At 49.9% G+C, this 71,527-nt stretch overlaps 1 protein-coding gene and 1 non-coding gene across 2 annotated transcripts; one reads left to right on the top strand and one right to left on the bottom strand.

The window, feature by feature from the left end:
• The first annotated feature begins 17,314 nt into the window (after window positions 1-17,314).
• LRFN2 (leucine rich repeat and fibronectin type III domain containing 2) lies at window positions 17,315-56,352 on the top strand. The gene is given in 3 exon segments (XM_055330538.1): window positions 17,315-18,488; window positions 18,491-18,713; window positions 54,702-56,352. Coding segments are annotated over 3 exon segments (2,376 nt in total). The 3' UTR covers window positions 55,681-56,352.
• Window positions 41,421-41,524, bottom strand: LOC129513184 (U6 spliceosomal RNA). Its single transcript, XR_008665169.1, has one exon. It is a non-coding gene; the product is annotated as a U6 spliceosomal RNA (small nuclear RNA).
• Window positions 56,353-71,527: the final 15,175 nt, after the last annotated feature.

The raw sequence follows: 71,527 nt of genomic DNA, 5'->3' as shown, positions 1-71,527 counted from the left end.
TGCACATCTAAATGTTGGACATCTTTCAGGCCTCATGGCAAAGCCTCTGAAATTCATCCCTGGTCCTCCTTCCCCCTCCATTATCTGGGAACCCAAAGAACACTGCACCCCTAGTGATGATGGGCATTTTCTTCTTATGTTAGATGTTTATCCACCTTCTGTGCACTCTAAAGACCATTCCCAGGAGGTGAGGACCAGCCATATTTGTTTCATTGCTGGCTGTCCCATAGCACCTATTACGGTCTTTTATACATAGTGAGTGCTCAGTAAATGCTCCCTGGATGAATGGATGGATGATGAATGAGTGTCCTAACCTGGGACTGCCCAGTCTGCCCAGTGGGATGCAGGTGGACATTGACAAGCACCACCCAGTTGGCCTTCCTTGCAGCCCTCAGCACAGTTGAATCTCCCAAGCACACCTATTCAGGGACACAAACGAGTCTGTCCCTATGAGAAAATGTTCCTCCCTCCCTTGCAATATGCTCAGGGGCCTTTGACATTTAACTCCAACACAATTTGTTTGTTTTCGCCCGAGTTGAAAATACCAACAAATGTCACCCGCCTTCGCTCCTCTCTCCTGACATGTGACTTTGATGGGCCAGGAGCTTGCAACACTAATGAGCATCTCGGGTCTCCATGAACTAGCAAGGAGATGCATAGCTCTAGGTAGGTGGGTGTGGCGATGGCTCCGGCAGGAGAAGGGCAAGCACAGAGCTAGCGACGGAGGCCAGCATGCCTGCAGAAGTGGGTGGTGGAGCAAGGAGGTGGGAGAAGACAGCTCTTCTATCAGCACCTTCAAAGGGAAAGATGGCTTGGTAGTCCACTGCCTCTCACCATCCTAAAAGACTTCTCCGCATGGCCCAGAGGTTGTCTGATTGTTCTCTGCATCCAGGCCAGCTTGGCTTCTGCCTACCACCTACCTTTCTCAGGATGGAGCTGCGATGCTACCTTATTATACTTTTTGGAAATCATACCAGTTAGAAATAGATTTCATCGTGAGTGATAAAACAAAACAGAACAAATAAAAGTGGCCTAAATGAGAACGACTTGTATTTCTCTCTCATGTAAAGGTGGGGAGTAAGTTCTGTATTTGAGTGAATAGCATTGCACCAGGGTTGACTTCCTATTTTGACCATGTACTATGGGTAGGCAAGGTGGGGAAAGTGTGGTGAATGGTATATGGAAACTCTTATAATTAAAAAAATTATAATTATAATTTTAAAACAAAATTATAATTAAAAAACAAAACCCTGCAGGGAGTCCAGGGCTATGTGGTGGTGCCATTGTACCCAGGTTCCTTCCATTTTGTTGTTTTGTATCCTCAACTCATGGCTACCAACTGGTGAACCAAGATAGCTGTTCAAGCTCTATCTGTGCATCTACATTCCAGTCCTTAGGAAACAGAGAGGGACAAAGAAGCGGGTGCCTTTTTTTTTTTTTAAGGACTTCACTAGGATACCACGGACAACTGGCTTACTTACAGCCCATTGGCTAGAACTTGTCACATGATCACACCTAGGTACGAAGGCGACTGGGAAATGTAATCTCTATTCTGCATGGCTTTTAGGGCAAATAACACCTGGGGATTCTTACTGGGAAAGGAGAGAATGGATGTTAGGGGGTAACTGGGAGTCTCTGTACTTAGAGGAAGAGCACAGCACTGGATGTCAAGGAAGACCTGGTTGATTTGATTGCCTTCCCGACTATCCAATGTGTATTCCCCATTACCTCTCCCAATTACACCAAGAAGTTGCCCTCATTTCATCTCTTTAGCAAAATAGATTCAGTTCCCCTTCCTTGGTCTACTGAGCTGCCACCCTATCTCCTCAGCAATTCTTGGGAACTTAAGTCAGAGGCATTCATCTTCCCTGGCTCTGCTGTCTGTCGAACAGCAGGAGGCACTTAGGTAATGTGAATTAGGAGAAATGATTAGACTCTCCCAGCCTCACAGTATCTCCAAATACTGCCCCCATGAGTTAGAGGATGGTGCCTAAAATTTCCTTAGGGATTCTGTTCCTTGGTTAAGACAGTACAGAATTCTTGTTTCATATAATCAGACATTAATATTTTAACCGTTGACTTATTTGCTCTTTTGGAATGTTGCAGCAAGATAAAGATCCCAAAAGGTTAGAACCAGAAGAGAATTCAGAGATCTTATTGCCCCCAAACACCCTTCCCTTTGTATATTTGAGGGAGTTGAAGGTAGGAGGAGAGTGTGGACAGCTGTAGTCACACCCTGTCAGAGGCAGCTCCCTTTTGGCTTCAAATTCCTTCTGTTCTCTGATTATCAGAATAATATTTTTTTCACCCTACCCGATGCTTGGTGAGGTAGGGTCTGGAGGGGAGCACTTGCTTGCTGAGTTCACTGAAGTCCAGGGGTTGCTGGAGAAACATGAACCCCATTGCCTCAACCAATCCCTGATCCTGTTTCTCCAATTGATAGCAGAAAAGTATAAGCCCCTACCCCAAATCAGCAAGCCCCCTGAATCCTGAGGCCCTCTGATACTGTGAATGAGAGGAGGATTCTCTCATTCACTCCGTTCTGCAGTGGGACCCATGTGAAGGTTGCTGCTCCAGGGCATGCAGCCCCCTGATCTCTCATCGGCTTGTGCTGTAATACTGGGAGCACCCTGACCTTTGAAATGTCAGTGTGAGGCCCCCCTGCCCCGAACCTCTGGGGTGATCTCCCCATTCCCTCTCTGTTAAATGCCTGATAAGAAAGTGCTCTGACTATTGTTTGGCTAGAGCCTTCTGCAGGTTTTGTTGGTTGACTCTCCTGGAGGACATAGGTGGTAAGTTCTAGGGTCCCGAGACTGATGATACCTGCAAAGCTCCCTGAGAGCCCAGACGGACCACTGAGCACTTCTCTGAGCTTCACTTTTTTTACCCGTAAAATAGGGATACTTACCATACTCCCTGCATGCCATGGGGAGGGGGGGCGGGGAGTGAGAGATTAAAGCATAAGGTGGTTAGCAGGTAGTGAAGAGCTGATAAATGTTCACCATTAGGTTATGGTGATTCCATCCATATTTGGAGACAGAGTTATTGAAGCCAAACCGGGTGTTTAGCCAGATGAGAAGTCCGCAGAAGAGTAGAGGTTTGGGGGCCAGCTTTTAAAATGTTCCTTAGGGGCAGCTGGGTGGCTCAGTCTGTTGAGCATCCCACTCTTAGATTTCTGCTCTGGATGTGATCTTGGGGTCCTGGGATAGACCCCGAGTTGGGCTGCACACTCAGCGCCGAGTCTGCTTGAGAATCTCTCTCTGTCTCCCTGCTCTTCCTCCTACTTGTGTGTTCTCACTCATAAATAAATAAATAGATAAATAAATAAATAAGCATTCTTTCAAAAATAAAATAAAATAAAATTCTCTAATCCCTGGTCCCTAGTTAGTGCAGGCAGAAGACATCACCAGATAGTGACAGTGTGCATGTCTGTGGTGACGCAAAAGGTAGTCAAGTCTGGGGGAAGAAGAGAGACTTGGGTGAGGCTTACTCCTGTGTCTCACTCCACATCCTAACTCATAGCAACTTTATTTTTTTTAAATTTTATAAAGAGATTATTTATTTATTTATTTATTTATTTATTTAGAGACTGAGCATAGGCATGTGAGGAGAGGGGCAGAATCTTCAAGCAGACTCCTCACTGAGCCTGAGCCTGAAGAGGGGCTGGACCTCAGGACCCTGAGATCATGACCTGAGTTGAAACCAAGAGTTGGGCGCTCAATGAACTGAGCCACCCAGGTCCCCCAACATTACAGCAACTTAAAAGCTAATTAATGCCCAAATGTACACAGGGGAAACTGAGGCACAGGGTGGGAACGTGCTTAGCCTGAGGTTAATGAGAAGTTCAATGAGGGTGTTTACCTCTTACAAAGAGAAAGTATAAACAGTGTTCCCAAAGAACTACTTTCATGGTGAAGAAATAGAAGACTATTTCCAGGGAGCCCCAGTCTGATGGGGAGACACAGCCTTGTCCTCAGGGAGCCCCAGTCTGAGGGGAGACACAGCCCTGTCCTCAGGGAGCCCCAGTCTGAGGGGAGACACAGCCCTGCCCTCAGGGAGCCCCAGTCTGAGCCGGGGGTGGGGGGTGGGAGACAGCTCTGCTTATTTGTGAGTTTGAGTTTGAAAAGGGAGGCAGGTAGATTTTGCTTTTGTCTTCTGTCATCTGTCCCCCGCACTTCTCCCTCTTCCCTCAGTGCTGGTCTCTCTGTCTGGCTGTACTAGATTGCAGTCTCCTAGAGAACAGTGAGGAACTATTTATTCAGACTCTGTATGGAGCCCAGCGCAGCAGGTGCTCCATAAATATTTATAGCTGCTAAGGATTTAGCACAATAAATACACATAGCCTAAGTGACAGAAGTGTAGGGAGCGTGGCACAAGCAGCTGTGTGCGTGGCCATTGGTGGTTAGGAACAGGGTAGAGGAGGAGTTAATAATAAACTGGAAGTGATCAAAGAGGAGTGGAAGGCCCTTCTCTTTTGAGGTCCCCAGGGTGAGTGAGCAGAGAGTAACCCCAGTACCCTGAGCAGGGCTTCATTAGGACTTTCAAGGGTCTTAGAGATTTTTGCCTTTGAAGGCTCCTTCACTGAAGAAAAAAAGTCTGCCTCTTTGCTGGGCCTGGAGGCATCCTATATAGCCCCAAACTACCCCGAGCCTAGCCCTGGAATGGGAGCAGCCAGGTTGGAGGAAGATTCAAGTGTTGCTTCCTGACCCCAGCTTTACTTGCATTAACCTCTACCCATGTGACCTACAACAAGAGAATTTCTTCAGCTAGTGGCAGAGATCCCCAGGGGGGCAGGGGTGGGGGGTGTTGCTGAACTCTGGAATATGTTTTACATTTTGGCTTTTTATTTCAGTGGCAATCTCAGATCCGTTCTTTACCAAAGATTCTTTTGAGAACAGTCCATTGTGACTTCAAGACAGTCACAGAATAAGAATTATAATGGGTGACCCTGTTTTGCGATTTCACTATTGTACTTAGCACTGCTTAAGTGTTTTGCGCGGAGTGACCTAGTTAATCTTCACAACGCTATGAATTATCCAGTTTCACAGGCAAGGAACCGAAGGCACTGAGAGGTCAAGCAACTTGCCCGCAATCACACACTAGTAAGAGCCAGGATTCAAGCGAGTGGGGTGGCTGGACTCCAGAGACTGTGTGCTTCCCACTAGCCACCTTCCCTCTAATCAGGCTTCTTAGGACAGCACTTCTCCTACTGGGACTTCCGAGAGGGTCTTCTTTTGAAAGATTTCTATAATTATTCAACTTTGTTAGATACCCCTCTGACTCCCACAACACCTTGAATCTTTGCCCTTCTAGAACATTCTCATTAAGACCACCTTCCTTAGCGGCTGAGATACTACCACCTATCATTCAAGGCCACAATGAGTGCTACCCCCTTAAAGAAGCTTTCCATCTCTCTAATTAGGAGGAGTGTCCCCTGAAAAATCCCCATAAGCGTTTCACCATACTTCTCCCTACTCTCAGTTTTTCTACCTGTAAAATGGGCAAATAGTATCACACTCTCAAATGGTATAGATACCTGTAGAGATAACAGGTAGTGATACGCTGTAGACACTGCCCCTCCTCCTTGCTGAGTTACTTATCCAGGTATTTGTGAGCTCCTCCTGAAGAGAAGGGGAGATGCCCTGTCCAGTCCTGTCTGCCCCGTGTCCTGCATGCCCATGGGCAGTGGGTCTCAATGGAGGCGTGACTGAGTCCCTGCTGCTAAGTCTGTGGGTGTGGAGGGGGTTGGGGAGGGGTGGGGTGAAGGGTCGTAGGAGGGAGAAACTGGCTGCAGTGTTCCAGAGATCTCTACTCCAGACAGTGTCCAGAGTGGAGGACAAAGGTGATAAAAAGAGAGGACGGAGAAGACAGGCAGAGGCAGAGGGAAATGGGGACAGGAGGGAAAAGAAGATAAAGGGAGGGGACAGATGAGTTTGTTAACTTAAAAAGAGAGAGAGAGAGAGAGAGAGAGAGAGAGAGAGAGAGAGAAACCCTGTGAGGTTTGCAGACTACAAGACCGAGACAATCCTCTCATCCATTCCCCACGCTCAAGGGGGCTGGGGTGGGAGTGCCTAGGGTGCTCAGGTGGCCTGAGTCTTCCTTACCCACATCCCCCAAATCTCATTTAACGGGCTGGAAATGGACCAGATTAGATGAGCCCCACCCACTCCCTACCACACACGCGCACACAGAACCAAACTGCCCAGATGTAGAAACTGAGGCACAAGGAGGGGAAGTGACTTGCTGAGGTCCGGGGCAGGGCCAGGATGGGGACCCAGAGCACAGAATGCCGGCTGGAGCACCAGCACGCTCTTCCTGCTCCGCTGGTCCGTCGCTGGCGCGAGTTAGGACGCTCACATCCCAACGTGAAGAAAGACAATATTAGGAATGCAGAGAGCAAATCCCAGGGTAATGGAGCCTGGTGTTTGCAATAAAAATTTAAATGTGCCGTCCTGGTGGTGACAGTGACTTTTATCTGATCAGCCTGTCAGCGCTTAAGAAGGCCGGCTCTGTAAATGGCAAAACCAAATTGAATTCATATTTACTGCCCTTGAGTCTGTGGGGTTTATTGCCTCCAATGGATTCCTCTCCTCTTTCTCTTCTTCCCGCCTTTCCATCCCTCCTCCCTCTTCTTCCTTGTTTTTCTTGCGCTTCCAAGTGGCCTGATTATCTGCCAACTTGCTGGGAACGTTGACAACAGTGAAGGGCGCTCTTTCTGTGAGCAGATTATTTTCCCTTTGCGCCTCCACGTGACCTCTCCACAGCCCTGCTGCGTGGCCCTGGAGGCTGACCTTGCCCTCTGGCTTCCTGGGTCTGGTTGCAGGCAGGTGCCAGCAGCAGGAGAGAGACAGGCGCTAACTTCCTTGGGGCGGCTCCCTCCCCGACTGCAGTTTGTCAGCAGATGGGTCCTCCACTCAGGGCCACCACCTCCTGTGGGCAACTCTTTTCCTGTGGCTGTAACAGGCCTGGGGCTCCTGAAACCTCTTCTTTGCGCCTTCACTCTTTGGGACAAAAGGGTAAAAGCCTCCCCTCTGTAGCCAGAGCCTGGGGGCTACAGCTCCCCCATCCCCACCCGCACACCTTAACCCGGTGCACACCTCTAACTCTGTGCACATCCCTAACCCTGCCCACACCCCTAACCGTGCACTCACCCCTAACCCTGCCCACACCCCTAACCCTGTGCACACCTCTAACCCTGTGCACATCCCTAACCCTGCCACACCCCTAACCCTGCCCACACACCCCTAACCCTGTGCACACATCTAACCCTGTGCACATCCCTAACCCTGCCCACACCCCAAACCTGCCCACACACCCCTAACCCTGTGCACACCTCTAATCCTGTGCACATCCCTAGCCCTGCCTACACCCCCAACCCTGCCATACCCCCAACCCTGCCCATACCCCTAACCCTGCCCACACACCCCTAACCCTGTGCATACCCCAACCCTGCCCACACCCCTAACCCTGCCCACATACCCTAACCCTGCGCACATCCCTAACCCTGCCTACACCCCCAACCCTGCCCATACCCCTAACCCTGCCCACACACCCCTAACCCTGCCCACACCCTAACCCCGCCCACATACCCTAACCCTGTGCACACCCTAACCTTGCCTACACCCCCAACCCTGCCCATACCCCTAACCCTGCCCATACTCCCATACATTGTCCCATTACTAAACTGCCTTCCGGTACCCATTCCACTCTTTTGTCTATTTCCTCCCAGGACCCTGAGTAATAACATGTCTCTGCCCCTCCGCTCCTAGAGCTGGGAGGACACAGGAGAGCAACATAAGGAAGGAACAGGCAGGAGGACCATGTTCCCTTTGCTTATTACAAAGTGGGAGGAAGCCCTTTTTTTTCTCTTATGGCTTTTCTCTTATGCCTTCTGTCTGCTAGTGAATTTGTGGGGGTTATAAAACAGCAATGGTAGCCCCAACTGATAAGCCCTCTTGCTTTTGTGGGTCACCTCATAAGTCTAGGTTGGCCATTAGCTGAGGATTCAGTTCCCAGGCCAGAGAAAGACCAGACAGACCTGGAGGGTGCAACATGGGGTTCTTTATACCCACGTTCCTCCTTGTAGCAAGCAGCGCCGGCCCCGCCACCACCAACAGGCTACATGAAACAGGCAAAAAAAACCCCAAAAAAACAAAAAACAAAAAACTCCCATCAAGAAGCCAATTTGATTGTCTAAATTCTTTCTGTTTTAATAATCAGAGATGTTATTAGGAGCCCAAGATTAAACATGCCATGCTTGATGTCCTAGCAAACACATAATAACAGGGCAGGGTAATAACCACAGGCCTTTCTAATGAGACCTTCTCCTTCTCAGAGTAGCCTGTGAACTTTAATGGTATCCTGCCCTGGGCTGCCCAGCTGAAGCCCCTCTGCCTACCCACGGGGCAGGACTGCTTTCCGGGAGGCCTGGCCCTCACTGGGACCCCTAGGAGTGGGATGAAGAGACCAGCTGTGAGAGCAGCAGGCCACGGGTAATGCTAGCTTCAACTTCCAAAGGCAGAACTGTAGGCAGATGCATGGGATATAGAGATTACACACAGCCCAGCCCTCATGGAGCCCCAGTGTGCGGGGAGACACAGCCCTGTCCCCAGGGAGCCCCAGTCTGAGGGGAGACACAGCCCTGACCCCAGGGAGCCCAGTCTGAGGGGAGACACAGCCCTTCCCCCGGGGAGCCCCAGGGAGACATAGTCCTGTCCTCAGAGAGCCGGAGTCTAAGGAGGGAGATTTAACCCCTATCTCCAATGACCTTCAAGTCTGATATTCTAGTCAGATATGGACCTTAAATTATGTTCTCCAGCTGGAGTGAACTTTAATGCTATCCAGTCATTGCCCACCTTGTAGCCTGAATGGCTTGAAGAAGAAAAGCCAATTTTAATTTTAGCCTGAGCCAAACATAATGAGGAGAGTAAATCATAGTGTGAACCTTCCCTAGCCAAATGGAAATGAGTTTTGGATTATCTGCCGTTTTGAATTATCCACCCCACTGCTCCTTTCATTAGCCCAGTCCCAGAGAGGACCACACATTGAGGTTGCCCCCCTGAGTGTGGGGCCCAGGGAAAGGTCAAGGTGCTTGGGGGTGGGTGCTGGTGAGTCAATGAACCCAGAGGTGCTCTGTGATTTAAAACAGGGAAAGATTAAGGGTTAAGATGGCAAGGACTGGGTCCTTGGACATGCATCTGTAGGGTGGGCGGATTTGGGGCCAGGGAGAAAGGACTAGGGAGGTCCTGGTGCCTGGAAATGCATCCTGTGTATCCATACCCTCCACTTTCTCCCTCTGAGGTACAAAAGGAGTAGTCCACCCAGCTTCCCAGAGTACGATCCTTGCTTGAGGCTTCAGGTGATAGATTCCAAAAAGTGCTCGAAAAAGGGGCAGGGGGTATTTTAGAGAAGGAATCTTGAAAGTCATGACTGAATCAAAGCAACAGTCTCTCTGTGTGAAACCAGAGCTCCCACACACTCACCTGAGGGCTGGAATAGAGGCTGACAGGCAGGGACAGGGAGGAAGGTCGAGGCCTACACTGATGCTGAGAGCCGCCAGCCCTGTGGGCTGTCTGTGTCCCCTAAGCAGGGACAGATCACAGGCAACCATGGAGATTAATGCACCTGTAGTTGACAACACGGCAGCAAAACAGCATTTGTTTCCATCAAAGCCGAACAAACAAGCTGGCTCCCTCTCTCCTCCTCACACACCAGGGGCTCACGGGCAGTCTCATTCACATCCAGGTCCTCATTCGTAAAACTGGGCCCTCCTTCACCCACACAGCCCTCCATTCAGGCAAACACACCCTGTTCACTCACTCTACTCACTTACCTCCATTCATGCAACACTCCCTCACTCACACATGAGGCGCCTCCAGGCGTGTGATCAGTGAGACGTGCCCGCTCCCTCTCACACACACACACCTCTCCATTCACTTTCCAACCCTGACATTGATGCTCCACTGTGTCTGCACATGGGCCTCCCTTGGTCACACTCACTCACACGCTGACTCACAGCTATCTTCCGACAAAAAGCACAGTGCTCCATGGCCCTGGTCGTGAATACATTGGGTGGAAAACAATTGCCGTTCAACTCTTACTACCAATCCTTTGTGTGGGAACTCAGGTCTCCTTCCTTCCCAGAGTTGCTAGTTTTTTTGTTTTTTGTTTTTTGTTGTTGACAAGAACGTGTGTGATTTTCGTATCATTTTTTATTTCCATGTATGCGATATTTCCACAGTGACCCAAACTCAGTTGGTACCTTACGTAGTGAGAGTTATAATTAAGAAGTTTGCCTTGAGCTGGATTTCCCAGAAGTGGACCTGAGACAAGGATTTGAATGTAAGTGGTTTATCTGGCTGGTGACTGCAGAACATGTGGGAAGAGGTGTGGAGGGTGGGGAGGGGAAGACAGCTAACACAGTTTGTGAGGAGCAGGTGACTACAAAGGACAACTGGGCTCACTGTCACCGGGGACCTCTAGAAGACTGAAGAACAAAGAACATGTCTCAGTCATCACTCCAGTGGAGGAGGAGGGAGCTGAGGTAGTTATCCTCCACCCCTCTCATGGGGAAACACTGGTTAGAGCCTGCTGTCTGGTGCATTCTCCAGCGTGCCTGGCCTGCCCCCAGACAAGGCAAGCATGCTCCTACAAGAAGTCAGAGTGTGCAGGGTGGCAAAGGTGCCAACGTGTCCATCTGATCATGCCAGAGCACTCGTTTTCAGCTAGTCATTCATTCATTCTCTTATCAAACAGGTCCCCCGATGCCTGCTCTGTGCCAGGTACTGAGCTTGCTACTGGGGATTCAGAGCTGAACAAAATACAGTCCCTGCCAAGAAGGGGTTCCCAGGTGAATGGGGTAGGAGACAGGGAAACACATAATTACATTGCAACACAATAAAAGCTATCATGGATGCATTAACACGGAGGCATAATGCTGTCATTGAGAACAGAGAGGAAGCAGCTCTGAGCGTAATAACTTACTTATGATAACAACTGCTTATCTTGCACAATAGAAGTTTAAACAGAGCGTAAATGGGCTCATTCTGCCCTTTTGATGTCTTCAACATTATTTCCCCTTTTTGTTCCTGTTGCCCATGCTGTCTCAGGCTACTTTTTAAAATTAGTTTATGCAGAAGTTTGGGGATTTTGGATGTGGTCTCTGCCTCCCTAGTTTTGTTTAGGGACAGCACAGGGAATGTTTTTGACCATCCTGTGTGAGTATCTTACTATGCCAAGAAACTGGGACCTTTCAGAAGGGAAGGGGCTCCCTTGGGGATTTGGCTTTTCTCTCTCTCTCTCTCTCTCTCTCTTTCTTTCTTTCTAGCCTCTGTCTCTCTCTATCCCTCCCCTACCCCTTCAACCTAGAAGCTGTGACTCCACCATCAACATAGGAGAAAAAAACAAAACAAAACATAGGAGCTGAGCTGCCTGAGGTCCAAGGTTGTGCCTCTCCCATCAGACTGGGAACTCTAAGGTCTTGGGCTATCTCTCTTTCCAGCACATACTCCTTCAGCTTGCTTCTTTCTGTCTTTCTCAGGATTCTAGAAGGATCTCTACACAGGGCAGCATCTGAGAGGGGGTTTGGGAAATCAGCTCTCTAATGCTAACTTGTTTTTCTTATCCTTAGAAGGAGCCCCAGTCTGTTATTTCCTGAGGATCTGGGAGATGGAGGTGCTGGACACGGGGCTGAGAGGGCCAGAAGCCTCTTGCTGGAGCCAAATGTGGGATTGGGGGCAGGGCCACCACCTGCCAACTTCTAGGCCAAAAAAAAGCAGCCACATCAGCTCTTGTCTGGAAGTCAAGTTTCCTTTCCCTATCCCCTTGCTCCAGAGCCGGTCTCTCCAGGGCTCGCCTTGAGTGGAATGATTTATGGGGAGCAATAAGTGCTCTGGGAGGGCAAGTCTGGAAAGAAGGTGCAGGCAGCTGCCTCTCCTGACAGATCTGAACCCCTCCCACTTTTATTAATTCACACTTTCCTGGCTGGGAGCACCCTGGAGGGGCCATTTCTTTTTACCTGAAGCAGAGACAGGCATCTTACTTGATTTACAGGCTCCAGGGGCGGGTGGCTCCTTGGTTGGTTGCTAAGGTATCTTTTAAATGGAAATCAGGGTGGAGAGATATCACATATATCGTGCCAGCCATCTGCTAAATGTTGCCTCTTCTGTCTGGAACAGCTCGAGGTGGTTCTGACAGAGAGGCAAGGCCCAGGGGCTGGAGGGAGTGGGGAGGAAAGTCTGTGGTCTCACCATCCAGTGAAGGAACAGGAACTTGCATTTTCTGCAGCCATGTCCATTAGTTTTCTGCTTTCTCTCCTCATCTTTCTTTCTCCCTTTTGTTTTAAATATAAAATCCCATCTGGAGACTCTGATTACAAACCATCAGCCTAGTTCTACACGCTATATTTATTGCCAGTATATTTAAGTGTGTGCATGCATGCGTGTGTGTGCATGCACGCTTGTGTGTGTTTGTGTGTGTGAGACTCACCACCACGAAGCTTGACAGGTGGGTCTTTCTGAGCTGGTTAGGCTCCTGCTCCTGAGAACCCCATCCCTAAGCAGGAAACACAAGTCCCCAAATTTAGTCAAACAGCTGGGCCATCACAGGTTACTAAGAATCCCATGGTTGCAGCAACCAGTTTCTCCTTGTACACCAGGCACATGGAAGCCTCTGGAGGGGAGGGGGGGCGGGGGCTCTGGGTGGGAGTTAAGGGTGGCTGCTCTACTCCAAGGACAGCCTAGGGCCAGACAGTCATCAGTTATTCTTAGGGTAGCTGGGAGAGTTTGGGCCACACCAAACCTCTTTGAACCTCATTTCTTAGTGGTTGAAGTGGGGTTAGCAATACTCAAGGCTAAAAGGTATGGGAAGGTAGGTTGTTCACTGTGCAAGGTTGTCCAGTGAAGGGGACCTACAAATGCCCTGCAGGGACACCTGTTCCTTATTGCACAAGAGTAACTTATGGACCAGTGGTGGCATTCACCTGGCAGAGCTGCTGGAAAAACTGCCTGAAGAAACTCAGGAAAGGAAGAAACACTGTTTCTAACTAGAGACACATGGATTCTTGTGGGCACTGCAGGTCCAGTTTTCTCCTCCTTTCTTGGCTCCTCCGTCTGCCTCTCCAGGCAGGTCCCCACCCCCACCCCCCAGCCCGGGCTCATAGACATTCCCAGCAGACAGGCTCTTGCTCTTCTGCAGCTGGATTCCTCTGCATGAAGGCTGATGCTGACATTTGATACCAGCATCCATTTCACAGCCTCGCTTCTGATCCCCCTGCACCTCTCTCAGCTTTGCCCACAAATGATCCTGTAGCCCCTCCTGCCTGCTTTCATCCACTCCTTTGTTCCTGAGACCAGAACTCTACTCCTATCTCCACCTCTCCTTGCTCCCCTCTGCTACCTCCCCCATGCAGACATGCTTAGAGGGACCTAGTTGCTCCTTCCTGCTCAGGAGAGGGAGCCCCCCACTCTGGTTGTGCATATCCACATGCTCCCCTCGCCTCCCTCCTAACCTGGGGTTTAAGCTGCTTTTTGTTTGGCTGTGAGAGTAATATATTAAGTGACAGTTCTCAGAATACAATTTTAATTAAGATTCAATAGTCACTTCTCTGTCAGTAATCTTCCATGCTGATTACTTAAAATATATTTACCCAGCTCTATTATGTCACGGCTTTGAATTCATTAGATGTTTGTTAATCCTTAACAAACTTTTAAAAAATAATTTGCAAGGACAAAACTGTTTGAAACGATGGGCCCTATGCAGGGTATACACCCCAGAATATTCAGGTCCTTCCTGCTTGCAGAAGAGGGCAGGCGGCAGGATTGAGGATGGCTAGCCCCAGAGGATGCTGTAAGATGGCACAGTCTGTCTCTATGGCACCGTGCAGCCCAGACAGCCAAACTTCCAGGGCATAGGGCAGGATCAGAGAGGGTGGAGGAAGGGACAAACTGAAGAGATCTAGCATGGGCCATCAGCAAGCGTGGCCCTGGACTCATAGGAACCTGACTACCTTACCATTTCCTGTGTGCACCATGATGTGAAAATGCTGGAAGTGCTGCTTAGCCTTAAGTCACTTCAGTGTTAACTGACAAGAGCTTATAAGGAGAATGCCTTTCTCTTAGGGCCATAGGCTTTCAGCACACTACCTCCCTCTCTACCCATGCACACATGCATGCATACAGCTGCCTCCAGCTTAACTAGAGAGGGACATCACTGGGTGTGACTGGCTGTCCCTAAATCCCCAGTGGGTAGAGGGGATACCATTCATCTCTACTTGAGCAGACATGGTAGCCAGAGAAATAGGGACTCCCTGACTCTACCACCATGGTGAGTTTACAGTCTAGGAAGGCAGATAGATAAGTAAGTAAAAAATTATGATTAAAAGTGCAGTGAGCCATCTGTAGGACAAGGATAGAATAAGGGGCACCTAGCAGCAAGGCCAAATTTGGTCGAAGTTGTAGAGGGGCTTCCTAGAATAGGTGATGTTTAAGCCAAGACCTGGAGGTAGAATAGGAACTTGGCCAGGTGGGAGTGGAGGTAGGGAGAGAGGCCAGGAAGAGCCCAGAGCATGTTGGCAATCCTAGAGGAAGATCAAGCATTGCATTTATAAGCGAGAGACATTGAGCTTAGCTGGGACATGAAGAGCAATGGGGCCAAGAATGGTAAGAGAAAAACTAGGATAGTGGCCAGGAGCAGTCCTTGCAAAAATGTATCCTTGTGCTAAAAAAATAAGAAGAGGGTCAGTGCAGATGGAGAAGATTCCTGTTTATCAGGCTCCAGCTAAGTACAGACCTAAAAGACCCAAGCACATTTGAGCACAGAGAAAGTGGCAGGTGGAAAGCTTCCATATGTAGACACGTCTGGGTTGGATGTCCCTGGTGGGACCTGGGTGAGGGTGGGCCGTGGTAACCCTCAGGTCTGTGAGAGCAAGGACTAACAGGGTGGGTGGTTGCTCATGGGAGCCCAGGGCAGAACTGTATGCAATAATGCACTTGGTAAGGGCTTTTAATCAGGGTGACTATATTGGAGAAGATGAAGAGGGAAAAAAATCCTCCACAACAGAGGTAGGCAAACTTTTTCTGTAAAGGGTGAGACAATAAATATTTCGGGCTTTCCAGGCCACATTATATCTGCTGCAACTACTCACCTTTGCTGATGTAGTGCACACACACACACACACGACATATCTGTAGATGATATGCAAATGAATAAGCATGTACATGTTCTAATAAAACTTTATTTCCAAAAACAGGTGGTGGGCTAGATTTGGCTCTTAGCTATAGTTAGCTAACACCTGCTCCAATGACGCTGCCCAGTATGGTAGCCAATAGCCACATATGACCAGTGAGCACTTGAAATGTGCTCTAAGTATTAAATACACACTCAATTTTGAAGACTTAGTACAAATAAAGGAATGTTAAATATCTCATTGATAGTTATATATATTGATAAAGTGCAAAATAATATTTAGGATGTGATGGTTTAAATAAAATATATTATCAAAATTTATCTCACTTCTTTCTCTTTTTATACAGCCATGAGAAAATTTTAAGTTACATTAATGACTAGTAATTATCTTTCTATTGGACAGGGCTGATCAGAAACAACACTCTCTCCAGATGAAATATGGATTAAGTCTCTGACCCTCCCTGAAGGGTCTTGGTGGGAGATTTATCCTGAAAGAGAAAGAATAACAGAATTCATACCTTCACAATAAAGTAATATCTGATTGGAATAGTCTTTTAAATTTATCATATATCCTTTTAAATCATCTGGTTATTTTTTTCTGCACCTGTGCTTCTCAAACTGGGAGCTCTAGAGCCCTACTTCCTCGAAATATTAATGGTTGTTGCTTCCAAACAGGAATATCTTTAGCTTAAAAAGGGGGAGGCAATGCAGAATTAAACATTAATCCATTTTCTTCACTGCGGCAGAATTCCTCAACCCTTCTGCACTTGCTAATGCATACAGAGCTTTTGCAAGAGCAAGAAAAAGCAGGCAGCGCATCCCCGACTCAGTGGCCTTAGAAGGCCTTTCTTGCAGCACGCCGCTTTGGGTGATGCTACGCAACCGGTGTGCAGAATTTTCAAAGGTCCAACTCCATTGATGTTTTTAGCAGCACATAAATAGAACTACAGTTAGTACAACATGGAATAGTGAGAAAACTAAGATTTGGAGGCACAAAGACCTGAGCCAAAGTCCATTTCTTCTTTCCCTAGATATTCATTCATGCAAAAGCACCAGCTATGCACCAGGCAGTGCCTTAAGCCCTGAGTATAGGGTGGTGGATACAAACAAGTCCTTATGTAAATTTTGGGTCTTTGATGCTAGTACAGAAGACAAGTAATAAACCAGATAAGAAGGTAAAATAAATATACAGTAAGTTTAGATCATGATTAACTCCAAGGAGAAAACCCAAAGCAGGGAAGTGGGATATGCACAGTTGGAGTGGGGCCTTGGGGTGAAGGTGACTGTTGAGTGAGCATCTGAAGGAGGCAATTCAGGAGTGGACAAATCCTCATCTGTATGTACGGATAAGCCCTTCCTTGAAGGGTATTCCTGAAGCCCAAATGAGATGATGTATGTGAGGGTCTGGGCAGAGGGCCTAGCACATACTAGGGTGCTCAGAAGAAGTTCATGCCTTTTGCCTCCTGTCTCACCCCCTTCTTTACTTCCCTGAACTCCCAAAGGTTCATCCACTATGTAGATTCTCCATGGTGTAACTTAACTTCGACTAGTTCCCCAATAACTCTGGCATCTCCAGGGGCCAGCTCTTTCCTTGTCATGTCCTTGTTCCTAAGGAATGCTGGTCCAATTTGATTTCATGCCAACATGAAACCAATTAAGATAAAACTACTTCAAAATACATCCATAGCACACTTTTCAAAACTGATGAGTATCACATGAACCACTGATATGGAATCATCCATCCATTCATCCAACACACTTATGGAGCACCTACTGTGTTCCAGGCACTGTGCTAGATGCGTTGGATGTAACAAAACAGACGAAAGTACCTTCCATTGTTGCAGCTGGCATTCTAGTGGGGGAGATAGGAAATATTCCATAAACATAATTAATGAGCAAATCAAGTAGTCTATTAGAAGGTGATAAGAGGAAAGGCAGAAAAAAAAAGTAGAACTATGATAGAGGGGTTGATTGGTAGAAGAGATTAGATCTCACATAGGCCATTCTCTGCTGCTCTGTAAGGCAGGGGTTAGGGTGATGGATGACACCCCAGTGGGGCATTATGAAGCTGCCTCTTGATCCTGACCTTGTGTCCCTCCCTTCCAGGCGCCGTGGCCTGAGTGACCAGACCATGGAGACCCTGCTTGGTGGCCTGCTGGCGTTTGGCATGGCGTTTGCCGTGGTCGACGCCTGCCCCAAGTACTGCGTCTGCCAGAACCTGTCTGAGTCACTGGGGACCCTCTGCCCTTCTAAAGGGCTGCTCTTTGTGCCCCCTGACATCGACCGGCGGACAGTGGAGCTGCGTCTAGGGGGCAACTTCATCATCCACATCGGCCGCCAGGACTTCGCCAACATGACGGGGCTGGTGGACCTAACCCTGTCGAGAAACACCATCAGCCACATCCAGCCCTTCTCCTTCCTGGACCTCGAGAGCCTCCGCTCCCTGCACCTCGACAGCAACCGGCTGCCCAGCCTTGGGGAGGACACCTTGAGGGGCCTGGTCAACCTGCAGCACCTCATCGTGAACAACAACCAGCTGGGCGGCATTGCGGACGAGGCCTTCGAGGACTTCCTGCTGACTCTGGAAGACCTGGACCTGTCTTACAACAACCTGCATGGCCTGCCCTGGGGCTCTGTGCGGCGCATGGTCAACCTCCACCAGCTGAGCCTGGACCACAACCTGCTCGACCACATCGCCGAGGGCACCTTTGCCGACCTGCAGAAACTGGCGCGCCTGGACCTCACCTCCAACCGGCTCCAGAAGCTGCCCCCAGACCCCATCTTCGCCCGCTCCCAGGCCTCCGCCCTGACCGCCACGCCCTTTGCTCCAGCCTTGTCCTTTAGCTTTGGGGGGAACCCACTGCACTGCAACTGTGAGCTGCTCTGGCTGCGGAGGCTTGAGCGGGACGATGACCTGGAGACCTGTGGCTCCCCAGGGGGCCTTAAGGGCCGCTACTTCTGGCACGTCCGCGAGGAGGAGTTCGTGTGCGAGCCGCCTCTCATCACCCAGCACACGCACAAGCTGCTGGTTCTGGAGGGCCAGGCGGCCACGCTCAAGTGCAAGGCCATCGGGGACCCCAGCCCCCTCATCCACTGGGTGGCCCCCGATGACCACCTGGTGGGGAACTCCTCAAGGACCGCCGTGTATGACAACGGCACCCTGGACATCCTCATCACCACGTCTCAGGACAGCGGTGCCTTCACCTGCATCGCAGCCAACGCCGCCGGGGAGGCCACGGCCATGGTGGAAGTCTCCATCATCCAGCTGCCACACCTCAGCAACAGCACCAGCCGCACCGCTCCCCCAAGTCCCGCCTCTCGGATATAACCGGCTCCAGCAAGACCAGCCGGGGAGGCGGAGGCAGTGGAGGCGGGGAGCCTCCCAAAAGCCCCCCGGAGAGGGCTGTGCTTGTGTCCGATGTGACTACCACCTCCGCCCTGGTCAAGTGGTCGGTCAGCAAGTCAGCGCCGCGTGTGAAGATGTACCAGCTGCAGTACAACTGCTCCGACGATGAGGTACTGATTTACAGGTGAGCCGGGGGCTGCCACCAAGGCAGGGGAGGTGGCTGGCGGGGGAAGGAGGAGGGGAAGGGGAGGGTTTTGAACTGTTCCCTCCCACACCCCTTCTCCCCAGAGGTGCCTGGGAGATTCATGCAGTGAACCGTGCCCTCTGTGCAGGTAAGAGAACATAGAAAGCATATCGACTAAAGTTTAGGAAGAAAGGAACTCCCGTGGACAGCCCCAAGAGATGAATATGTAGCAGGACCAGGCCTCCCAGGGCAAGGCTCTGGCAGGTGGTCATGTGGCTACGAGCCTCTGAACTTTCTGTTTTGAGCCCCAGGTGGAGAACAATGAGCAGACCTCTCGGGGAAAGGATCTGACTCCTCCAAGGAGGGATGCATCTGGCCTTCACCTGGACTTACATGCAGTCATGCTTAAGGCTTTAAGGTCCGGAAGAGTAGAATTCAGATCAGGGTCCTGCCACTCATTTAATTATCCTGGCCTGCCCATCTGTCTCCATTTGTAAAATGGGAGAGTCTGTACCTGACTTAGGCGGGATGCTTGATTGCAGGTAATTGAATGCAATCCAAACTGGCTGAAGGAAAAAAAGGGGGGGGGGCAAGAGATAGTGTGTTGGCTCGTGTAATGTAAAAGCGAGTCCCCCCACCAACATCCTGGATTTCCCTTACGTCTGGTTGGGCTCATCTCCACCAAGTCTCTTCCCTCGAAGCAGCCCTAGAGTCCGTTTGACCCTTTCTCAGTTGATCCCACAGAAGCCCTGGATGAACTCTGATTGGCAAGAGCAGGTCACGGGAGCTGCCTGGGTATTAGAGGTGGGGTCATTCTGCACCCCATGCAGAAAATCTCTGGGCACCAATCTCCTTTATCTGGAAGCAGAGACCATGATGTTGACCTTGTAAATTTATAAGATGAGGGTCTAGGGGTCATTTCCTGGGCTTGGTAGAGAGGGAGGTTAAAACTAAAAAGCTATATAGAATTGCCTCTGTCATTCAGAGGGAGGAGCTCACGGGGTGATAGATCCAGGCCAGAGTGTCCAGGGTCCAACCACAAATGAGTTCCCATCTTAAGACAGCCTCGGTTTGCAGTAAACTTGAAGTACATGGCCAAGAATCTCACTGCTCAAGGAATGCCTGGATTCTTCTAAAATTCAGGGGTTTTAATGTTTTTATTTTATTTTTTCAGGGAGAGAGAGAGACAGAGTGAGCCTGAGAGTGAGTCGGGGATGGGGGAGGCAGAGGGAGAGGAAGAGAGAATTTTAAGCAGACTCCACACCCAACATGGAGCCCGATGTGATGCTTGATCTCATGATCCTGAGATTGTGACCTGAGCTAAAATCCGGAGTCGGACACTTAACCGACTGAGCCACCCAGGAGCCCCTCTTTTATACATTTAAAATGATTATTCTGAGAAGGGATCCCATTGGCTTCATAGACACACAAAGGGTCCATGGTGCAGGAGCAGTCAAGAGCGTTGAGAGTTCTTCAAGCTCCAATCTCCATTGAGAAGTCTCTGGATGGGAATGTGTGAAGGAGAAGTGCTTGTAAGGAGGGCGTTCATTCACCAAATGGAGTCCCTGAGACTGAGGGGTGCATCATGGAACCTAGTGGAAACTGAGGCACTTCCTTGACCTGGCACATACTTGGCTTATCTGGAGAGTAGCTTTGCTTCTCAGTCTGTGCAAAAAAAAATGGCACTAGAACCTAACTTAAATGTATGCATATATACATATATAAAGAGATCTATAGGTATATCATTAAGCCTAAATATACATGTATGTATTTTTCTAATTATAAAACTAATAGTCTTTATAGAAAATTTGGAAAGCAAAGAAAATGACAAAGAGAGAGGCACCTGGGTGGCTCAGTTGGTTAAGCGTCCAACTCTTGGTATCAGCTCAAGTGGTGATCTCGAGGTTGTGAGATCGAGCTCTGTGTCTAGGTCTGCACTCAGAGCATAGCCTGCTTGGGACCATCTCTTCCCTCTGTGCCTCCCCTCAGATAAATAAATATATATATATATATATATATTTTAAAAAGAAAATGACAAAGTGACATAAGAATTACCTGTAATCCCACAACCCAAAGTTAATCAGAGGCATTTGGACTCCCAGTTTTATTTCAATCAGAAAAGGAGCGCCTGGGTGGCTCAGTTGGTCAAGTGGCTGCCTTCAGCTCAGGTCCTGATTCCAGGGTCCTGGGATCGAGCCCCACATTGGGCTCTCTGCTCAGCAGGGAGTCTGCTTCTCTCTCTGCCCTTCCCTCTGCTCGTGTTCTCTCTCTCAAATAAAGAAAATCTTTAAAAAGCAACAACAAAACAATATTTATGATTAGTCTAGTTTGTACTTCTTAATTCTTTACACTCAAAGTTATACTTGCTTAGTTCCCATGGTGCCCAAATATTTCCCACTTGTCTGTACCACAATTTCTGTAACCAGTCTTCTATTGTTGAACATTTTCAACATTAAAAGTAGTGCCTCAAAGGATTGTTGTACCTAGATATATTTGTGCAAGTTCAGTGATTTCCTTAGCTTATTTTTCTAGGGGTTGAATCACCGATTTAATGAGTAAATTATAATCTTTATACATTGCATGTAAATATTTATTGACCTCACCAGAGGAAAGTGACAGTGCCCATTTCGACCACACCTTTGCCAATGATTGAGTATGTAAATACTTTAATTTTTGACAATTTTATAGATGAGAAATGGAACTTGTTTTAATTTGCATTTTTTCGATAACTTGTGAGGTTGACCTTTGGAAAATAAGTATATTTCTTCACTTGTGAATTTATTATATGGTCTTGACTTTGATAAAAAGTGTAAAGGCGAAATGCTCCCTGCTCTGAGGCTCACACAGAGCGGAGGTAAGGCAGAGGAGTGGGGGCAGTGGGGGCTGTTGGTGTCCAGGCAGCAGCACGCCCATACGGTGCCCCTCCCTGGGGGCCCCAGAAGCCCAGGCAGGGGCACAGGAGGGGCTGGGGCTCTGCTCCTGAAGTCACTCAAGATGGGAATTCAAACTGCTTGCATTCAGTGAATGAGAACCTGGAGATAGTAGGTGCATAAAAATAAATGAAAGGAAAGCACCAGAAACCTTGGAATTAAAAAACAACACAAAAACAAAAACCTGCTGACTTCCTCTGAGTACGGTCACAAGGACTGGAGGAGTCAGAGCTCAAGAAGCTCATAGATAGTGTGAGCACACAGCTGGTGTTTGAGGTACATGCTTCATGATCATCATTGTTAGTAAAAGTAATAGTAATGGTGAGAGGAAGACCATTATCTTGTCGGCTATGCTTGGGGGAGGAAACGAAAGAGGAGGGTTAGGTACACAATTCAGTCATCAAGACAGAGTTTCAAAATCTTAGAGAAGTTCAGAGTGAGTCTGTAACCAGATGATTAGGGACAGCAGTCACTAGACACCATCACTGCCTGCTTATTCTGTGTCTGACTTGTAGCTTTTCGGGCAGTGTCCCATTTAGGCCCCCCTCCCGCAGCATGCCGAGAAGTAGAAGGGGCCGAGAGAATTAGAACGCTCTCCCAGGCTCACACGGCCAGAAGTAAGCGGGACTGATTTGACCCCAGGCCTTCTGTAGTCTGCGCCTTAGACTCAGCCCTGTGGCCACGCCGCCCAGCACCCTAACAGCGACTCTGGCTCCAGAGAAATAGGGGACCGCGATAAGAAAACAGAATTTTTAGTAAAGGAATTGTCCCCGTAAGAAAGAAAAGACACCAGTGGCTTCACAGTGTCTCCTGATGTGCACAGACTTTAGCAGGAGTGTACAAAAGAAAGGAAGAAAGGCCTGAATCCGAAAACAAGGAGGAGCACACGCTGTGTGGAGACAGAGCTAAAGGCTGCCAAATGGGGCTTTTGAATCTGTGTTGGGGGCAAAAAGGAAAAATGACAACAGCTCGCTGGTTGGGAAGGAGGGTGCAATGAGATGAGACAAGAGCCAGCCGGCCAGCCTGGCCGTTTCTGGTTTGCCCCCACAGCAACAAGCAGGCAGGGCCACAGATCTGCGCTGACAGCTTACTGGTGCCGGGCGCTATTCTCAGGGCTTTATGCCAACCAACTCATTTAGTTTTTACGATCCGCAGGAGGTGAGAACTATGATCATTCCACTTTCCATATAAGAAACTTGTCCGAGGTGTTATAAGGGGTAAGAAACAGAGACAGAAGTAGGATCCAAGCCGCCCAGGAAGGGCAAGACCTACACCACAGAGAAGGAATAGAAGAATGTGAGTCCTGATCCCGAGGCCCCCCGGGGTCACGTCCAGGACTACAGGAATGCTAGGTGAGCTTGCTGAGCTGTGGGAGTGGTCCTGAGGCAGCCTGGACGGAAAGACAAGTGCTTCAGATGGGAAAAGGGGCGGATATTCTGCTTTTCCAAGAATAGACCGCGTAAAGCATAGGATGCTAGGCTGGGCATGGAGTCCCTGCCAAATTCTAGAAAGGATTTCACAACAGATGGCGGTAAGCCCTCGGGAAAGAATGCTGATTGCCAGGCCCCAGCATGGGTTCCCAAGGAGAAAATCTTGCCCAATTACCGATGTGTCTTCAGGAGACACTGTGGACCTGCAGCTCAGACATGTGTGCCTCCTTGTCATTCTCAAGGGCAGCACCTCTCAGTCGATATCCTCCTTGCAGAGCGATTCTCCACCACCACCCCCACGCGTCCCCACAGGGAAGTGAATTCGAATCTCTGGGGTGCTCAGTGCCTTTGGAAAATGTCCTAGGAGTTTCCATTGGCTATGACTCACTACCATAAACAGAGCTTATCAGAATTTTATAGGACATTTGACAAAATCTCACACTGTACTTGGAACAAAATGGAGAAAAGCGTACTGGTGAGTGCGCTTGAAATCGGTCAAGTAACTAGACTGATACATTGGTGTGAGCATGTACATGCTGTGCCTCTTCAGCTTCTGCCCCCATTTCTGTGCTGCTTGATCCATTTTCTTATTGTCATGGATAACAACATGCAAGATGTGCATTCCCTCCCCTTGGGTCCAAGGACTCAATTCAATAAGCGCAAGGTGGGGAACATCTGGCTTGACTGGAATTTTGTGTGGCATAGGCTCTGAGTTTTCATTGATCTCAAGCACATCGTGGCCACTAAGTGATGGAGCTGCTAAGCCTCCTAACGTTTTTGGTTGTGTTAACAGAAGTAAAATGCTCAGCTCATGAGAGATTACGAGCCACTGAATCATTCAAGCTGATCAGAGCAGAGCTGTAGAATGTGTAATACAGGATGGCATGGTCGTAAGAGTCATTTTACCAACTGCAACGTGTCCAGAGATCAACTGACGAGAATGGGATTCTGGAAGCTCCATGAGATGGAGGAAGGTTACCTTGGAGATGAGGCAGCTTAGAAAAAAAAGACCTACTCCCCTTAACTTATTCAAAGAACTTAGGAGTAGAAGAAAGGAAAACACATCCACGCACATGCGCACACACATATGAAAGTAGGCATCAGCCCATTATGAGAAAAAAGCCCAACAGCAACAGCTTTACATACCTCTCTCATTGCTCTCCATCTGGCCATGAAATTTGGTTTTGTATCTTTCTTCCTTTCCAGTATGTGCTTTCCATGTGTACTTATCTCTGTACCCCCAGCTCCTAGTAAGTCCTGGCCCACGACAGCTACTGGTTGACATTCGGTGAACTGAACAGAATGGAAATGAGCTTCAGAGCTGCCCAACAGCAGAATAAGTAAGAGCTGCCTCAAGTAGTGAGCCTGTGCCAGAAGGGTTCAAGCACAGTTGACTTCGTGCCAGGGACACTGACTTTAGGCAGGTATGGAAACATTTGACTTAAATGATCCCAGCCCTGATGATCTCTGATTCTGTTTAAGACCTTCATAATCCCATGATTAAGACAATATGGTTATCGCTCTTGCTAAATCCACCTGTTTTTGCCAGTTAGGGCCACCGTGGCATCTTACCTCCCGGGGTTAGGGTATGCTATCTCCTAGGGGTTTGAGCCCCAGGGCCTGAGGTCACAGACAGGGACTTTGGCAGAGGGTCAGATTTTCCAACCAGAATAGGACACGAGTCATCAATAGGTCACCCAATGGTGACAGAAGGCCTGGGAGCTGTGAGCAGTGTCTGAAAGCAACAGCTTCTAGTCCACATACCAGGAAGGGGGAGCAGCTGTGGTTAATCCCAAATCATGGATACCTCAGGATTTGAATATGACTATGAGATGGAGTCTTGTTCTTTTATCAGATAATTAGCTCCCTAATTATCTAATGGTTCTCGCTGACCTCAAGGCATTTGTCTTCCCTACATACATGCGGCTCAGCCCCAAGGCAGCCCAGCATGTTTCCCACATGACTGGGGGAGGGCCAACTCTCCCATCTCTCTGCCCCAGAGCCTGCCCTTTCAGGAACTGTCCAGCACTAATGAGGACAGTGTCAGAGCAAGGAGGGGTCACAAGGGGAAGAGGAAGGGTGGTGGGAGAGGAGTCAGCAAAAGGGGAGCCTTCCTCCCCACTGGAGAAGGCAGCAGCTAGTCCCAGCTCAGCCTCATCCCTGGTGTGACATGGAAAGTTAAGTGCCCTGCATGTCATTATCAGCCCAAGTGACATTCACAAACACTTGTCTCCAAGAGTCATCAAGAACATCTGTCACCAGTCGTGATGTTGGAACTGTCCCCAGGAGGGCCAGGGGAACAGCGAGCATGCTTCTAAAGCACAGTGTGGAATTAGCCAGGATGCCGCCTTGCCTTCCTGTTGCTTATTATGCTGTGGCCATCAACATGTAGCGCAAGCAGGGGACTGAGAAGAGAGACCTCAAAGTTGGGGGAAGAGAGCAGCCATTCCAAGCCCCACCCCTGCTCTATCTGCAGGCCTCCCTTCCGTGCAGTCTTCTTCCATGAATGTCAGACATCACACCGTCTCCCCATTCTGGGCAGACTGGGCCACCCCACTGAGCTCTGCATTGCTGGGGAGGGGGCATCTTCTACTGTTGGTCTGCCTTCCATCTAGGGAAAGGATAAGAGGGCCAATTCAGCCAGGTTCCACCCCATCAGCATCTTATCAATCAACACTGAAGTGGAGATCTATCTCCTCTCCAGGGAAAGACAGCCATCTGCACCATGGGGCGGAGGGGAATTAACCAATGAACCTGAGACTTTGTGGATATGGGGAGAAACTGGTAGGGACAAGTGTTCCCTAGAGGGAGAGGGAGCCCAGGTACAGGACCTGCTGTCTATGCAGGGGGAGGTCTTTGACTCGGCTGCTTCCCCAGACACCCCAGCTTCCAATGAAAGAGTTGATTAAGCTCCCACAGGTGAAGGAAGAAAACGGTGTGAAGGAGGAGACGGGAGTGGATGGGTCGGGGAAAGTTCCCTAGAAGTTTGCTAGTCGGAGCCAAAATCAAAACCAGCCTGCCTCGGAGTTTATGTTTTTCTAAATTTCTTTCACACTATTAAATTACTGAAACCAGAGACTGCATGAGCCTGCATGGCTCAGCAGTTGAGCGTCTGCCTTTGGCTCAGGGTGTGATCCCAGAGTCCCGAGATCGAGTCCCGTGTTGGGCACCCTGCATAGAGCCTGCTTCTCCCTCTGCCTGTGTCTCTGCCTCTCTCTCTGTCTCTCATCAATAAATAAATCTTTAAAAAAATTATTGAAACCTGACATCCACAAGGGAGAGATGGACAGGACAAATATTATGCTCATTTTATAGGTGGTGAAACTAATTGTCCAATGAACTGAGTAGATTTCCCAAGATTCCAAAAACTACAGACTGGAAATGTGGACTCTCATGTTCAGTGCTGTGGGGCACGTCTCACTAACAGCACATGGGTTTCTGTCAAGGCTATATAAACTTGGGCCAAGGAACACCAACTATAACTTCTCTTTCTGGGAAGGATGGGGTAACTCACCGGGAGTCTGCTGGGATTGTCTCTCCCAATTTTAGTTGCTTCCCCCGCATTTCTAGGGCCTAGCAGTGTTGAGAGAAAGTAGAACAGGAGGGCCAGTGTGAACCTTGAGTCCCACTCAGAAATGGCATCCTGGGACCACCTAGCAGAAAATAAAGGCAAGATGAGAATTTCTATGCTGTACCAGGTGAGCCGCTCTAAAGTAACTTAGTTACTAGAGGCAGCCCAGAGAACAATGAGTCTGGAGTTAGAAGTCCAGGGTGCCAATTGGGATGAATAGAAAACTCAATGACTTAAACTCATTAGGGTTTACACGTCTCTCATGTAAAAGAAGTCCAGTGGAAGAGAGTTTAGGTCTGGTTTTCTGGGCAGCATGGCCACTGGGGGCCCAGCGCCTTCTAGCTTTCTGCTCTGGCATCTGCAGCACAGTTTCTGTCCTTAAGGTCACCTCGTGGTGCAAAATGGCTGCTGGAGCTCTAGCAGGAAAGATGAAAAGCAGAAAGCAGGCGGGCAAAGGGAAGTTTCAGAAGCCCCAGCCAATAACTTCTGCTTACGTCTCATTGACCACACCTGTCTGCAAGGGAGGCTGGGAAATGTAGTTTTTTTTAAGGCTAAGCACAATGTATCCCATTAATATAGAGAAGATAAGAAGGCAGCTAGCACTTCCAGAACTTGTTTGTGCCCCACCTCCACCATATACTAGTCCTGGGACCATGAGCAAACCATTCCATGTCTCTCAGTCTCCGTGTTCTCATCTGTAAATGGGAACAGATATTCCTCTCTGCATATTTCCTGGGATTGTGGTACAGAGAGAATGAGATCATGTATTTGCAAACACAACTTTCATAGTCAAGTGTGCAGTGCTGGACACATGTAAGTACTTATTGTTGTTAGAAGCCTATTTGCTTTCCCTTCTTGCCCCTCTTCTTGGCTCTCTTCTCCAGGATGCCTCTTATAGCGCCAGTCTTCAAAACCTTACTCCAAGAGAGTTGTAAACTTGGAAGATGATCTAATAGGGTTTTAGGAGATGAAGGTACAAGATGTAAACCCTTTTAGAAATTTTTGCAGTTCAATTGGGAAGACCCAAAGGAATGAATTTCTAATGGTGGAATTTCAAAACCCACAACACACCTGTGCATAGGGAAGACATTTTTCAGGGGTGCCTTCCAAGAGTGTTTCAAATCATATCATACCTTCTCATCCTTCCTTTCTTGCTCTGCACAAGAAGATGACACCACTCACATTCAGAAACCTTCAGGGCATCTGCTCCGAGGTGACTAATTTCTCTACTTGTCATTCCCTCTTCATTCTCAAAAAGCTCTGGCTGGAGACATCTCCAAAGATAGAAATAATTAGCAGGAGTAAAAGGATTAGAGTGTGTATCTGGTCTGCCTTGCTTCTGAAATGAGGCTCTTCCCCCTGTTGGTAAGGAAGAACCAGAGAATCAGCCAATTTTATATACCTAATTTTATATACCTTTGGTTAGTCTGTGGGTGGAAGTGGGGATATCATTTATTTCACACCAGGAAAACACCAGAGAAGGTTCACAAAGGCAGGGGCTCAGCTGGGAGGAATGTAAGGTGCTGGGGGTCAGTGTGGGAGGTCATCGGTCATCATAATGCCACCAAACCCTCATCTGACAACTTGCCCAGGTGGGTTCACAGTGGCCGGCTCCTTTCAGGAAGAACCAGGGGTGGGGAGAGTGTGAAATCGAGGCATCCTGACCCCAAATCCCACCTCTCCAGTCTCTCCAATCCTGGTGACAGGCTGGAATCTTTTGGGGAGTTGTATCTTCTCTCCAAGAGATTCTGAGTCAGCTTGGGGTGGCGCCCAAGCCTCAATGTTTTTAAAGCTCCCCAGTGACTCTGACGTGCATTCCGCATCATGCCACATGCCAGTGAAATCAGATGTGTGGGCAGCACGCTGGTGGGCAGAGCCGCTGTGCATCCCACGGCCGGGGGTTGGTCTCTGAACTTCCGGTAAGGGGAGAAGCTAGAAGACCTGCTCATCTCACCTCTTGGAGACTTTGCTTCATCCTTAACATTGAAATAAAAACCCCTTAGAATGGGGTTATCTCCCGAGAGATGAAGTATGTGAAACGCACGAGAAACTAAAGCAGCTTGCACACTTCAGTTGCTGGAGTCATTTGTTCTTGTCCTCCATTTGAGCCTGTGTGATGAATACAAGAATGGACTCTTCTTGTCCCAGACATGGGCTCTTGTCTTTCCTGCTCTGAGCCTCAGGCTTCTCATCTGCAGGATGGGAATACTAAGTGTCCTGCCTACATCACTAGGTGCCGGTGAAACAGAAGGAGCTGTCAGTAGGAAACAAAGAGCATTTTCGTAAAGCACCAAGTGCTTCTAGTGGCAGAGATGGGACTCTAGTGGATTAATCAAATTTGGAGGTTTTGTTTTGTTTTGTTTTTTTTCTGTCATGTAACAGAATCCCAGCAGGAGGTAGTTCAAGGCTGGTATGGGAGTTCCTCAGTCCTTGGACTGGGGCTTCTTCTGAAGGTCAGTGGCATAATCCTGAACAGGTGGCTCTTGTCTCCTGTGCTCGCTGACACTTCCGTCTGGGGACTGTCTGGCTTGCCCAGCCCACAGGTATAGCAAGCTGAAGTGCAGGAGAGCTGCAATCCGCAGGAGCGGCCCAAGTCTCTGACCCTGGGAGTTGGAGAATTCATACCCCAGCCTCCTCTTCTTTGGAGGAAGGGGGGTGAGGACAACTGAGGTGTGTTCTGTGCCACCTCCAAGAGGGTCCCAGTAGGATTGAACTACAACTGCCCACAGTGGTACCCTGCTTGGGACCCCCCTGTAAGGACTTCCTTCCCCATCTCCTAACCAGATTGTCCTGGGCCCACCTCCCAGATAAACTACTGGTATTCAAATCCTTGTCTCCAGGTCAGCTTCTGGGGAACTGAACCGTCATCCGGCGCTGCCTCCTGGAGGGGTCAACCCCTGTAAAGAATCCCCAGAAGTCCCACCTAATGATTCTGCCGGAGACTGAGAAAGGTAGTCGTTTGTTAGGCACATCACTGCCCCAAATAAAATCAGGGCTTTGCCGGGAAGCTGGGAGAGGGGAGAGGCTGAGGGGGAGGCGTACAACCACTGCAAAGCTGTATGGGTGAGAGCTTTGGTGTCATTAACGCTTCTTGGCACCTTCCCACACAATCCCAGAAACCAGTAGCCAACATGTAGCTGAGGCCAGCCTGGGAAAGATGATCCAGGCTGTTTTCCTGCCTCTCTCTGAGTGTTCTTTTCTCATCTCTGGAGACAGTGAGACAGAGAGAAGCAAGAGGGATGTCTTTGTTCTTGCCAATTAGGCCTATGGTCTGGCATGTGCGTGTGTGATGGGAGTGGGTACCCTGTGGGGGACAGAAGGGTTCAGGACACGAAGTCAAATTAATGCCCATCATCTTCAAAGTTGCTGAGGTGGTGGGGGCGGAGGATATGTAGGCAGAATCACACAAACCACAGACTGCAATGTGCCAGCCCAGGGTGAAGGCAAGGCCACGGAGACGTGCAGTATGGATGAACGAGCTCATTAACTATTTACAAAGGGGAGCTATTTCTAGCTGGGGTGGGCTCCAGAGATGGGCTCCAACTCGTTCTGTGGCTGCGTGTTGGGCTGATGCTGTGGGTGGAAGTACTGATCCAGATGTGGGAACTGACTTCTATGGCATCATAAAGGAAGTAAGTGTTCGGAAATTAAACATCACAGGGAACTATTAAACACTTAACCTTGTAGCATGGTAATTAGTTAGCGATGGTACTAAGTTAAGGGGCCTTTCAGTGTAGTAATTAGCCACCTAAAAGGTTAAACTCTAAGTGAATAGCTTGGTGAATTTATCCACTCCAGCTTTTTCATGAGTTAAGTGAATTCGCCTGCCTGGGTCAGGGCAGGGCGTGTTCTGGGGAGTGGGGCTTCTGGGAATAGGTGGAGTGGCGTGTAAGGTGCATCCTGGGAAATAGTTGGGATTCGGAGGGAAAGGGGGAAGGTGTAACTTTTAGGTGGAACGGATAAGGACAGAAGCAGAGGCAAGAGTGATCGGTCCTGGTTAAGGACCTATAAGGCCTGCTGGTGTATTAGCTGCTGCCACAATAATGCTGTGTGACAAACAACCTCAAAATCTAGGTGGCTTACAACCACTAACATTTCATTTTCTTACTCATGGGTCTGTAGATTTGTTGGAGTTCAACTGGTCTTGGCTATCCTGGACTAGGCTGGGCTGGGCTGTGGATTAGATCCTCCCCATATATCTCATTCTGGAACCCAGCTAGGGGCAGTGGTTGTTCAGAGTGTGTTCTTCTCATGGTAAGAGCAGAAATGCAGGTAGGGCAAGCCCAACAGAAGAACCACATGCCAAGCTTGTGGTGGCATCACATGTACTAAATCCCATTGGCCATAGCAAGTTACATGGCCAAGCCCAAAGTCAGGGAGACAGGCATGCACTTCGCCCACCATCAGGCCATGGCAAGGCTGTGGAGGTATCATTTTATTATGGGAATATGAAGAAACAGGACCAACAAATCAATGTTAGAGGAGCTGTCTCTAGGGCAGGTTCTCAAACATGAGCATGCATGTGAGTCATCTGACATACTTGTTAGCACACAGCTGCAGGACCCTTCTGAGTTTCTGACTCAGTTGGTCTGGAGCAGAGTCTGACAATCTGCTGTTCTAATACATTTTCCAGGAGGTGTTGATACTATCAGTTTGGGGACCACATTTCAAGAAGTTCCATCTAGGATTTTGTTTAAAGAGGATGGGAGAGGTCAGTCAGTTGGTGTCCTTGAATGTCACACAAAATAGCTACATTTACCGAGTCCTTCCTACCTTCGAGTTACTGTTCTAAAGACCTTCTGTGTGTTCTCTTCATTAGTACATTAATCCTGCAGGTGTGGTATTGCCATTTGACAGACAAGGACTCTGAGTCATAGCAGGTGACGTGACTTACGAGGCCCCACAGCTCGGAGGTAGTAGAGCTGGATCCTGTAGCCAGTGCTCTGTCCTGTCGTGAAAGTCAGGCTTCATCCTGTTGACAGTGGGGACCCAGGGTAAGTTCTAAGGGAAGGAATGACCTGCAGTGGAGAAAACTCAGGATTTCGATCTGGATGGTCTAGACACAAACTACACTTAGGCTTTCAATAGCTAGATTTCAGGGTAGCTTGATCTGTTTTAGGGTAAACCCTGTCAAGACTCTAGGGTTAGAACAAGATAGGCAAAGTCCTTACATTCTTAGGAGTGAAAAGGACAAAAACTGTAATATGTGCCCTAAGAAAAAAATTAATTAGTATAATGGACGCAGAATGAGGGGCTACTGCTTTATATGGGTGGTCAAGGATGGCGCCATTAAGGAGTGATTTTGGAAGACCTGAATGGACCAAGAAAAAGAGCCCAGAAGAGAAATAGCATGTGCAAAGGCCCTAGGGTAGGAATAAATTTGTCTTGTTGGAGAAGCAGCAAGGACTCCAGTGCATCTAGAGGAAGAGTGACCGTAAATGATTTTAGAAGACTGGACAGGGCTGGATCATGTATGGCCCTATAGGGCTTTATGCTGAAAGAGATGGGAGCCCCCCCGGGGGGGGCAATTGCAGGAGAGTGACATGATCTGGTTAAGAAAGAAGATTCTGGCTGCTAGGTAAAGAATAGACTTCAGGGGAGGAAGCAGGGAGATCAGTTACAAGACGGTTGTTGGGGTCTTAACTGTATCTTGAAACCCTCCTGCTCCTTAATGTTTACCTCCATAAAATCGGTGAAGGATCTCTTCCATCTTTTCCCCTCAGTATCCTTAGAGAGGAGGGGAGATCAGGGTGTAGTCAAGGAGGTGAGCAGGAAATAGGGGACAAAGCGGCACAGGATTCGCGGCCCTGGTCTGCCTGGCTGGGGAGCCTCGCTGAGGCCCAGCAGCCACTTGGAGTGGTGAGGAGTTCCCACCTCCCCCTGCAGAGCAGACATCTCACGCATCACTGTCCCAGCTCCGCAGTCAGCGTCCCCCACCTTCTCCACCCTCAGCCCTCTCACTCTGATAGGGAGTAATTATTTATGTTCTTGTTTAATTAGCTCATTAGGCATGTGCTGCAGTATTTCTGATAATAAATCTCCTCCTCTAGTGGCTCTCAAGTGCGTTTTTGCTGGTGCCTGGCCGTGGTGATGGAGGTGGCAGTTGCAGATGTGAGGCTAGCTGGTGGGCGGGGCTCGGTGACCTGTGTTCTGTCCCCAGGGATGTGTGTGGACAGGTGGGGAGGCTGCCGAGGCCCTGGGCGAGGAGACAGGATCTTGGAAGCTGAGGCGGCGGCAGCAGCCGGCACTGAACACCAGAGATATTTTTACCACCCGTCAAAATGCCACCATGTGTGAGCCGGTGCCAAGGGCTGCTTCCCAAGGCTGCTTTGCTCTCCTCCCCCAGCCTTTGATTGTCGCTCAAAAGAAGGTCTGAGTGAAGTAGGGAGACTTTGAAAATTCCCGGGTCGGCTAGGCTGGTGCCCAGCAGTCCTTTCCCTCTGGCAGGGGCTGGAAGAAAGCTTCTGTCCTACAGTAAAAGAGAGTGGGTGGGAGCTGCCAGGAAAGTGCAAGTGCCAAGATTTAGACCCAAACCCCACTCTCCCCGCATTCTGTCAAGGGGAGCCTAGGAATAGGACCCTATCCAAAAATATTTCCTTTGTAGAAGATCAAAGGGCCTGAAATTCCACCATTAGAGATGCACTTCTTTGCACTCACCATAGGCAAAAACCTAGGTGATGCTGAAGTGGTTTCCTCCGGGACTGATCAACAGAGGATGTGGATCTGATGGGGGCCACAGTAGAGGTCCCAACAGCAGGAGGAGGGAGGTGGCCAGGGAGAGTCATAAGGTGACCTCAAAGCCCAGTTCCCCTGTGTGGACGTATTGCCAAGGACTCGAGAGATCTCAGGGAGAGGGAGGGAAAGCCAAGGTCTTGGGACCGGTCCAGCTATTTATTTGTCACAACTCGGATTCTGTTCTTCTGTCTACGTGAGCATAGTTCTTGCTACTCTCACAGACCGGAAAAGGTCCAGAGTCAGAAAGGAACAGTTCAAGGTCATCCAGACCAGCCTTCCCCTTTCTTTGTGAATCCTCATCATGCCCACTACTCTCCCACCTATCACCCCCACCGCCCCCCCCCACGCTTACCCCTTAGGGTATTAGCTGGCCCTACGTAGGAATAACTTCCACACACAAGAAACTATCCCCTCCTTTTTTCCCCTAGATCCCCAACTACTGTTGGATGCTCTAGCTGAAAAGATTTTCCTTATTACAGTCCTCTGAATTCATCTGCCTCTACTTCCTGCCCTTCCATTCTGCCTTCATCCTCATCAAGAAGAAAATGAATTCTTGTTTCAAAATATGTCCATTTAATGTTTGCAGATAATTCTCATGGCTCTCCGAATGCTATTTTTTTTTTTTATTTTTTTTCCAGATTCAACATCTTCCTTCCGTGCCTTCTTCCCTTTCTGGCCTCTCACCTTTAGTCACTGAAGAGGTTTTTATTTCATGCTGCTAGGGTCAGGTCTGGGCCACTCACAGGGAAAGCGGCCAGTCATAGGGCACCCCTGCCCTCCTGCAGCTCACATTTCCCAGGGAGGCAGACTTAAAGGACTCCGTACTTGTGTGGTACCTGGTTCAGTTACTACAGCTGGGATGAGTGCTGTGCAAGCAGCAGAGCAGGTCCTGGAAAGGTCAGGGAGGTCTTTCTGGAGGAGGTGACCCAGAAGGTCAAATAGGAGCTCTGTCAGTGAAGAGCCACAGGAGGCATTTCAGGTAAAGGGCTGGCGTGCTTGTCTCTGGAGCAAGAAGGGAGGGGGCGTGCGTTCTATGGTGCATCTCTTGCTCCCTTGCCTTGGAAGCGTGCCAGCTTGTGTGGTCCCTCTGTGTGGGGGGCATCCAGTGGGCAGTATGCTGGACGTGGCCTGGCCAGCCCAAAGTGGACAGAGGTAGCGCCCCCTCACCTGAAGTATGATCAGCTCTTTTGGCTCCTGGCATCCAAGTCCCACACAGACTGGATGCCCCTAACAAAGCTGCTCCTTTGACATTTTTCTGAGACCATCACACACACCCCCTGCTCCTCCCTAGACTCTTCCCAAGATAGAATGACCCCAGGGCCGCCAGGCAGTTCTGTGGGCATGCCTCAGTTACACGTCACAACCAACCGTCGCGGGGTCCAGGGCCTCTAGCTCAAACCTTACTGATCTCTGATCTGCCACAAAATAGTTTAAAAATTTTTACTTGTCTCATTTTATGTTTTTATGTGGCAAGTCATCTCACATCTTTGGTTAGAAGTAAGTGGATTATAAATCACGAAACCAATTGATGGAAATGAGGTCAAAAGTGCCAAATAAATGTGGGTGTTTTTTTTTCTCCAATAATGATGATGGTAATAAGAACCAACCTTTTGGAGAAATTCTTGTGTGCCAGGTACTATTCCAGTGGTTTCCATTTATAAGCTTAATTCTTTCAACATCTCGGTGACAAAGGTCCTGCTGTCAGAGGGCTTTTACAAATGAGAAAACCGAGGCACAGAAAGGCTAAGTAGCTTTCCTGAGGTATCCTGCCTGGGATTCAAACCCAGGCGGGCTGGCTCCAGGGTCTGTGCCTCGGCACCTTAATAATACGGAGCTAGTGTTTGAGCACTTGCCGAGTGCGCCTTGCTGCACCAGGCATGTGCTCAGCCACTTGAAAGGCAGTTGCTTACTATTACGCCCCCTTTCTGGGGTACGAATCTCCAGGATCAGAGAGGGTAGTTAAGCTGCCCCAGGCTCCCCCGCTTGGAAGTGACAGAGCCAGCATTCAAACTCAGGCCTGCCATGCCCCAGATAGCTCCTGACCGCTCTTCTTCCTCCCAAGACAGGAGGTAGGGTAGAGAGGAGTCAGATGGATGTCTTGGGGTCACAGGTAGTATCTTCAAACTGTGGCTGGTTCAGTAGGTCGGGGTTGTGAGTTCAAGCCCCATGTTGGATGTAGAGCTTACTTCAAATAAATTGGCAAGAAAAAAACTACAAACCAATGACCCCATTTCCCTCCTGGATCATCCCCTTCCAAGCCACCTAATCTTTTAACAAACCCAGAACCATCAGCCCACTGCCACTCAGAACCACCATGAGGGGAAAGGGGAACACATCCCACCCCCCCACACACGTAAAGAGGAAGCAAGGGAAGGCAGCGGGGTGCCATAAGGAGGGATCTCAGCCAGACAAGTAGAAGTTTGGGGCAGTGATGGTGATGTCTAACAAACAAAACCATAGTTTCTTTGGGAGCAGAAGGAGGCCCTGGCAGTATCAAGAGCCTGGAGGATTTCATGTGAGGCCAGGAGGCTGATGCATGCCCTTCACCCCTTCTCCATGCTGAGAAAAGTGATGGCCATGCCCTGGGGCGTTCTGATTTATAACTTGCCAATTGAACCGTGGTTCCTTGGCCTCCCCATCACTGCCTCCTCCCAGGATTGAAATAAAACGTGGGTCACGGGTTCAACCCTAGTGATGGGGTGTACTCAAGAGAGAGAGAGGAGATTTATGGCTTGGTCTCTGCCCTTAATGAGCCATCATCCCCAGAGCCACCGTGGTCACTGCCTTCCCAGCCGGGTGAAGCCCAGAACCAGTGCTGAGGGGCAGGCGGGTGTGCTGCCATGAATCTCTGACAGCCACGGGGCTCCCTGACTCATGGACATCCGGCGGAGGGAGCAGCCGATGGATCACAGCTGGGCTCTTGACCTTGAGTCTTAAGCAAAGTGAAGAACAAAAGGTCATATTTGTTCCATCAGAGCCACAGGAGCTATAAAACATCGGAGTGTGAATAAAGACAGTGGTAAATCACTCATCGCTCTTGGGAACTTGGGTGATCACTTGGCTGATCTGTCTTCTGGCCCCATCACCCACTGGACAACCTGGGGATCGGTGTGCTCAGAGATGGGGAACTCCAGGGGACCCCAAAATGGTGCTCTCCCTGGAACGCAGAGGTGCCAAGAATTGCTGAGATTCATAGGCTCCTAGAATGTAAGATGTCTCCCACTGCAAATGTGACCTTCTCAAGGAGGTTTCCCTGGCCACCCCACTTAGAGAGCTGAGCCTGCCCTCCCCACGCCAATGCTTTTACCTTCTTTTGACCTGCTGTGCTTTTATTTTCTTCCGTTGCATGTTCCATTTTATGACACAATCATTTAACAATTATGTGTATTATTTATTTTCTGCCCCCTGCCACCCAGAATGTCAACTCCACAAGGTAAGGACTTGTGTCTAGGGGTCACTGCTGTATCATCAGTACCTAGAGCAGCACTGGCATATAGCCGGTGCCCCAATAACATTATGGGGATGAACGGACCAGCCTGGAAAGACCTTAGAAATGGGCTAATCCCAACCCCTCTGTGTGCCCAGGAAGAGCAGAGACCCAGACAGGGGGCATAGGACTTGTCCTGGGTCATACAGACTCTTAGGGGTTGCCAGGCTAGGAGAAGAATCCAAGCATCCAAATCCTAGGCCAGAGCTGGGGTCCTGCGTGGTCTGAACTGCAGCCACACCTGTCAGAGGTTGTGCTTGCGGTCACATTCCACTAACCACCTATAGGATCAGGAGCTGACGGCCCAGGGTGGGCAACCCGGGTCCTCCTTGCTTCCTGTATTGATTTTTAAAAAAAGGTTACGAATATAATGATAACTAATTTCCTGACCCAAAGGGAGTCTAATAATATGGGATCCAGGACTGTGGGAGGTTAGGGACTTTTTACAAGGTGGGTAGGAGGACAGTAAGAAGTGTTTATTGAGCACCTTCCCCTCGGGTGACCACCAGTGTGTGGGTCCTTCACACGGATCACTCATTTTGCTCTGACACCCAGCTGTGATGGAGTGTAATAATAATAGCCAACATTTATGGAACTATGTGCCAAGCACTGTTCTCAGGGCTTTTAGGTATTCATTCATTTAATCTGCCCTGACAACTCTATGAAGTGGAGAGCTTCTATTATCGTCCCCATGTTACAAATGAGAAACCAGAGGCAAATATGCCAGAATATAAATGCTTCCATTCTGGGTGCTTGGGATGCATCAGTGAACAAAACAACTGAGGATCCTTGTCCTCATGGGGGAAGCAGGCAACGAGCACAATAAATGAGTAAATCATCTAGGTATGGGAAGGCAGTAAGTGCTATGCAGGGTGCAGCAGAGCACGGGAAGGGGCTTGGGGCAGTGATAAGGTGCAAGTTGAAACAGGGCGGCCCGAGTAGGCCTCCCTGAGAAGCGGAGGCCTTCTGGAGGCTTGTAGGAGATAAGCCAAGAGGATGTCTGCAGGAAGGGCATTCCCGGCAGGGGGAACAGCCGGGGTCAGGCCTTAAGCCCAGAGCTCGCCTGAGGAGCAGTGAGTGGCCTGGGTGGCTACACCTGAGAGCGAGGGGCAGAGTCTAGGCAATGGGGCAGGGAGGGAAGGGGGCCAGAACTGAGGGGGGGTGCTTGCAGATCCCCTCAAGGACATCTTCTCAAATGCTCTGACTCATTCAAATGCTCACCTCATTTAAATGCTCACATATGCTCACGGCCTCAAGCCAACACCCTCTGCTCACACACTGAGGGTGCTTCCCACATCAGCCAATAGCCCCACACTCAGGCACACATTGGCCAGTTGACACACACACACACACACACACACACCAGCCAATGGATGCACATTCACACGTTCACACTGGCCAGTGAACGAACACTTACACAGCCACCCCTCCAGAAGCTTCATCCTCCAACCTACCTGTGTGTGAGGAAGAGGGGTGGGGTGGGGGGGCTCATCAGCCTTGCTCCATCTGCAGCCCAGCATGGCTTCTCCACAGCTGGACCAGGAGAAGGAGGAAAGCAAGCCAATTCCTGGGGCTTCAGACCCATGCACCCTAATAAACAATACTGGAGAGACTCCCAGAACATTATAAACCTGAGTCTGTAATGTACTCACACGTGATGTTCCCACATGATTACTCTGATACAAGAAGATCACAGACACACATGGCCATCCTCCAGGGACACCAAAGTGCATTTGGTGGCTCTATTCTGTGCTTGTTGCCCCCACAGGAACTATTGCTCCAGGACTGGGTGGGTGGGAGGTGCTCGGAAGGGAGAGGATAGTAATCCTGCTATTTGTAGGTATTCCCAGGTAGATCCAGGACGGGGCACCTCTAGACCAGGCTGGACTCACCTGAGAGCTCCTGGCCAATGAATAAGTCCCACAGTAAAGTTCATCTTCTCAGCACTGAGCCCCTGACCCCCAAGACGACCTACCAGTGCCCCCAGAACACTCACCTTCTGCTGCCATAAGAGCTCCTGCAGGGGCATGGGCCAGTGGCATGGTGTTAGTGTTCTCTATGAAAAAGATGGTAATGATGAAGATCAATAGACAGATACATAGAGATGGATAGAGAGAGAGAGAGAGAGAGAGAGAGAGAGAGGGATGATGGAAATGATAAAGTAGGTAAGCATTCACTATATCCATACATGATCTATTGAGTATATATCGTATATCAGCGTTTTGCATACATTATTTCTAATCCTCATGTGACCTTGCAATTTAGATTTGCAAACAGCTTTTACAAACAAGAAGACTGAAATTCTGGGAAGTTAAGTAACAGGGTAGAGATTAGGAGCCAGTAAGTTGTGAGTCAGGATTTGAGCTCACAGCCCCAAGTCACATGGATGCCAAATCCTAGGTGCTCTCAGGGTTGGGAACCTAGGGCCTGAGCTCCCACAGCCCTTTGCTGGCTGTACCCCACCTGCCTTCCTCCTGCTTCTCCCTGGCTCCTGTCACCCCTCCTCTGGTGATACTCTCATGGAATTCTAGAATGTCAGAGATGGGCATTGAAGCACAGAGAAGACAAGTAGCTTGCCCAAGGCCACACAGCAAGTCCATGACAAAGCCTGGAGCCTCATCCAGCCAGCCTGGATCTGAGGGTATTTGATGGATGGGGACCGCTCTGTTGCCCCATCCTCCCTCCCACTTGGCTGAGCACAGTAGCCCTCCCACTGTGTTGAGGTCTCCCTCCAGGGCTCATTCTCTTCCTCCCCCCAATTAGTTCCTTCCCAGCCACCCTGCTTGTGAGAGGCAGAGGTGTCCAGGGGAGGATCAGCAGAAACACAGTCCAGAGAAGTGCTGAGCAGGCTCCTCCAGCCCACCAGCTGGGGGAGGTAGCAGTAGCATGATGCTGCCACCTGGCCAGCCAGATGTCCTGCAGGCCACTCGGTCGTGGGGTCCAGCCTCCAGGCACACAGCTTGGAGCAACCCTCAAGGAAGAACCAGGAAGTTTCTCTATCACTGGTTTGTGCACAGCTGAGTGTCCCGCATTATAAAAATCAACACCTCACATTTGTAATCACTTTACCACTTCGTCCCAGGAGACTCACATCTTCCTAGGTTTGCCCAAGGGTCCTCTGGGGTAGGTAGCAGTATTATCAATCCCATGGGACAGACGGGAAAGCTGAGATTCAGAGGAGTAAGATATCCCTGTTCAAGACTGCTCAGCTAGCCAATAGTGGGGCCAGGAACGGAACCTGATCTCCAGACGCCGAACCCAAACATCCTCATGGCTGCTTTCTATTGCACATACATGTCCTAAGCACAGTACCCAGGACTGAATGAATATCGTATTTAATATACACAACGATAACATGTGTTCAATACTATTAACCCATTTTACAGGCAGGAAAACTGAGTAAGGCTTGGAGCTGTGATGTGAAGTGACTTACCTACACTGCACAGTCAGTGTATTTTTTCCATAGCACAAATTCCACCTAGGGAGTGAGACAATTCCCTTCTTCAAGGAGCTTCTCGTCAGACAGAGAGAGGGGATTAAAACTGGGGAGAAAGGCAGGACCCCAAAACTCGTCCATGAAATGAATGAGGACTTCATTTCATCTTGATTTCTTCTATCAAGGGTCAGCGTCACCTTCCCCACCATTGTCGAAACAGAACCTGGTGTTTCCTGCCCAGGCATCCTGCTGAGCGTTTAGCACACTTGACCTCATTTCATCCCGACAGCGTTCCTACAAAGCAGGGACTAGCATTCCTACTTAAGTCAGGCAGAAAGGGTGACATAATCCGCCTGGAGTCAGAGTGGGAACTGAACCCAGGCCCAGCCGACACCACAGTGGATACCGTGATGAACCACCACGTGTTTCCTTCTGCAACCTCTGCACACATTTGAGTCACGCCAAATTCTGCTCCGGAGTTGCCCTGTTCTTCAACGATCAGGACAGATGTAGAAGCCCCACCGCCAGGCCCGGCACCACCGTCTCCCACCCAGGCTCCTCCCCAAGTGCTGCCCACCATCCCTGGTCTGACAGGGCCGACGGAGCCTGGGGACCACAGAGCCAAGAAGGCCCTGCCGGTGGTGACCACGCCCGAGTGTGCATCAGCCACACGGACTTGGCATATTTGTTTCCAACACCCTGTCTTCGTCCTACCCTCCTGGAAGAATTTGCTTTATGAGGGCATTTAGCAGGGGGGCACTTGTGTGTATGTGTGTGTGTGTGTGTGCATGTGTGGGTGTGAATGTGATACACATTAGATTGATGATTTTCAGCATTTTTCAGTGTGCAGTTCAGTGACATGAAGTACGTTCCCGTTGTTGTGCAGCCACCCCCACCCATCGTCCCACATTCAAACTCTGCACCCATCAAACACAGACTCCCCTTTCCCTCCCTCCAGCCCCTGACAGCCGCCCTTCTACTTGCTGTATCTATGAACTTGACCACTCTCGGTGCTTTAAGAGGAATCATGCTGTATTTGTCCCTTTGTATCTGGCTTATTGCACTTTGCAGAATGCCCTCAAGTTTCACCCATGCTGTAGCCTGTGTCAGAATTCCATAAAAATATGGACTGCTCCATGAATTTTCATGTCCTCCTTGTGCAAGGGCTGTGCTAATCTCTCTATCATCCCAATTTTAGTATATGTGTAGCTGCAGCAAGCACTGTGATGATATTTTTAAGGAGATGGGTACCACAGGTGACTTTGCCCCTGGGTGGCGCCCCCATGAAATTATGGATCTGTCAACCAGGGGAGCTGTCCAGTCAGGTGGTGAGGTGCATCATTGGGTGGCACGGACCTGGGGCCTGCTGATTGTTCTGGTGCATGGTGAACGCAGCTGGTGGGGAATCTTTACTTTGAACACTCCTGTGTTTACAACGAGGTATAATTGGTCTGACACCTTCTGTGTTTTTTCTGTAAGTGATGACTTGTTAGTGAGCAAGCTTTTCTCAGCTCCTCAAGGAGATAAAAGGCAACTATCATCGTCATCATCATCTTCACTGAGGTACCAAGTGGCCCTGGGAAGGGAGTGGAAGGGGCGGCCATGCTCATCCCACTGCATTTAATTTTTCACACTCACACAGGAGCTTGACACTGCTATCCTCATCTCACACGTGAGCAAAGAGGTTCAGAGACAGAAAATGATCCGATTCGGAGTCACACGGTTGGGGGCGGAACCGGCCTTCAAAGAGAGACTTCTGCTTGATTCTAAAACCCACACTTTTTCCTCTGAGACATGCCAACCCAGTCCTAGGGGGCTGGGAGCTAAGGACAAGTAAACACTGAGAAAAGTTTCGCATCCTTGGAGACTTGGATGAAGGGAGAAAGAAAGTTAAAGGCACACACCGAGAGAGGCCTGCCGTGCGCTGCGGAGCTTGCCTGGGTCAGCTGCAGTGGCAAAAAAAACAAGCCGGCAATGGGAGAAATGCTCCTCTAGGGGAACAGAATGGGAACAACAGGGCTTAATAGCAACCCTGGGGAAATCACAGGGCATTTCCATTGACTGCATGCTCAAGTGTGAGCCACCAATGGGATGCTGCTTCCAGAAAGTTCAGTGAGGTCTTGGGCACGAGTAGGGGAGGCTCAGGAGAAGTCTGATGTCTGATTGGGGGATAGTGGGATCTGACTCCATTCTCTGTCCCCAGACTGCCCCAGAGAGGAGGGCTGACCACAAACTGGCCTGTGACTGGAGGGGAGCAGCTGGGGGCAAGTGAAAATTGGGGCTGGAGGAAATGTTGGAAGGAATGGGAATGTTAATTCTGGAAAAGTGGAAACCAGAGGTGGGATGGGAGAGCTACCGCACAATCTGAGAGCAGCACCAATGTGTCCAGACAAACAAACCAACAAACCAGCACCTTGTTCTGTGTCCCCATGGGGTTGGCTTGGGGCATGTGGGAGCAAGCGGCAGCTCTCAGGCCACGGCCCCATGTGAGCCGGGATTGTCCTCCATACACACTGGGGGTTGTGCAAAGCTGGATCGGCTGCCCGGCCTGTTCCTGACCTGTGTGAGCATAGTACTGACAGCTAGAAGGGCCTGTTGCAGGGGGACCTGTGCCCCTCTCAAGTGGCATTCCTGAGGTCTGAGTATGGAGATGCCAGAGGAGGTGGACAGACTAGCAGACACTGGGGAATCAGCCAGACAAGTGCCTGGACTGCTGGGTGTCAGGTACCTGGCCCTGCGCTGGGCCGCATGCCTGCCTCTCTAGTGGGAACTTAATCTAACTTCATGCCTGCTGGGTTCATCGCTTGGCCCTGCCTTGGGACCAAAGGACACCCTGGGTCACCAGCTAGCTCTGCTGGACCCTCACTAGGGACCAGGCACCGTTCACATGACAGGTGTTGATTCATTTAATCTTACAATGACCCTGTGAGGGAGGCTCTATCATCCATTCCCATTGACAGAGAGGTTGAGTGGCTTGTCTAAGGTCACACAGCCCGTAAGTGATGGTGCCGGGCTTTGAACCCTCATGACCCAGGACCAGAGCTCTCACCCTGACCTCCTGGCTTTGTCCTCTCCATGAAGGAGCACCGTGGAGCAACAGACTAGCACTGTTGTTCCAGCCAAAGACGGGGTCTGGCAATTGCCCACATCCTTGCCAGGCAGCTGGATGTGCCATGCTTCCTGAGTCAGGGAGCAAAGGAAAGGTCTTGACAGGTGAGATCAGACCCTTATCTATCACCAGGTAAGCCTTTACTCTGGAGAGGTGAGCACAGAGGCACCCTGCTGGGGCTTGGCTCACCTTGGCCCAATTTTAGTCATTTCTGCAATCACTCAGCCAGGGTTTAACTAACACTATCACCATGTGTCCTCTGAATAAAGCTTCTTATAGTCACATGGAGGGGTGGGAGGACACACATCCCTGCAGTGAGTGTTGCAGGCACCATGCCTCCCTGCTTGCCCAGCCAGGACCCAGGCACAGCACAGGTCTCCTTCTTTCTAGCTGGTGTGAGGCTTGCCAGCTACACATCCCCAAAGCTTACATTTCCACTGTAAGAGATCTGTTTCTTTTGGTTCAGCATCACCAACTCCTTTATATAATAGATCCTCAAAGGAGTTTACTTTGTGCCAGACGCTGACCTGGGTTCTTGGTGAATCATGACTCATTTATGTGACCCTATAACGCACAAACTTATAAATGCCCCATTTTACAGAAATAGGGTATTTTAAGGTAACTAAGGCCCAGGCAGGTTAAGAGATTGTCCGTGGTAGACTATTACAGCCGGTAAGCGGCAGAGCCAGTATTTGAACCCAGCAGGCTGGCTCCAGAGTCTGCTCATCACCACGACACTCTGCTGCCTCTGCACCTTCTCTTTCTTTCTAGCAGTAGGTGTTCCTGGGAGGCGTGACATTTATCACCGGGATTGGATTTACCAGGGATTTTTCTTAATAGAGACTTACGCAACAGAAGTGTAACTAGTAGATGGGAAGTGGAAAAGCAGGAATGAGGATTTAGAAACAGAGAACCAGAGGGGAGCTCAGAACCTCAGATTGGCAAGGCAGAGAACCAGAGCACTCCAGGGGCAGAGGAGCTTGAGCCAGGCCCAGGGGAACCCCGCAGAGACCCCACTGAACCTGAGGTCCGAGGTGAAGCAAGAAGAATGAAAAAGATGAAGCTGTCCAAAGTCACTGAAAGATCTTGTGGGGAGAAAGAGAACTCAGAGTCCCTCTAGAAACCTCTAGGAGTGGTCCCTGAGCTGGTCAGTGTTCCTCAGCCTGGCCCCATCCATTTAGGGTGCCAGGGCTCACACAGGAGAGGACCTACCTGCTACTGGAGTGCTCAGCATGCCCTGAAAGAGCCCTGTCCGACAGGACTCTGGGACGTTGGGGGTGCTCGGCAGCTGCCCTGTCCCGTGTGGTAGCTTCTAGCCACATGTGACTGGCGTGACTGGGGAACTGAATGTTTAGTTTGATTCCATTTTAATTAATTTGAAGTTAAATTTAAATAGCCACATGTAGCTACTGTGTTAGGTGGTGCAAATATAGAACATGCATTTCCTTCACCTGCCCAGCAAATGTTTTTAAGGGCCTACTTTGTACCAAATGTTGTTCTCCAGGCTGAGGAAATATCAGTGAACAAAACCGGCAAAAAACCCTGATCCCCAGAAGGAGAGCTGAGATGGCTTCTAGTGCAAGGAGAGAATGCTAATTAATAGTAAGCATAGTAAATAAGCAAATGATAGCATCTTTCAGGCAATAAAAGTTGAATGCGGGAAAGACAGACCAAGTTAGGGGCATGGGGGAGCCAAAATAGAGATGAGAGGGAGCCGGCCATGTTAAATAGGTGGTCAGAGAAGGTAAAATTGGTGCAGAATCGAAGGTGAGGTAGTGAGCATAAGGATATCTGGAGGTAGAACATTGAGGCAAGGGCAATGACCAGTGCAAAGGCCCTGAGGCAGGAGCACCTCGGCAGGTTTGAGGACTGGTGCAGAGCGATCTGGGTAAGGAGGAAGAGAGGAAATAAGAGAGGTGAGGTGCAGATCACATGGGACCTGTGGGCCACACTAGGGCTTTGACATCTGAGACAGGCCTTCCTGGGGACGTTGAGCAGAGGAAGGATTTGATCTGACTTGCTCTTAACAAGATCCTCTAGCTGCTGGCACAGAGGAGGCAGGGGGAAGGAGAGCAAGAGAGTTCCCCCAGAGGCCAGTTCCACGAGGGCTTTGATGACCCACACTGCCTGCTCTCCTGAGGGCTGTGGGAATGGAGAGTGGGCGGCTTTGCCTCAGAATCTCAATCATCTTGAATGTGGCTTCTTTACTTGCTGACAGGGTGAAGTAACTGCCAAGAAGACAGAGGGCCACGGGGCACCCGGGGGAGCCTGTGTTCTCAGGAGGGGCAAAGGCAGCAGAGCCTGGTCCCTGGCCCCTGGCCCTGGTCAGAAGTTGATGAGAAGCTTCTGATTCTTGCAGCCCTCGCTCAGTCACACCGGCTCCATGATAGTCCCCTTCTAAAGAGCAGCCATGTGCCTTCCCCTGTGACCACTCAGGGCCACACATTTAGGGAAGGCCAGCTTTCCGCATGAGACACCAGAATAGGGGATTTTGCAAGCTGCGTTAGTAATTCCAATAATTCTAACAATTCCCTGATCTCTAGACCATAAGCAACGAGACAGGCTCTTGCAGGCCCGTACCACTCTGTCCCGCTGAATTTGAACATGGCCCCAGAATCCTTCTCAACCCTGGTGCCCAGCAAATACTCAGAGTCGGAGTACAACACTGAACGTATTTGCAAGCCTTCCAAAACCTGGCTCCTGGCGGCAATGTTGGTGACCTCATCTCCCACCACTCTTCCTTTCCATCACTGTATTCCAGCCATTCAGGCTTCCTCACTGTTCCTGCCTCAGGGCCTTGTAATGGCAGCTCCCTCTGTGTGGAGACTGCCCGCAGATATCCACGTGGCTCCTTCACAGTCTTCAGATCTCATCTTCAGATCTCACATGAGCGTAAGGAAGCAAGCACCAGACAACCCTCATCACTCACTAAGGTCTCATCTCCACCCCTAATTAGCTACAAAACCTCCATCCAGTTACTGTCTCTAAAATGGGAGCATAATTATGAAAGGTACTTCTCAGGGTGATCATGAGCAGTGATGGAGGTAATATGAGGGTGCTGGGATCAAATCTTGGCTAGGCACGAACATTCTATGGGACCTTGGGCAAAGCACTTCTCTGAGCTTCAATGTATTGATCTGTAAAATTAGGATAATAATAGTGTACCTCCCTCATAGACTTGCCATTAGGATTAAATTAGTTTAATACATGAAGCATATTCTGAAGAGTGTTTGACATATGGTAAGTGTTCAATAAATATCAGCTGTCATTGGAGTAAAACATGATTTTTTAAAAAAATTTCTGTCAGTTTGCCTGACTCTTAAGACCTGCTTGCTGCTAAAATCTGATTCTGCTCAGTTCAGTTCAGGGTAATTCAGTATAGGACAGATCGTGGTCAGGGGTTTGGAAGGCCTGGCTAATAACACCTGCTCAGCCACCGTGCAGCTCTGTGCCCTTGAGCAGGTGACCCATCTGCCAGAGCCTCAGTCTTGTCATCTGTAACCTGGGGAGAATTATTCCCACCTACGCAATCAGTGCGTGGAATCAAAGAGCCTGTGCCTGTCAAGTGCCCACACGTGGGAAGTACTCAATAAGTTGTATGCCAGAGAGAAGCAGCCGTGTCTCCCCTGTACCTTGCGGTTTGTGCAGGGTAGCGAACCGGCCCCTTTGGGGGCTTGCAGGAATAGGGAGAGGCTGGGAAGCCACAGCCGCTCGCCTCCGTTTAATGAGGCTGTTTCATGTGCTCCGAGCTCCTGCAGCCGGCCAGAGAGGTTGGCAGGCTGGTGTTTCTGTGAAGAGCCGGTAATGAGGGTGCAGAGCTGGGGAAGTGGAGTGGGGCAGCTTGACATGGCTTCTCCAAATTACTGCTGGGGCCCAGCAGGCAGCTGTGGTGCATCATGGATGGGTGGGGGGGGGGGCGGTGCACCTAAAAAGTAGTGGTACCAGGGGAGCTGAAGGGATGGGGGCTGGAGAGAAAAGAGGTGAATTTACTGACAACTCCAGGAAAGCAGAAATTGCATCTCCTGTATCAGCACCAGTACCAATTTCTTCCTCTTACACAGATACACACTCAGTCCTCTCACCCTCACACATCTCGGGGTAGCACACTCCCTGGGCCTGCCTCATCTGATCTGCAAGGCCTGTACTAGTCAGGAGAGGCCAGCACTGCTGCAAATGGCTGTGAACACAGAAAGGCTCAAATTCAATCTTGGCTCAAATTGGGTCTCACTGTCCTGAGTCCAGGGCAGTGTACCGGGTTAGTCAGGATGTCTTCTGCACCTGGAGACACAGGCATCTGGCTTCTACTACCCCCCAGGCCTCGCTGTCACCTGTGTGATCAAGGCAGGTCACTGCACTCTGCATCTGGGTGCAGAAGGGAGGGAGAATGTGGGGCAGGCAGTCTGCCCTTTTGAAGGCCTTGCCCAGGGGTGGCCCACATTCCATTTGCCAGAACATATCACTTGGACTCCCCTAACTACAAGGAAGATTGGGGAACGTGGTCTGGAGTGAGCCCAGGAGTAAGGAAGTGGACTATGGTAGGCAGCACCCAGGCTTCGCCCTGAGGCCCAGGCAGACTCAAGGTCTCCTCATTCCCATTCCCGGATGACCCCAATACCTTTAATGGGAGCAATTAGGAAGGAACAGACCTGGCCTGCAAGTGTCTCACCTCACACACAGGATAGATCACACAGAGTCACCTCAGGAGTGTCAGGGGACATGCAAGAGTGGCTGGGTGAGTGGAGGCCTAGGTGGAAGATGGGTAGAGCAGTGACTAACATTGCCTGGGCCCAGCATCTTTGCATACCGGATATATGTGAACACCGACACACCCCCACCCACCCACCCACACGTACACACACTCAGCTCTCAGATGGTACTGAGATGACACACAGACATGCCCCACACAGTTTCACACATGCACACACGTGCCCCTCCATACCCACACTCACACGTCCCAAACAACTGTCTATCTACATGTGCATCCATAAAGGTGCTCAGGAGGCCATGTGGTGAGCCTTAAGGATATAGAAAAATATCTCTCCGGAAAGATCTTGGGACCAGCCGCTGTCTGCGAGTCACCATTAGCCAGCCATCATATTTAAATAAGATTCTCTCCCATTTGTATAGGCCTTAACATTTAACAAAGCACTCTTTCATTCACTCAACTGTAGATAAATATTTACTCAGCAGTGACTCTAGGCCAGATAACATGATTGGCAGTGGAGCTACAAAGTGAGCAAGACGAGGACCCGGTCCTCAAGGGAGTCCGTGCATAAGCACAAACAGAGAAGGGCTCTAAGGGAGGGGGTGCACGAGGGCGGTGGGAGAGGAGTGCGGTGGCAGAGGGGGGCAGGGGCAGCTCTCGGCGGGGCTTGATGTGCTGTCTGGGTCAGGCCTCAACGGATGGATGGATGGACGCAGCCACCAGGTGGAGAGAGAGATAGGTTTCCAGGAACTGGGGTGGTTAGATGCAAAGGGGTCAGGGTGGCTTATGTGGGGAGTGGAGAGAGATTCAGAGAAGGTGGCCAAGTGCTTCCTGAGGCTGGCGTTCCCCCAGGTAAGGCCAAGATGTGCTGCTGCTGCTATGAAACCAGGATGGTCTTTTTCCCAAAGTGTGAGGGGAAAATGAGAATAGATAGGACATTCCCATCATGGGAAAGTCCCCTCCTGTGCCACTCAGGATTCAATCAGGAGAAATAAACGCATGCTCTAGACCTAAGAGGAAATTCAGCACAGGGGTTGGGCTACACAGGGGATGGAATCGCTGGGGCTTCAACCAGGGGGTCAGTGAGGCATCGGAGTGATGGGCCACAGCAGGCAGCCATAGCACTGTCCCACCGCCCCCTAGGGGTGAGGACACAGGAGATGACATGACCAGAGCCAAAGATCCAAGGCCATGGCGCAGGAACCCAATGCCGGGAGCTGGGATCACAGAGGGGGCTCAGGAGCTGAGGGGACGCCTCCATGTGAAGCAGAGAAAGAGGCAGATATAGCTTGGCCTCTCCCCTCCTCCCGCTCTCCAGCCTTCTTCCAGCGCTCCCATTGGCCAGCTCTTCCTGGAAGCCCGAGGCCAAGGAGCCTGGGAAGTGTAGTTCCTCGGCACTCAGAGTGGGGACAGGTGAAAGGGAATAACAGACCTGATTGCAAAAAGTCAGGCAACCACTACGCTCCTGTGACTCTTCCTAAAGCCCTGACGTCAGCGGGAGACATCAGCTGTAGATTTGTCTGATCGTATTAAGCTGAATGAACGGATGCCGAATGAATATTAATAGGGCAAAAGAGAAAACTCAGAAGCAGCCACTTAACGTTTGTTTTGTTTTTCCTGGCTAGGTGGTTGGGGTTGCAGCTTTAAATTGTGCTTTAGAGCACGTGAGCTTAATTAAATTTAACGTGTTGGAGCAATTGAACTTAAAATAGCAGTTCATGTTTTCTGCAAACAGAGATGTCTCCGGTTTGTGTGATAGACAGAAAGCTATCAGGATTTCAGGACGTGTCTTTCACAAAAAGGGCTTTGGCCCAATGGTCGTGCCAGGTATTGCCCGTTGCCTCTCCACATGCACTCCTCTGTGCTGCCGTGTGCCCTGGAAGGCTGACCAGTGTGCCGCCATGAACTGTGGCTTTTGGTGGGGTTCAGCTATGGGGAGTAACAGCAGAAGATTGGGAGGAGGGAAGAGAGTGAGGTGAGGGTATTTACTTGACTGATTCCCATGCTGTAAGGTTGCCCCTGGCTGCCTGTCCCTCGAGCAAATTTTCAATGCCACTGTGTTGCCCCCAGAGGATATCTGGCAATGTCTGGAGACATCCTTGGTTGTCACAACTGGAGATGCTACTCAAGTCCAGTCAGTAGAGGCCGGGGATGCTGCTAAACATCCTGTGGTGCACAGGACGGCCCCAACGACAAATAATTTTCGGCCCCAAGTGTCAGTAGGGCCAAGGCTGGTAATTCCTATCCTAGATCAGTACTTCTCTAGCTAGTCATAGCGAGGAATCATGCTGTTTCCCAATCCGTTGCAGACCAATGCTTTTATAAGAATATAATGGAAATAAATTATCAGAAAAAAGATGATCATGCACTTGGGTGTCACACCAATGCCAAATTGCCATAAAACTGTCTTAATGCTATTCTGAATTTCTGTACTGTGTGATCATAGACCAGGAATAACCAGCACATGGACCAGCGGCCACCTGTGGGCCACACTCAGTGCAGCGCTGCATGATCTGCATGAATCTTTCCTCTTCCTGCGTCTGGTGACCTCCCCTGGTATGCTCAGGGCTAGATTGGGTAACAGCTCGGCTGCTACCAACCCTGGGTAATGGCGCGTTCCCTTGTGGCCCCCCAACTCCAAACCTACCCCTTTGTAACAAAGTCTCTTGTAAGCAAAGGCTTTAATTATCCCTCTCTGAGTATTATGCCTTCCACCACTATTGAGCCCAACTGATTCCGAGGTGTTTTCCCAAAGACCGTGGGCAAAGGTCAGAGGGTGCATGGGTGGAGGGACAAGGAGGTGATGGGCTGCCTGGTTTGGGAGCCCAGCTCGGGAGCTTGGACTGTCTCTTATAGAGACTGGCTCTAGAAGAGTGTTTCGGTGGACAAGGGGCGGGGCAGAGTTGTTCTGGATGGAGCACTCTGGGGTTGGTGGTGTTGAGCATGGACGTGAAGGGAACACGGGCAGAAGCAGAGAGGCCTATGTGGAGGCTGCTGCATTCATCCACACCAACGATGGTAAGGCCTCAGCAGAAGTGTGAGTATGGGGCAGCGCCAAGTCCAGAAGGTAGAACCTTCCACCAGACTGCCCGTGGGACGTGGACAGGCGTCAAGGGGGGACCCAGGCTCTCCAGATCCAGCCCGGAGGATCAGTGGTTGGTTGTGTTGGGGAGCATGAGCGGCTGGATAGGGCCACACGGGCAGAGATGAATTTGATTCTGTCACTAGAGTTTGAATAGTGCCCGTTTCCCATGACTTCCTTGTGCCATTTGTCTTTTTGGTTGCCCGGGGTGGGAAGCAGCCTTGCTTATGCCTAGAAGTGTGGGCTCCGAATCCCAGCGGATCCAGATCCGTTCTCAGCTCCACCACTCCCCCGAGGGAAAGTGACAACTGCTTAGCTTCCTCCTTCCCTAAATGGGAATGAGGATAATGACTTCCTCCAGGGGTTGTCAGGCGGGTTAAGTGAGATAACTTACACAAACTTCCGGGCACAGGTTTAGTGCTCAGTGAGCACTGGTTATTATTGTTTTTGCCAAAGGTGGGACTTGACTGCCAAGGCTGTCTGGAGCCAGCTGGCCCTGGCTGTCCTGTAAGTACACACACACACACACACACACACACACACACACACACACACACCCAGGAACCAGGAGCTGCTTCCCTGATCTTAATCCTGGGCAGTAAGTCCTTTCTTCCAGCCTTGTGTCTGATGGGCCAGTTACAGTGGGAAGCTTTTCCTAGCCTGCCCCCTCTCACCCCTGGTGCCAAGAATCAGTCCTGTTCTGATCAGGCCCCCTGTGGCTTCATCACATTCTGATCTGCCCCGACTTGGGAAGGAAGTGGGAGAGTGGCCAGGCAGGGTCCCACACAAAGTGGCCCCTCGGGGCTTCAGGAAAACAGGACAGCGTCTGAGAGGCAGGATGGTACAGTGGTTGGGAGTGGAGGCTCTGAGGCCAGACTGCCCGGTTCAGATCCCAGCTCTGTTGGTTACTATCTGGGTGCCCCTGGGAAGCCAGCTGACCCTTTCTGTGCCTCTGGTTCTGTCTGTAAGATGGAGGTGGTGATTGCTATTATGAGTATTAACCCCCTTTAAGATCTCAGAACGGTGCCTGGCACATAGGAAGCCCTCACTCGACTTTAGATCCTCTTCTTTATTATTAATTAGCAGCAGTGGTAGTGTCTGCTTTCCAGGAGAAAACAGCTAAACATGGGTAGGATTTCTGGGCTCATGGTCCATCCCCCATGTCCTAGGATTGTTGCAAAGGTTAAATGTGATGCCAAATATGGGAACCCTGTCACATAATAAGTGTTCAATAAACAAGCTGGCCCGGCTCCCCCTTGAACGGATGTGCTCTTACCCTGCTCATGCTGCAGTGAGGTGCTGGGGACAGTGATTTGGAGTCAAATCCCAGCTGTGTAGGTTTCCTTCTCACCTCTGCACCTCTGCCTTCCCACCCGCAGGGTAAGGATCCCCGTAGTGGCCGCCTTGGAGAGTTGCTATAGGACTAAGTGAGTTGCTAGTCGTGGGGCCCTTAAAACAGGGCCTGGCACACAGGTGACACTTGGTGTTTGCTCTTACTATTGTCACTGTCTGGGTGTGTATAGGTCCTGCCTCTCCAACTTATATCCTTAGCTCTGAGGGGGAACGAAGTGGGCACTGGCCACATAGGACTCCTTGGGCTCTGCCCGGTGGGTGGCCCAGCAGGCCAGAGATCCTGCTGGTGGAGGGATATGAGCCATGGTGGGCTCTGAGCGCTGCTCCAGGGAAGGGGTGGCTGACAGGGACAAGAGTTTCAGTGAGATGAGGCGAAATGCCCCAAATTTATCACTTGGTTAGGAGGAAACCCAGATTATGGATATAGAAACCAGTGTTAAAGTCCAGTGGTCCAACCTTGCAGTCCCAGCTGTGTGACTTCAGGCACATCACTTAACCTCTCTGAATCTTGGCCATTCCTGTTCTGTGCCATGAGAGCCCTAGTCCGTACCCTCATAGGATTGCTATGATGCCCAGGTGAAACAGATAGCCATAAGGGGCTGGCGTGTGGGCCCTTGAGGAAACTGCCCCCAGCATCAGCCCCAGCCCCAGCCTCCACCTCTTGCAGCTATGGGCTAGGGGTGGGGTTGGGAACCAAAGTTTCCTCCACTGTGGCTTCCCCATCAGCAGAGCGAGCTGGGAACGTGAGGAGGGAGGGAATGGGCCTCTTGTGCTGCCCACTGATGGGATGTCAATAAAAGCTTGTCAACTCCAATCCTGTGCGAGGAGTTCCCAGGTGGAAGTTTTCAGGATCCAGTATTTCATAGTTGAGATCTCAATTAAGCTGCCTGGTTCTGGGCTTGAGGGGTTGGCAGGCACTGATAGAGCCCTTGAGTAGTAGGAGATGGAGGGCTCTTCATGAGGAGAGGCGGTGGGAAAGGCAGAGAGGGACATGGCCCCTCCAAGACGAGGTGACTATCTCTGCAGGAGTGTTGATGGGACAACACAGGCATTGTCTCTGGAGATAATACTAAGGCACAATACCTAGACAGGGCCTTCGAGATCAGGGAGTGCGCCCAGGCTTCCTGAGGATCCTGGCAAGAGAGGCCCAGGACAGCGGAGAGGCCCCAGCTGCCCCACTAGGCCCTCCCCTAAGGTGGAGGGACCAGTCGAGGCCTCTTGAGCAGAGACTCTCTTTCCCCATGTCTCTGGGTGAGGCTGGCCTGCTAGGCCCATGAAGGAGGAATCATCCCTTTCCTCAGGGAAGCAGAATTGCCCTCCCATCTTCAACATTGCACTGTCCCCCACCCCTCCCTGCCTCCAGCTGTCTTCTGCTTAGACCTCTCCTACCCAGTTTGCAGTAGCAAACACTTTTGTGCCAAGCCTGAGAAAACCATTTGCAGAGGACGATGGCGTAGGCTCTGAGGGCAGGGCCTCATGGGGGTGCTCAGCAGATGTCCATGAATATCCAGGACACAAGGGGTGAACAGGGTCTGGGGCGTCTGAAGTGGGGGGCCTGGGCAGGCCTGGCTCCCACTACCTCCCAGAGTCTGAGGGAGCCAGGGCTGGAGTCGGGCTGGGTATCGTGAGGGATCCCTTTGTTTAGACTCTGCTTCTGCAGGCTTTAACCTCTCTGCCTCTCCGTGTCTCTCCCTCTGCCCCTGCCGTGGTCCCTCTCCCATCTTGGCCTCCATACCTTCTCTTCCCATCTCCTTACCCCCTCTCCACTGTCCCCTCCTAATTTCCTTCATCTCTGCACTCCTGGTCTCTGTGTTCCTGCTTCTCCTGGGCTGGTTGGGAACCTGGTCTGTGTGCACATCTCTCACTGACCCTTCCACCCCCACCTGTCTTTCTCTGGCTCCTTACCTGGGCCTGGTGGGACTCTCCCCCCACCTCCTACACCCTGTTCCTGTCCCCCACCCCTCCTATCTCTCCTTGGATCCTTTTCCTGTCTTTGCACCTGTCCCTGTCTCTCTCCTGCTCCACCTCATTCCTTCTGTGTCCCTGTGTCTGTTCCCCTGCCACCACCACCACCCTTTCCTGCCTCTGTCACTCTACTTCTGTCCCTGCCAACCCTCACCGTCTTCCTCCTCTGTGTCCACCCACCCCAGGATGATCCCAGCCTCCAACAAAGCCTTCGTGGTCAACAACCTGGTGTCAGGAACCGGCTACGACCTGTGTGTGCTGGCCATGTGGGACGACACAGCCACGACGCTCACGGCCACCAACATCGTGGGCTGCGCGCAGTTCTTCACCAAGGCTGACTACCCGCAGTGCCAGTCGATGCACAGCCAGATCCTGGGTGGCACCATGATCCTGGTCATCGGCGGCATCATCGTGGCCACGCTACTGGTCTTCATTGTCATCCTCATGGTGCGCTACAAGGTCTGCAACCAGGAGGCCCCGGGCAAGCTGGTGGCTGCGGCGGTCAGCAATGTGCACTCACAGACCAACGGGGCCCCGCCACCCGCTCTGGCCAGCGCGCCCAGTGGGGCCCCTGTGCAGGGGCCACCCAAGGTGGTGGTGCGTAATGAACTCGTGCAGTTCAGTGCCAGCCTGGCCCGGGGCAGCGACTCCTCTTCCTCCAGCTCCCTGGGCAGCGGGGAGGCCGCAGGGCTGGGACGGGGCCCCTGGAGGCTCCCACCCCCAGCTCCCCGCCCCAAGCCTAACCTTGACCGCCTGATGGGGGCCTTTGCCTCCCTGGACCTCAAGAGCCAGAGAAAGGAGGAGCTACTGGACTCCAGGACTCCAGGCGGGAGAGGGTCTGGGACATCAGCCAGGGGCCACCATTCGGACCGAGAGCCACTGCTGGGGCCACCCGCGGCCCGAGCCAGGAGCCTGCTCCCCTTGCCCCTGGAGGGCAAGGCCAAGCGCAGCCACTCTTTTGACATGGGGGACTTTGCAGCTGCAGCTGCCGCAGCCGGAGGGGTGGCCCCTGGTGGCTACAGCCCCCCTCGGAGGGTCTCGAACATCTGGACAAAGCGCAGCCTCTCTGTCAATGGCATGCTCTTGCCCTTTGAGGAGAGTGACCTGGTGGGGGCCCGGGGAACTTTTGGCAGTTCCGAGTGGGTGATGGAGAGCACAGTGTAGGCCTGGGGAGGGGGCTTCCTTCTCCCGCTCACCCTTGCAGGGTGGATGAAGGGGAAAGAACTGTACTGGCAAGTCTTTGTGGAGTTTCCATGGTGATGTTTACATCTAGGGACAGTTTCGTCTCCCTCAACGCCCCCCTCAACACACCCACACCACCTTCCAGGCCTGTCCCCCACCACCCAGCTGGGGTGTGCTCAGGGAAAGCGGACTCGATCGCTAAAATGTCGGACTGAGCCCTGAGTGCTCGGAAAGGCGGACTCCCTCCTTTCTGATCACGAATGTAGCGTGTAAGCAAGCGGCTTTGGAGTGCTTATGGTTCCAACGTTGCTTTTGTTTCCTAATTTACCTTTCCCACTTCCCAGACTCCTCCTCTTCATTCACACAGATCATGGAGAATTTACTCTTCATGTGAGAGCGGGTTCCCAGGAGCCGTGCTAGTGGGAGATTATTGTCTGTTGACAAGAGAAGGTGATTCTGGTTCCATGCTTGTTTGGAGGGAAGGCTGTGGCATCTCCAGCCCAGACTCCCCATTGTTCCCAACCGTCCACACGCTTGGGAGGGATGGGCAACCTCCCCCACACCTGACCCAGCTTCCTCTGCTCAAACGTCATGTCCCATACCCATCACATCAGCCTGAGCCAGAAGGGTAACTGCCAGGACTTCTTATGTATGGGAAAGGGATGAGGACATAAAGGATGTTCACTTTTGGAATTGCTGTAGGATTTTTACTTCTTTGGGGGGAAGGTGGGGCAGAAAGTCCCCATGAACCTGTGGCAGGCTAAGAGGGCTTCTCTTGAGGAAAGCAGAGGGGGGTGACAAAAGGAGCACTGGACTTGGAGTCCAAAGCTCTCGGTTTGGGTCCCAGAGCCACTACTGAATAACCAGCTGAACACATTGGGCAAGACCCTTTCCCTCTTTGGACCTCAGTCTCTTAATTCACAAAATACTGGATTGTACCTGGTCTTGGATTCCCTTCAAGTTCTAAGGATTAACGAACTCTTCCATCAATCTAGGTGTTATGGTTTCCAGATCAGCAGTACCAGGGGCACAAGCTGGTAAAGCATCCTTCTTCTTCTGACTGGACACAGAGGGAGAATTCTAGAGGTTTTGGAGGGGGAAACCAGAATCTTTATACAATGGTAGAGTTTTGAAGTTTGAAGAGGTGTTTGCAATCATGTCATCCTTAACCCTCTCTCCCTCCCCACTGCCCCAGAGTATAAACGACTTGCCCAACATCACACAGGGAGTTAGGGACCGAATCAGGGCAGGTGCAAAGGCCACCTCCTGGGATGGTGTTTGGGATTCATTATGTTGTCTTCACCCTGGCTCGGACATTTCTGTGTGCAAAGTCCATCCTTTGTTTGTGCCTGAGGAAGGTGGTTCAGGGTGGGACATGGGCGATGCCTCTCCTAGACGCCAGCTTTGATGAGGATCTGGAAATGACAGATGGCAATGAGAGGGCTCCCATGGGTTCCTTTCTATTGGAGGATTAACCCTATACCCCAGACCATGTCAAGAGGGGGCAGAGGAGACATGGGCAAGGAAAAACTGTTAAAACTGTTTTAGAAGCACCTGGAGGGCTTTCCCCTGCATCTCTGTCTCTCCCAGTCTCTGTCTCTTCCAGATCTCTCCTCACTGCCGACATACTACCTCTCCCTCAGTTTCCCCAACCCATCCTTTGCTCTTCTGAGTCTGTGCCATTGAACTCTAGCTTCTCTCCTATTCTTCTCCCTCCTTCCGCTTGCCAACCACACCGCATACCACATCCAGGTGAGTCCCAGTCCCCTTGTGCTGAAGGGTTCTGATGGGCTCGGGCCTGAAGCTGAGGTGGTGGCCCCCAACCCCACCTGGAACACACAAGGAGCTGATGGAGAGCTGTCTATGCAGGACTGCCTTCTGGCTCCAGTCCAGGAGCCTCCAAATCCCTTGTCTTTATCCTTCTTCCTCCCACCCACCTGCCTCCTCTCACCTTCCCTCCGCTCTCCTGTCTTCATTCTTGGTCTTCCTGTGACCCTCTGCCTTTCCCAATCCCTTTCTGGTCCTGACAGTCTTCAGCAGCCCAGGCCAGTCCCTTCCCGAGAACAGTTAATTTCCCAGGCTAGTCCCGGAGCCAGAACACAGGCCTACCCCAGTCATGGTGGCAGCCACGGAATTGGGCGACTTAAACAGAAATCTCTCTCTCCCTCCCTCCCTCTTTCCCCGCCCCAGCTTCTCTTCTCTCCTTTTCCTCCCTGTACTTTTCTCCTTCAGTCTTTCTAAATGTAGCCATTGAGGAAGTAATCCCAAATGTAGCCATTGAGGAAGGGACCCGACCTTTCTTTTTGCCTTTGGGTTCGGACACCCAGAAGGAAATGTGGACACCAGAAGGGGAGGAACCAACCGTATATTCTGGTCAGTGGCCCCGAGCTCTGTCATGACATGATATGTACTTGCACTTGTATTTTTCATGTTTCTGACTCAGAATTCTGGAAAGCAACATCCGTGTGGTCAGAATAAAATTGCCAACTTTCTTTGCTAAAAAAAAAAAAAAAAGAAAAAAGTACAGTAAAATGTACAGTTTAAAAAACAAAACCAACCACACTCCTTGGGAGAGAGAGAAAAAAAAGAACATTCTCATATCTATGAATGTCTGCTGTTCATTTCTCTGGAAACTGCGGTTTTCTGAAGGTGGCTTTGAAATGGCATTTTCTCTTGCACCTGTGTTTGTTACTGCCTAGTGGGAACCTGCTTCCTGCCAAGTTCATGTGTAAGCTGGGAGCCTTCTGAAATAAGAAAGAGCAGGGTCGTCCTTCTGAAATAAAGAGCAGAGGAATCTGGAGCGAGGCTCCAGGCAAAGAAGGAATGGTCCATCCTCAGCTGCCCTGACTCACCTGGTGTCTCATATACCTGCCTGGCCTCCTTTCCCCGTACTGTGGCCACCACCACACTCAGCCACTAGGGGCGCACGGATACCTCCCACCCATTTTCCTTGAGCCCCCCAATGACACTTTTTCTAAAGGGTCTTTTACTGGGGAACTGGGACAACAAACCAAAGCATAAACCCAAAGTCTAGAGACGAATAAACTCTGGAAACAGCTTCCCAACCCTAGCTACATCTAACGCGAGACTAGCACTGTCCAATAGGAATCAAGTGTGACCCACACTGTCATTTTAAGTTTGTTTCCAATGGCTGCATTAAATCAGGTAGAAACAGATGGAATTAATTTTAATAATATATTTTCTCTAATCCAGTATATCTGAAATAGTATTATTTTAATGTATAATCACTATAAAATTATTGATAAAACATTTAAGATTGCAGGGGGTGGGGAGAGTTTTTCCTCTTCTTAAGTTTTGGAAATCTAGTGTGTGTTTTACACTCACAGCACAGCACATCTCAATCCAGACTAGCCACGTTTAAAGTGCTTGAGAGCCACATGTGGCTAGTACAGGTCACCATATTGGAGAGTGCAACTCTAGACAGAATGATTGACTTGCCAGAGCACCTTTTGGAAGGGGAGGGAAACTAACAGTTATTGAGTACCTATGGTTTCCAGGCCCTGTGCTGGTACTAAACAGGCATTGCTCACTGCACTTCTCACTCTCAAAGTAGATATTATTATGCTGATTTTACAGACCAAGGGCCTGAGGCCCAAAAGAGGTTAAGCTACTTGCCCAAGGTCACACAATAAGTCTGGCCGCAAAGCCTTAGCTCTTACCATAACATCACCTCCTATTCTTTCTTCCTCCTTCAACCTGTTATAGATTGTATTTTAGACTGTTGGAGGTACTCAGACTTATAGCCTAAGCTGGAAGCTCTTGGTTTGGCCTCAAGGTCTGGTAAAATTCTCAGAATGTTGACTCCAGGCAAGAGCCCCTTGGTTAAGTGGTTTCCTCTGACCTCACACTGGCCTTTCTGGCTCTTCTTGGCCTGTAATACATCCCCTCCCCTGCCCTGGCCCTAGGTTTCAGAAGGTCCTGCTCAGACCACTTTTGTAGTCAGCACTTCTCTTGGCCTGGGAACTTCTAGGAAGTCCCTTTCTTAATACCCTTCCACCCCTAGCCTCGCCTTGTCCCTGTCCCCTGAAAGCCTGTGACTTTATCCCCATAAGATAGAAAGCCCCACACCAGCTCACTCCAATGACCAAGCCCATCTTCCCACCACTGCCTATTCCTAAACTCTTGTCCCTATCAGGAGAAGCACTCGCCCACCCAGATTCTCTTTCCCAATTGAGAGAAGCTTCAGTTCTCTGCTCTTTCACAGAGAAGAGGTCACTGATATTCTCTGAGCCCAATCGAATTATTACACTTTCTGAGAAATAGTCTAACCTCCTTTCCCCAATTTCTTGATAATGACACATTCCTCAGTTTCCCCCTCAGAGGAGATGCTTTTCATTTCACCATCATAACACTGTTGAAATTCTAAAAGAACTTACACACATATTTTTTTTAAGGGATATAATTTCTAGCCGGGGAAAAGGAAGGTCATTGTCTCAGGTTTCCCTAGTCCAAGACAAGGAGTAACTTTTCTCCCCAGGTCTATAGGTACTGATTTTTCCTAAGCACAGCCTGGGTACTTCTGTGTCTTCTATTCTCTGCTCCCTGTGTGTCTGTAGCAGGGGTCTCAGGGCTTGAGCAGGCAAGGCGGGGCTTCCCCTGTTCTTACAGCCATCGTGGTCTCCACAAACAGCTGCGGGTAAAATCGACACACTTACTCAAAAGATAAGACTTGGCAGACAGCAGTCAAATCCCCAGTACGCGGTTTTAAATAGCACACCTAGATTCTCAAGCCCAGCCGCTCCACGCGATGCAGCTGGCAGCAGGAAGTCTGTTGTGACTAGGCTTCTCCCAGGTAAATACCTGAGGTTTCTACCTTTGTGTAATAGAATCAGACCCGCCCAGGTTGCTCTCCCAACATCTACACAGAACACTGCTGCCCTCACAATTTAAAAATACCTATTTTTGCTTTCAGACTTTACACCCAAGATCTTAGTTTCTGATCTTTCATGATCTCATTTAAGATCTCCCACCTCATAGCCAGCAGTGTTGACTACAAGGCTCAGGCTTTTCCTTCCCCGCAGCCTCTAGCAGAGGAAATTGCTATGCTTCCTGGAAGACTGAAGAGGGGAGCTGGCCTTCTTCATGTCTCAGGCTATCCTCCGATGCCCATCATAGCCATGCAGAGTCTTCTGACAGGCCTGGCCGTCTTGCCCAGTGTCCTCGTTTTGGGCACTCGGCATCTTTCTTCAGCTCACCGACTCTAAGCAAATGGGCACAGATTGCCGGCTCTTGCCTGGCTGTTATCCTCTTCTTGTTGGGATCATTGAGTTTTTGGCTCCTTTAGCCAACAACTGTGCTCCGGGACAATGAGAGCCAGTGTTCTCCTCTAGCACCTTGTGCTAGAGTCTCTGCAGGGCTGGGGCAAGGAAGATCTCATTATCTAATCCCTTCCTGAGATAGTGCATCCTTCAGGCTCCCCACTTGGTTCCTTAGTGATGAGGGGGTGAAACTGGAATTTCACCCATCTCCATGGGATCCCCAAACCCATCTGGGCCACAGCCAGTCAGCCCACTGACCAGCCTCCCACGGCCCCAGGTCATTTGGTCCAGCTGCCCATCTGGTTAAGTGATGATGAGCACACCCCCTCTTCTTTTGCCACCTCCTCTGTACCATGTGTTCATTGGTGCTCCCTGGCACACCCAGCAGCGACTGGAGCAGGGGTGAGTTTGCTTTCCCTTGACATCTCCTGTGCCGTATTCAAGATGTCTCCTGTTCCCCAAACCGTTTACCTCTGTTAGCTGAACTTCCTGACACTGTTTATACTTTCTCACGAAGAAAAACCTCAGAGCCTCACACCTCCATCACCAACTCAACACGTCCTGACAAGAAGCAGCTATCTCATTCACTGTCTGAGAAGGAATGTTATAAAGAAAAAGAGTTAAGTCCAGTTATCCCTAACAATCCTGAATGCTTCCTCCTGGGTTCTCTGTCACATTCTCTCTACCCATTCCCCTGGTGACCTCTCGAGGATACAATTCTGTCCATCTACCAAGGATGGGCTAGTTGCCTTATTTACCCAGACTAATTATGGGAAAGTTTCATCCCTTCATTAGGTTGACACAAGATTAGCATTTTCCAAGTGGGTATTGAACCGCAAAATTAAATTGCTAATAATAGCTGACATTATTGAAATTTTCCTATGTGCCATGCACTGTTCTAAGAGCTTGGTATAATCTCAGTTTATCATCAAAATGACACAATGAAGTAGGTATTGTTATTAACATTCTCATTGGAGAAGCTAAGGTAGAGAGGGGGTTAAATAACTTGCCCAACATCACTTAGTTCGTGAGTGGCAGAGTTGGATAAACATTCAATAAATGGATTTGCACTGAAGTTTCCTGCAGCGCTGCCGAGGCAAATAGATACGCAGTTCGCTGGGTTTCATGTCAAAGGCCGGAATCCTGGTGTGTGAACCTTGAGTTTGAGAAGACTGAGCCCAGCAGAAAAAGTGAAAGAGGTGGAGAAATCGGCGCCGTATGCATTCAACATGCATTTGCTGACCTGCTGTGTGCCCCACACTGTGCCTGGTTTTAAAAAGAAATAAAAATAAAAGCGAAGGACACTGTGCATGCCCTTGAGGGCCTTACATGTTTCCCGGAGGGGGCAGGGGCATGAGCTAGTTTCCAGATCTCTGATTTTACAAAGATGAGTCCGTTTTCATTTAGTTCAAGATAATGTATAGCTTTGGGGAACCTACTATCCAGGAGGAGATGGATGGGTGGATGGATTGGCCAGGGCCACAAGCCCAAGTGGGCACATCTGGCTGGAAGAAATCACTAGATTTTAAGTTCCAAAGGAACCTGCCATGAGGAATGACTTACCTTTGTGCCAAACAAGAGCCAGGTCAAGACTGAAATCCTGTGCCTAGGCAAGCAGGGGTGGAAGGAGGCAGCTAGCTGTCCCAGGAACTTTCTGCAAGGGTGGTAGTGAGAGGTAGGATGGATACAACAAAGGGGGCAAGGAAGAGGAGTTGTTGAAGAGAACTGGGGGGTCCTGAGTAACCCAAGGCTAGTGCAGTTGTTCCTGTGGGTGAGGGGCCCTGCAGTGGGAGGAGCTGGATTCCAGACCTGTTTCTTGGCCCTGTTTCCTTTCTGGTAAAGTATCAATGGTAAGTTTTGACGTTGGTAAGTATGCCTAAGAAGTACCATGTAGTTCTATAGATCATATGTCAGATTTGAAAAGGCAGAGTGGTAGTCATTATTATTAATGATATGCATCGTTGAAAACATTTTTATAAATTACAGGGAATTAGTGATAATATTAGGTCTCTCAAACTCAGAGAATCTCAGGGCTGCCAGAGCTATCAGAGGCCATCCACTCTAGCCTCCCTCAATGGGTATTAGAATCTTCTGTTCAATACCCATGAAAATTATTATTAATCTTATTACAAGCAAGACTGTGCATGATGAATTTCAGAATTCACCCCAGGCAGGAAGTGGCTCCCTGTACTCCAATCATCAGATCAAGGCCTAATGGTTATGGCTCCATATTCCTGGTGGGCCCATGTAGAACCATCATTCCCACCTTCACAAGAAATCCAGAGGCCAGACAAAAAGCAGCTCTCAGAGTGCTGTGGGGCCAAAATCATGGTAGGAAACTAGGTACAGAGCCAGGACCTTGGCTGGGAATATCTCCGAAGGGCAGATTACAGTTCCCTTGCCAAATCAGCATTGGTCTCCTTGACACTGAGAAGAGGAAGGAGGCAGCAAAGGGGCAGAAAGCACATGGTAGCCTTTGCAGCCCCTGATGCTCCTTCATGTTCTGAGATCTACAGTCCCAGTAGCAGCAAGGAGGACCTGGAAAATTCCTGATCTCACCCCTGGGCTCCCTCACTTAACGCTTCCCTGATCCCTGCTCACCCTTTATGCTTGTTCCAGGTCTGGCATAATAACCAAAATCTAACAACAGGGCTTCAGAATCACACAAATGCTTCCATCAAGCCCTCCCACTGGTTTCCTCCATTTCTCTGGGTTAACACACGTTTTCCCTTCTAGGCTGTAAAGGCTTGTGGGAAGGCTCTGCCAGATGCCAGATAAATCACCCAGTGGCAGGCTGGCTCATTTGAGTTAGGGCGTGGTAAGGAGGACCTGGGGCAGCCTAATGACCAGCCCTCTCCACCTCTCCTTAACATTCTGGTCCCTGCTAGCACAAACACCACCCACCTGCTTGAGGTGGGGAGATTCAAAGTGGCTTCCAGTATGATCTTTACTTCTGAATCATCACATTAACCCCAACTGGAGTGAAGAAGGAATGTTAGAGAAATGTACCCTCCCCACCTGGCAGTACACAGCTGGGCAGGCCCTTGGGTAGAGCTGACACTTCACAGTTGCTTCTCGGAGAAGTGGGGTACAGCAGAATACGTGGCTGGGGATAGGGTGACCTGCACACAAAGAGCCTGGCTTCCATGATGTAGGTAAATGGAGATGAGTGCAGGTCCCCGCAAAAGTCTGGGAGGACATGGGGAGGACTTCCAGAGCCATCAAGTAAAGGGATCCAATTCTTCCTTGATCTTCAAAGTTCAAGGATTCCAAGGAATCCTGCAAACAGCTTTAGGTTAGTTTAGCCTTGGCCAATATCACTAAGGGAGCAGAGGTTGGGACTTCTCTGGGACTTTTTCTCATGAGCCCTAGGGCCTTCCATCTCCCCTGAGGTATGGAAAACAGGGAATGGGGGTCTGTGTTGGGCATGAGAAAGTAAGATACTCTTGGCCAAGCCCCTCCACCTTTAGTTTGGGATAGAAAACAAGATGGAGGGGAATGAAACAAGAGTATCTGATTCCGTGGGTGGTCAACCAGGCTTTCTTCCCTACATCTAGCCTTGACCGTGGAGTGGTGGGGGGAGAAGCTAAGTGGGGACCTTTGACATCTATACCATCAACAGCCGAGCTAGAGAGGTTGGACAGCATCCTACCGTTCCAAGTGAATTCTTTCACATGGATTATCATTCCTCCCATTCCTTATCTAACAACTTGGATTTACACATCACTGCTTTCCCCATTTTACTGATTTTCCAATCTGAGGATGCAAGTTTGTTTTTTTCCAAGTTCTTACAGAGTTTATGGAGCAGAAGAGGGTCTCAAATGAAATCTTTGGACCCCAGAATTTGTGTTTCCATCACCCCCCATCCGTAACTGCCACCCCTACCCCACCCCAATCAGCTATTACAGTGATGGCTGCCTGGTACAGCAAAATAGAAGTGAGACCCAGAAGGCAGCCAGAATAAGGAAAGAAAATACTCACTAGGCAGGAGGACAGCTAAGTCTAGGAGAGGTGAAAAAGGATATAGGGCCCTGGAGAGTTGCAGCATAGGGCTGAGAAGGGTGGCTCTGCCAGGAATTCTACATGGGCATGAGGCTCTCTCAGCCATCCACTGCCAAGCCAGCTGGGACAGGGGTCAGAGACCATGATCCACTGTTGGCTAAGAAGGCGGGAGGTGAAAAAGATCAGGCAAGCATGAGTAGGGAAGAGGTGAGGTGTGCAGAATCAGAGGAACAATTGGGAGGACACAGCTGTGCAGGACCAGGGTATAGGTCTAGCCTATCTGGCATCCACATCCAGATGAGGGCAAGAGAGCAGAGGCCTGAGATAGGGCTCCATCTGGAGTGTCCTTGTGGGCCTTCTACATAGTGAAGTCAGGAAGTAAGCAGGGTCCACCTAGAAATTGAGGTCGTTTTCAGGATTTGAGTGTTTGTGCTGTATATGTCTTAAGGCTCTCTTATCCTTCCCTTCCTGACCCAATATAGGAAGAGAGGCTTATTGGGAAATAAAAGCTGTGTCTATACCTGGACTTTGAGGTTTAGTGAAGGAAGAAAGGGCTGGACTCTCCATGAATACCAGAGGCTCTACAGCATGGGCCCACTATCAGATCCACTTGTCTTTTCTAGGTTTCCATGGAAGGATGACTACATACTACATGAGTGGAGAATGACTGAGGGTGATGAGCCCCTGGCCTTCCAGATTGTTCCAGGGTAAATTCATTGAAGGGAGATCTGTGGAACAGAAGAGTAGAAGTCTTTCAGAAAGTTTTATGCAATCTGGGTTGTCTTTGAAGCAGCTAAGGGAAGACTCAGGACTCTCCTCTCTGGGTTATAAGGCACCACCATGAAGAATAAAGCTCTTCATTGAACACAAAGGACTGTCCAAGCAAGGAAGAGGGACCTCATGTAATTTTCCAAACATCACAGTGAGCATCTTATATACTTCAGGTGCTATTCCCCATAATCCTCACCCATGACAAGTGTTAGATCATCCATTTTACTACCAAGAAAACTGAGACACGAAGAGGATAAACAACTTGCTGCAGGTCATATAGTCAGGAGAATAGCTGGGTAAGCAGCCACTCAATAATTGGGTTGCCCCAAAGTTACCTAAGAACAGCAAAGGACATTAGAGTCTCAATGAATTATCTGGAAGGAATCAGAACATGTGAGCGATGAGAGTTAAAAGAGGAAACATAACATTAAAAAATGGAAGATATGGGGAAATCTATTGACCAAATATTTAGTGGCTTCTCTGCACCCTGTCCTAGTGCCTGTAAGGTGAGAAATTGAAGGCTGCCCCAAAGGTCCTTAAATGTCCTCACAAACTGAGTATTAAACAAGCCCCAAGGTCCTATTTGCTTTTTTGGTTTTGTTTTCTAAAATGTGGGGTTGCAGATAGTAAGCCAGCAGGCCCAAGAGGGCATGTGCATTGCAGACTCCCTCCTTCAAGGGAGTTGAATCTTTTTCCTGATTTCAGTATCCTCATCTGTAAAATGGCCATGGTATCCCTCTACCTCCAAGCATTGCCGTATTTATGAATCACAGAGCTCTACATAGCTACACAAATAACCCACAGCATTTGAGAAGTCACCAATTCACAATGATTAACGACATGGATCAATGATAACACTGTTATAAATTATAGAACACTGATGATTATTATATGGGTATTAGGCCCAGAGTCTCAGGGCTGGAAAGATCATAGGTCTCCAAACAAGTCCTCCTCTGCTCATCAATATCCCTGCCAGGCAGTATTATTCTGATTACAAATGATTCCATACTTTTAATTTATAAGTCCCTTAAGGAAGAGAAAATGTGAATTCATTCCCTGTGCTCCGATGAGCTCCCTGCTTAATGATTGTAGCTCTAGCTTTGTATAGACTCCACCATTCCTACTCCTTAGGAGACCCCAGAGTCATTACAGAAAACTCTCAGAATATTCTGTGGTCATCGATGAAGTAGAAAAACACAGAGCAAGGGCCCCAAGGTGGAAAGTAAAAGGGAGGTCTGCTCTCTTACCAAATCAGCTCTGGTCTCCATGGCACACGGGCAAAACAAGAAAGGAAGAGGGGGCAGGGTCCTGGGCAACCTCTGAAGCCCCAGCAAGTGAATGCTTGTTTTCTGCAAGGACTTTCACTACCAACTGTGAGATCCAGAAAAGTTGCCTGCCACCTGCCAGGTGCACAGCATAGGCCCATTGACAGGATACCTGTACTCTTTGATCAATTCCCTCCCGCCAATGAGGTGTTCCTTATTCTCCCTTTATCCTTAATCAAGGACTAAGAGAACAAAGTTATAAAAATAGTAACTAATAAAATTCCAGGACCTCAATATGAATCACTATTTACCCCCTTTTACATCCTTCCTAGTGATCTGACATTCTGATGGATAGATTTGTTCCTTTGGTTCTTACCTATCACAATGCAGATGCTCAGAGAAAATCCTGCCAAGTGTCTAGCAAACCCATTGGAGTCAGATCCCTCCCTGAGATAATGAGGAGCATTTTTCAAAGAGGGAGGAGGGAGAGCCAGGGATACCCCTTATAACAGCCCTCCCCCACCTCTTCTCATTGCCCCTTTCTCTGTGGCACAGACACTGTGGGTTTGGATGAAAAAAAAAAAAAAGGACCATCCAAATCTTCTGACTTGGCACACCAATCACAAGTCCCAGCAGTCAAGTACATAAGCCTTTATTAAATTGGTCTATCCGACCTGAGATCTGAGAGGCTCAGTCACCTCCGGGTGTGACTGGCCGGTCCCTTGACTACACAGGCCTCCTTCCTGGAAGGGCAGTTTTGAGGAACAAGATAATGCACAAAAGAGGGTGAATACACCCACGTGAAGAGCCAAGTTTCCATGTTGATGGTAAATGGAAGAGCCTTTGGGTCTGAGCTGAGCTCAAATGGGGGAAAAGATAAGGGGAAAGGACCCATCCTCTGCACTGATACAAAAGCCCACAGTGAGTGGGTGGTGCAAGGAACAAAAAGCCCCAGATCCTACTAGCAGATCTTTTCCCAGATAGCTAACACTTCAGTAAAGGCTGGGAAAGGAGGAGCGGAGAAGGTCCAGCTGGGATGGGGACTCCAGAAAGGTGGGTTCCTAGTTCCTAGAAGATGACCGTTTTCGCAGAACGGCAGCCTCCACACTCTTGGTTATGGCTTGACTGATGATCCCAGGCAGCGACCAGTCCTGTGAAAGTAAAAGGAAATCAGGGCAAACTTGATACATGGAAGTGGAGGCAAAGTGGGGGCAAAACCGACCAAGTTAGAGCCACAAGTTAGGACCACAAGCAGTGTGCAGCACACTTGTTTTCAAAAGACGTTCACTTCACCCCCATTCTCACCGAGCTTCTAACCAGGGCCTTACTATTGTGTCATGTTTCAGGTGGGAGGACACCTGAAGGGGTTAGTGTCCCTCCCCCTTCCCCCCCATCCAGGAAGGGACCCCCTGGCCCTGCAGAAGAGATTTCCTGCTTCCAGGTCTGCAGTTCTTTTTTTTTTTTTTTAATCCCCATCAACTATTTACCCATCCCCCACCCACCTCCCCTTTGGTAAACATCAGTTCTCTATAGTTAAGAGTCTGTTTCTTGGTTTGCTTCTATCTTTTTCTACCCTACGATTTCTACCCTACCCCTTAAATTCCAAGTATGAATGAAATAATATGGTATTTATTTTTCTCTGACTGACTTATTTTGATTAGCACAAAACTCTAGTTCCATTCACATTGCTGCAAATAGCAAGATATTCATATCTATCTATATCTATGTCTATCTATCTATCATCTATCTATCCATCTATCTATCTCTCACCATTGTGTGTGTGTGTATACCACTTCTTTAGCTATCTAGACTTTTTTTCTATAGTTTGGCTATTGTGGATAATTCTGCTATAAACATCCCTTCAAGTTGAGTATTTCGATTCTTTGGGTAAATACTTAGTATGTGCAATTCCTGGATCTAAGGATAGTTCTATTTTTAACTTTTATTAAGGAAATTTCATGCAGGTTTTGAGAGTGGCTGCACCAGTTTGTATTCTCACCAACAATATAAAAATGTCCCCCTTACTTCACATCCTTGCCTAAAGCTGTTGTTTCTTCTTGATTTTTTTTCTTTTTCTTTTTTTTTGGGGGGTTCAATTTGCCAACATATAGCATATCACCCAGTGCTCATCCCATCAAGTGCCCCCCTCAGTGCCGGTCACCCTGTCACCCCAACCCCCCACCCACATCCCTTTCCACCACCCCTTGTTCGTTTCCCAGAGTTAGGGGGTCTCTCCTGTTCTGTCTCCTTCTCTGATATTTCCCACTCATTTTCTCTCCTTTCCCCTTTATTCCCTTTCACTATTTTTATATTCCCCAAATGAATGAGACCATATAATGATGTCCTCCGATTGACTTCACTCAGCATAATACCCTCCAGTTCCATCCACGTCGAAGCAAACGGTGGGTGTTCGTGTTTCAAACGGCTGAGCACTATTCCTATTCCCTTGCATGCACAGACCACCAGCCCAAGCCCCCTCCCCTGGCCGTGGGACGGAGGCGAGAAGGGAGGAACCGAGGAGGAGCAACATCCCCCCAGGCTCGTCCGCTCCTCCGAGGCCCGAGCTCTCCCCACCACCTGCAGGCGCAGGTCCCTCGGGAGGGGGAATGGCATCCTTCCACAGGAGATAAAACCACAGGTAGCGGGAGAAAGGAGCGCGGAAATGCGAGGGTGAGCCGCGGCCGGGGGAGGGGAGGGGCTCCGCAGGGGCTCCGCGTGGCCCCCAGCGCCCAGCCGTGCGGCGCCTGGAGGGGGGGACCGGGACCCGGCGGTGGCCTGGGACGGAGGCCGCCACTCGTGCACCCGACCTGGGGTAAGCGAGAGGGGGCGCCCGTTCCACCGCGGGGCCGCGGGGGCTTTCCTGCGTCCTTGTCCTTAAAGCAGTTCTGCTCTTCCTTGGAGGAGGGGGCTGCGCCTGAGCCGCTGTGTCAGCTGTGAAGTCAACTCAGAGCCACCACGGAGAAACTGAGCCAGGCGCTGCTCCAAATCAACCGCCTCGGCTCCCATCGCCCCCTCCCCGCGACCCTCCCCGGGTGGGAGGCCGCCCCCCTCCCCCGGCCGGCCCCCCCTCCCCCGGCCGGCCCCGCCTGCAGAGAGCGCGCAACCCGCGGGCCGGCTTGGGCTTGGGTCCCGGGCGCGGATAGGAGCGGGGGCGGGGCGGCCCTGGGTCGGTGGGGTGCGGGGGGCTGGGAGGGGACCGATCCCGGGCATGCCAGAAAGCGGTCAGCCCCGGCCTGGCCTCCCAGGGCGGTGTCCTTCGCTTTCTATTTACCAGGCCTTGGAATCCCGGGCTGCCTGTGCTCCCTGGAACTTTTATCCTCCCTCGGAGGAAAGCAGCATCCAGAAGGCCCAGGGCACACACAAGATTTAGGGCCAGAGCTGCAATTCAGACCCTCCTAACACCAGTTCCTGAGATTTTCCAACCAACCAAAGACCTTTCACTAAAGACAAATGCGTAACCAGCCTCGTGGAGCTCCCCAGACCCCTAAAGAGAGCTTGGTCATCGTCCCTGGCTTCCTCTCTGCCCTGCTGCAAGGGCCAGGCTCTCACTCAGACCCTCCTCATCAAGGATCCAGCCAATGGGAGAGGGTTGCTGAGCTGATGAGAATGCCCCTGACCAATGAGAGGGGGGCAATGCCTTAGAGGCTAGTTGGAGGAGGCTCACTTGTTAATATTTCCCCGGCCCTTATTTTGAAAGACTCACTCCTGGAAAATTCAGAATGCATCATCATATTTGAGCATCCCATATTCCCTTTTAAAAAATGCACATAAAAGTTCACCATCTTAGCCATTTTATTTTATTTATTTATTTATTTTTATGATAGAGAGAGAGAGAGAGAGAGAGAGGCAGAGACACAGGCAGAGGGAGAAGCAGGCTCCATGCACTGGGAGCCCGACGTGGGATTCGATCCCGGGTCTCCAGGATCACGCCCTGGGCCAAAGGCAGGCGCTAAACCGTTAAACCATCTTAGCCATTTTAAAATGTACGATTCCGTGGCTTTTACTACATCCACAATGTTGTGCAACCATTATCACTATTGAATTCCAGAACATTTTGTCACACACCCACCCCCAAAAGCAGTCCGTATATGCTAAGCAGTCACTCCCCATTCTTCTTTTTCTTTAGCCTAGAGCAATGCACTAATCCATTTTCTCTTTTGATGGGTTTGTCTATTCTGCACATTTCATGTGAATGGATCACACAACCTATGATCTTTTGTGTATGGCTTCTTTCACCCATGTAATGTTTTCAAGGATTCTCCATGCTACAACATGTAACATTCTTTTTAAGGCCAAATAATATTCCACTACGTGAATATACCTTATTTTGTTTATCCATTCATGTTGATTGATATTTGGATTGTTTCTACTTTTGGGGTATAATAACTCTGCTGTAAACATTTGTGTACACATTTTTATTTGAATTTTTGTTTTTAATTTTTTTGATATATACCTAGAAGTGGAATTTTTGAGCCATGTGGCAACTCTATGTTTAGCTTTTTGAGGAACTGC

Source organism: Nyctereutes procyonoides, unplaced genomic scaffold (genome assembly GCF_905146905.1).
Source record: "Nyctereutes procyonoides isolate TBG_1078 unplaced genomic scaffold, NYPRO_anot_genome, whole genome shotgun sequence".
NCBI lineage: Eukaryota > Metazoa > Chordata > Mammalia > Carnivora > Canidae > Nyctereutes > Nyctereutes procyonoides.
This window is presented reverse-complemented; position numbering and strand designations above follow the sequence as displayed.